The 72,089-nt window shown below is 40.5% G+C and overlaps 1 long non-coding RNA gene across 1 annotated transcript; it reads right to left on the minus strand.

The window, feature by feature from the left end:
• Positions 1 to 2,115: 2,115 nt before the first annotated feature.
• On the minus strand, positions 2,116 to 46,166 carry LOC140594686 (uncharacterized). The gene is made up of 4 exons (XR_011995793.1): positions 46,100 to 46,166; positions 45,560 to 45,707; positions 15,803 to 15,863; positions 2,116 to 4,345 (listed from the first exon to the last, which is right to left on the minus strand). It is a non-coding gene; the product is annotated as an uncharacterized lncRNA (long non-coding RNA).
• Between the last annotated feature and the right edge of the window lie 25,923 nt (positions 46,167 to 72,089).

Below are 72,089 nucleotides of genomic sequence, written 5' to 3' on the forward strand. Positions count from 1 at the left end.
ACATATCATATTTTAAAACAGAATTTTAAAAATAAAGAGGAACAACATCTTCATGAATGACAACATGAAATATTCTACATTATCACCTCTCTCTACAACTACCAACAGGGAGCATTTGATAAAGAAACCTGTTAGACTATACCATAGGGATAACAATCAGCAAAATATAAACAGTTGACAACTCTACCAGACAAATACCCAGATTCTCCTAAGACGATGTATTTTAAGAGGAACACAAAGGAAATGGGGAAATAACAAAGATTTTAAAAAGACTTAAAAGATATAACAATTATAATCTGTGAATCTTGTTTGATTCTGACTTTTTTTAATTAAAAAATTTTAATTTAAAAATTTTAAACAACTGGAGATTTGAACATTGGATATATGATATGGAATCATTGTTCTTTTTTTTAAGCTATATTAGTGAAATTATAGTTACTAGTTTAATAGTCCTTGACTTTTAAAGGTACAATTTATATTTGTAAAATATTTACAAACAAAAATACCTCTGAGATTTGCTTCAAAATTTTATAAAAAAAGTTTAAACCCTAGCAAAATTCTAAATTACTGTTAGTTCTATAGAGGTAAAAAGAATTGAAAACAGAATAATATATTCCAGTGCCCTTGCTACAGACTCGATTTCTTTTAATAAAAGCTTACTACCCAAGATTTCTGAAATTTCTGCTTTGAGGGATGATACAGTACATGGTATCAGACTAGCTCTCTCACTTGAGCTAGAAAAATTCAAGTAGGAAAAATTGGTCAAAATATAGGAAACAAATGTAGACTATGACCCTAAAAAAAAGGTAAAAATGAGATAAGCCCAATAATTGCTTTTGCTTTCTGACTAGAGACATATTACAGAATATAAAGCTAGAAGGGAGGTTCCTTAGCAAAGCAAAGAGTTTTGCTGGCTTGAGAAGACAAAGCCCCAAGTTTAGGGAGGCTGTAGTAGTTGGAATGTGCAAGTTGGAATACTTGAGAGAGCTATACCTAAAAAGAACTCCAGAAATTTGGAAAGGGCTCTCTTCAAGTTTGATATTAACCCTAAGCTGATGCATGCACATGGAGAGAGTATAAGAGGCTTGGTAAAGAAAAACAAGCAAGGAATAATCAATTACCAGGGAACTATGAACTGAGCAGCTACCAGAGCTCACATAGGACTGAGGGACTTTGAAATTCTTCCAAGAAATTGGAAGACTGGTCTTGACTGAAAGGCTGGTCTTGAGTGTATGAAGCCAAACACACTTGTCCTTGGATTTAAAAAAGATTGGTTGCAAGCAGATATGAGGGATGTGGATATGTACATAAACATATTTCATGACGCCTTTGACATACAATATGGAGTAGTGATTATCCGCTTAAAGGGTCTGGATATATCTCATCTTCAAGGACAAGATAGAAAATGGGAAAAGTGCTTTAAAAATGAAGAAATGGTAGTGCCTGGGTGGCTCAGTTGGAGTGTCTGCCTTCGCCTCAGGTCATGACCTCAAGGTCCTGGGATCGAACCCCACATTGGGCTCCATACTCAGCGGAGAGCCTGCTTAAAGATTCTCTCCCTCTGCCCCTCCCCCTACTTGTGCTTGCTCTCTGTCTCTCAAATAAAATCTCTAAAGAAAAAAATTTTTTAAAAATTCCAAGATCTTCCAAATTGGAAGATAAGTAAGACTTAAAGAATTCCACAGAGACTCCGAAAGGACATGCCTTAATAATAAGGCTAATATCACTCTAAAGTAAAGGCTCTAACATGACCCTAACTAAGCTCAAAAACAAACCTCAAATGACCAAGCTGATCCAGAAGTAAATTAGTTGCCTGTCATTAAAAAGCCCAACACTGTTTAAATAAAGGCAACAAAACCAGACATTCATCAAGTGGCATTAAATGTCTCACACTCAATCAAGAATTACTAGACATATAGAGAAGTAGAAAGATGAATCACTACACAGGAAGGAAATCAGACATTAGAAAGAGACCTAGAGGGGATCCCTGGGTGGCGCAGCGGTTTGGCGCCTGCCTTTGGCCCAGGGAGCGATCCTGGAGACCCGGGATCGAATCCCACGTCGGACTCCCGGTGCATGGAGCCTGCTTCTCCCTCTGCCTGTGTCTCTGCCTCTCTCTCTCTCTCTCTCTCTCTGTGTGACTATCATAAATAAATAAAAAATTTAAAAAAAAAGAAAGAGACCTAGAAACAACATATATGCTGAAATTGGCAGAAAATACTTTACAACAAATATCATAAATATGTTCAAGAATTTAAAGAAAAACATGAACACAATGGAAACTTCATGCTGTTTATAGGCATAAATCTAGAAAAGACTAATCAATAGTGTCAGAAGGCAGAGTAATGACTAGGGATGCTAATGGTAGATTGACTGGAATGGAGCTCCAGGAATTTTTTTTAGAATATTTTATAACTTGATTGGGGTGCTGATTATACTCAAACCTCATCAAAATGTACACATTAAATGGGTGCATTTTATTAGATATGTAAATTATATCTAAAAAGAAAGTTGATTCAAAATACTCAAAAAGGGGCATCTGGGTGGCTCAGTGGTTGAGCGTCTGCCTTTGGCTCAAGTCATGATCCCAGGATTCTGGGATCGAGTCCTACATCAGGGTCCCCCCAGGGAGCCTGCTTCTCCCTCTGCCTATGTCTCTCCCTCTCTCTCTCTGTGTCTCTCATGAATAAATAAATAAAATATTTTAAAAATAAATAAAATAAAATACTCAAAAGACAAATAAAAACAAGGATAGGAAAGAAAGTAGATGAGGGAATGAACAGGCCTAGATTGGTCACAAGTTAATGATTTATGGGGGTGAATTATGGCTACATGATAATTTGCTGTATTATTCAAAATTACCTATATTTTTTTAAAGGTTGGCTGTATATATTTTTTGAAAGGGAGAAGTAGACTGCCAGTTCTGTCAGAGGGAATATAATATTCGAGATGTGTTTTCTTTAGCCTCTCCTTAAGCCTTTTCTTTCTAAAAAATTATTTTTCTTTTTACATCCCCCGTTCTTATTTCATTCTTACTACCTTCTCATAGACATTCACTCTAAGTGCTCCACACCCTTGGATATTTATGTATCTTTGAAAAACAGCATTGCCTTTGGAATATATAGATTTTATATATATATTATTGTACAATAGATTTCATCTTGTTTCTTCTTTTTGTTTCACTCAGCACTATTTAGAAGCTATATGTATCTCTTCTTTATTGCTCTGACTGTTGAAAGGGTTTTACTTATTTATTCCCCTATGAGGGATGCCTCAATTGCCTCCTATTTCTCACTTTCTCTCTCTCTCTCTCTCTCTCTCTCTCACACACACACACACACACACACACACACACACAGGCAAAAAAATTCTTGCTCAAGTCCTCTGTATCTGTGTATTGGTTTTTCTGTGTAATTCCGGTAGCAGAATGGCTGAATCATAGACTATATGCATATTTAATTTCCACAAGTCCTTCCACCAAACTTTCAAATGGCTTCCAAAGTCTTCAAAACATACCATGCAGTTATTCTCTGCACCCATTTCTCTCTCTTGCTTCATTTCCTCTTCCTCTTCTCTTAATTTTCTCACATCAGGCCACACTAACATTGTCATTCCATAAACATTTCAGGCTTGCTCTCAAGTCAGGTTTTTGTGCCTATTGTTCCCTTTGCCTGGGACTCTCTCTCTCCTCCAGAATTACATGGTTCATCCCTCACAGGTCTCTGCTCAAATGTCTCCTTCTCAATGAAATCTTCCCTTGCCACCAAATTTAAAAATTTAACTGTTCCTTTTTCCTCTGGCCATCCCTGACCCCTTTATCCGGTCTTTCTTTACTCCATATGATTTATCACCATATGACATACCTTAATTTTACTTTTTAATTGTGTTTGTTGTCTTCTCTCATTACTAAACTATAAGCTTAATGAAGGCAAATGTTTTTACATGTGGAGGTGGCTACACTAAACAACAGATTATCATTGTAGGCAAAACAGCCTTCACTGAGCTCTGATAGAAATGTACAATCAGATGAATATCATTTTCATACCTGGTAATACATCCATTCTGCAGCCCATGGATCAAGGAGTAATCTTGATTTTATGTTTTATTATTTAAGAAACATATCTCATGAGGCTATAATTGCCATAGATAGTGATTCCTCTAATGGACCTGGGCAAAGTAGATTTAAATCCCTTCTGGAAAGGATTCACCATTCTAGATGCCATTAAGAACATTCCTGATTCGTGAGAAGAGGTCAAAATACCAACTTTAACAGGAGATTGGGAGAAGTTGATTGCAGCCCTCCTGGATAATTTTGAGGAGTTCAAGACTTCAGTGGAAGAAGTACCTGCAGATGTGGTGGAAATAAAAAGAGAACTAGATTCAGAAGCCATGGCTGAGGATGTAACTGAATTGTTATAGTCTCATGATAAAACTTGAACGGATGAAGACTTGTTTCTTATGGATGAGCAAAAAAAAAAAATGGTTTCTTGATATGAAATTTATTCCTGGTGAAGATGCTGTGAAGAGCTGCAGTGGCTTTACTGAAGTGACAGTAAAGGATCTAGAGTATTACCTTAACTTAGTTGATAAAGCTGTGGCAGGATTTGAAAGGATTGGCTCCAATTTTGTAAGAAGTTCTATTTAACCTAAACTCAACCTAAATTTAAACTTAATACCTTCTTCGAAAATTAACTCAAAATGGATCATATATGTAAATGCACCACATAAGATATAAAAGTTTTAGAAGAAAACATTGCAGAAAATCTTTATTCCTAAGGGGTAAGTAAAGAGTTCTTAGATGTGACACCAAGGCTATGATACATAAAAGAAAAAGTTAATAAATTGCATCTTATCAAAATTAAAAACATTTGTTCAATGAAAGACCCTGATAAGAGTATGAAAAAACATATCATAGACAAGGAGAAAATATTTGCAAATCATATATCCAACAAAGGTACCCAGGATATAAAAAGAACTCTCTAGACTCTATAGTGGGGTAACAAATAATCCAATTCAAAAATGAGCAAAATATTTGAACAGACTTCACCAGAGAAGACACATGGATGGCAAACACACAAAAAGATGTCTAATATCATTAATCATTAGAAAAGTGCAAATTGAAGCTCCATTAAGATATCACTACACTATTAGGATATAAAAAATAAAAGAATACTTATAATGATAATATGGATAATAAAATATTGATAATACCAAGTACTAGTAGAATAACTGCATCTCTCATACGTTTCTGGTGAAGCTACTAGAAAATTTGGCGGTTTCTTACAAAGTTAAACATAAATTGAAAGTATGAACCAGGAGTCATATTCTTGGGTATTTATCCTAGAGAAATGAAAATTTATGTTCACACAAAAACCTATATGCAAATGTTTATAGCAGTTTTATTCATAATAGTCTCAAATTGGAAATAATCCAAATTTACTTGAACAGTTGAATGGGTAAAGAAACTGGTACGTTTCATATCATGGAATACTACTCAGCAAAAAAGAACACACTATTGATACATGCAATAACTTGCATGGAACTCAAAGGTATTATGCTTATGGCTGGGGGGAGCTAATATCATGATTTATGCACTCTACAATTTCATTTATATAATATTCTCAAAATGACAGAAATCCTAGCTCAACCACTGGTGGTTGTTGGGGACATTAAGGAGTAACATGAGGGGATTTCATTGTGGTGATGGAATAGTTCTGTAGCCTGAGTGTGGTGATTGTCCATCAAATATAGATATATGATAAAATTTCATAAAACTATACATCAAAAAATTTTTGAAGAAAAAGCATCCAAATGAAGAAATCCAAATAAGATCTGTTCTCAAGTAGGAGCGCCTGGGTGGCTCAGTCAGTTAAAGGTCAGACTCTTCATTTCAGTTCAGGTCATGATCTCAGGGTCATGGGATCAAGCCCTGGGTCTGGCTCCACACTCAATAGGAAGTCTGCTACTCTCTCTCTCTCTTTTTCCCTCTCCCTCTCAGCACCACCACCCCCCCATACAATCTCCCTCTCTAAAATAAATAAGTCTTAAAAAAAAAATCTGCTCTCGAGTAATAGTATTGTACTAATGTCAATTTCCTGTTTTTTTTTATAGTGGACTGGGATTCTATCAGATGTTCTCATTGGGAAAAGCTGGGTGAAGGGTACACAGGAGATTTCTCTACTATTTTTGCAACTTCTCATGAATCTAAAAATATTTCAAATGAAAAGTAACAACAAAAATACATTTTAAGATATTTTTGACTTCTGTTTTCTGCCATCTACTTCCCATTCTCTTTATCATAATAGACTTGTGTACTTTATATTCTTTAATTACCATTTTGGTGAGGTATGAGTGGTAGTGCTAAATATTTGTATGCATTCTGCCATATTTAATCAGCAGTCCCTCTATTCTAGTGTATTTCTTTCTTATTCTTTAAATAGCTGTTCTAGAGAGTTCATGGACTAGTGTTGTGCTAATTGTGTTTTGAAATGACAATATCTATACTTTTATTTCTGTCAAAGATCATCATTATGGCCACTATTTATCCAAACTAGAAAAACAATAAATGAGGTTAGATCAAATTTCCTTCATTTTATTGTTCTTAATATACTTTCTTATTGAAATATACAGAAAAATATACATGTAAGCATGTAATTGATGACTTTTCACAGAGTGAATACACTCATATAACCATTGCTTGGATCAAGAAATCAAATATTCCTAGTACCCAGAATCTCCTCTTTCGCTTTCTCTGTATCATCAGTGCCCTCGTCAAAGAGGACTCTCATTATAGAGATGAGGAAATTCTAGCTAAGAAAGATGAAGAGTTTTGCCTAAGCAAACATAATTGGCAGAGCTTGAGTTCAAATCTAGATCTCCTAAAGACTAGGGCTTTTTTCAAATCAGCAATCTTTCTCCAAAATTAGCTGTATTTTTATACATCATAAGACTTCCTCCCAAAGTTAATGCCCATTTTTCATTTATATTGAAGACATTTTTAAGGATCAGCAAATGCAATCAGGTAAATGGCCATTTGGTCTCCTTGCCATACCTAGACACTTAATAAATTAAAACTACATTCATTCATTCATTCATTCATTCATTCAGTAGCATGTTCTATGAGAAGGATAAAGAATTAAACAGCCCCTACTCACCAAGTAATTGCAAAAAACCACTGACTTTAATTTAAAGTAGAACGATGTGATTAAATAAAAATATGGAATCTCCCCCTTTCCATTTATCCTCTACATGGCTGACAAAATAATCTTTCTAAAACACTAATTTAATCATACCTCCACCCAAAGACCTTTTCTCTCTTTTCCCATCACATAATTGCCTACAGGATAAATTCCACATTCCTTTGTCTGGCATCTATCTGACCCTTACAGGACTCCAGAGGTAGAGTCCATTACTCTCTCCCTCACTCCCAAAAGTGTTGAAACAAGATATACCTGGATTTGAATGGCAAATCTATCCTTTCCTAAATGTTTGGCCTTGAGCAAATGGTTTAACCACTCCCAATTTCTGTGCCCATATTTACAAACTAGAGATAAAATTTCTTCTCAGAGTCTATAAGGTAAAAGGAAATAATGTAGACAATGTACTTTGCCCAGCACTTAGTGATCATTTCATGAGTGGTATGTTGGATATTGTATGCTGAGCTGCTTGCAATTCCCAACTATTTCTTCTGTTTAGGGTGTTCTTCTCGGCCTCTACCTCTCATACTTTTTTCCCCTTGGTTAATTTCTACCTAAAAAAGTAACCCTTAGGTTTTGGCGGTCCCAGCGAGAAGCCTCAATGGTGAGGCTCCATATTTAAGAGAAAGAGGAGAGTTTAGTAAGATCTGGAGCACAGAGCTGGAGCTCATGATGTTCTTGCTGAGGATTCAATCCTGTGCGAGCTCTGAAAATACCAGATAATAGATTTTTTTTTGAAAGGTAGATGTGGATATACACCCACATCTGGAAAGAGAAAAGCACAGGGCTTTCCGAAGCAAGGAATTAAGCTGGTATTTGTATTTGTATTATGGTGATTGGCTTTACCTTCTCGTTTTGCATAATCTCTTTTTCAATGGCGAGGAGTGTAATTTCCCTTCAGTTCATAGAATCGTACTTGGAGAGGACAGAGAGGAAGTCTCTGCATTTTGTGAAAGAGAAAATTGCCGGCACCCTTTTGTTCCCTTAGGCAGGATTTGGATGGATTACTCATACTTAAAAAGGAAGGCGGCTTTTAACCTTAAAAAAAAAAAAATGAATGAAAGAAAAAAGAAAGAAAGAAAGAAAGAAAGAAAGAAAGAAAGAAAGAAAGAAAAGAAGAAAAAGAAAACTCCTTGCATTAATACAATGCATTGACATGTTACTAAATCTAAGGAATTTTGAAGGATAAATTCCCAGACTTTATCCAAAACATGAAACAAATTCTTCAAACACAAGCTGCCAAGCTCATCAACTTGTTCGGATCCCTGCAACTTTGGTCTCACCAAACTGCTCTCTTAGCTCCTTGATTGGCTGCTTAACCCTTCCAGGCTGATTGGGGTGGTGGGCTGGGAGGGGAAGGTCTGGAGGGGGCTGTTCAACAAGCTCAGAGCACAGGCCTCTCTTGGAAGATCAGACTTCTGGAATCGATTTGGGTCCAGAATTGCATTACCCAAGGAATGTGGAGTATGCACAGTCCTTGATGGCTTGTGAACCACACTTCCTGAAGCTGGCCACTAGCCAGAGCTAAGGCCATCAGCATCTTAAAAATGAATTCTTTATGAGACAAAGAACAATCCGCCTAATTTCTGAAATCACTGACATGGAAAGCTTGTCTGTAAGTAACCTAAAGCTTGGTAGACATTTAGACTCCTTTGTATTTCTAGTATATGGGGGATCAAATGTCACCCCAAAATGTCTTTTCCTTTCTACAGGCAAACATTGTAAGGCCTTGAATAGCTGGGGATTGCATCTTGCTGAAACTTAACTGCTTTACCCAGAAGTCTGTGTCTCTGTCAATAATATTGTTCAAAACTACTCAAAAGACAGGACAGACAGGCCTAAATGTCGTAAAGAGAGAAAAAGAGGAGTAATGATTCTGTCTCTCCAAGAACTAAAAGTCTAGTGGGCAAGATGAGACATATATCTATAAAGGATGCTTAAAAAACTCCAAATGAAGCAGTAGTTTGGAGAGGCATCCTGCAGAGTCTTTGGAGGAAAGAGTGGGCTTTGGAGACATGACTAAAGGCAAGAACACCCAGGTGCTGAGAAAAGTTAGGGACACAGGCTCCAAAACAGGAGTAAACAAAATTAGCCATGGGTCTGCCTGGGTGGAATAGAGAAATCCTAGACTGACAGTATAGTGGTATTGTCATGGCATCGAGGGAGGAAAGGGTGGTAAACAGAGAGTCCTGTAGGAGCTCAGCTTTGCTTTATTTCTGCACATAGGGATGCCTGGGTGGCTCAGTGGTTGAATGCCTGCCTTTGGCTCAGGTTGTGATCGTGGGGTCCTGGGATCAAGTCCCGCATCGGGCTCCCTGCAGGGAGCCTGCTTCTCCCTCTGTTCATTTCTCTGCCTCTCTCTGTGTCTCTCATGAATAAATAAATAAATAAATAAATAAATAAATAAATAAATAAAATCTTTAAAAAATATTTCTGCACATAGATCATAATTATTTTAGTTATGTTCTTACTGTCAATTTAAGCAAGGAATATTTTTACTTGCTATTGGTCAGATTATCTTCTTTCATTTCTATCTCTTGTTTGGACCATTCCTTTCAACGTCAGACTTACTGCCCCTGAAAACGTGCTATTGGCCCATAAAAATCTCTCTGGCTCTCAAATTCTACACTACCATATAAGTCACCACATGAAGTAGTTGTCTTTTATCCAAGGAGGGAAGTACAACTTTTGATTTGGGTGACGCATGCATGGGCCTTCTGTTCCAGTAATTGTACAATTAATTCTCTAGATCTCTGCAGGCAAATCTGACGATGTTATTCCCCCACTACCAAAGCACAAAAATTTATATAATAGTGATAATGACACTTTACCATCAACATACATTTTCACATATATGTTCTACCAAATTCCCTTTTCTACTTATGAAGGAGTCTTAGAAAAATCTACCTGAAAGGGAAATGTCTTATAGTTCTTAGTGTCAGAAGTACACCCCTATTAGGCCCGTTCTTCATCATATCAATAATAAAAAGTAACATTCTCAAAATGTATTGAGATTCTAGTGAGGCCAATATTTCTAAGTAAACCCCTAATATTGATCCCAATGAATTGAATCACACCAATTACATAGAACCTAGAGCTAGCCTGAGGGAATCATTCCAAATTGAATGAATTTTTCATGAAGTATTTTTTTAAATTTCTGCCTTCTAAAATAACACAAGGATTGCCATTTTTTACCCTATTTATAAACAGATTTTAACCAATAAAATTAAATTAGCTTGAGTATAAATTCTTTGAGGATATAGAAAATGTCTGGAATAGTCCTTTGGTGAACAGATTAAAGAATAAGTGAATGAATGCATGACTTTTTTAAAGAAGAGAAGACTCTTCATTAGTCAAGGATGGGCCAAACAATATGAAATTGCTGAGGATGGTAATAAATAAAACTGATTAAATCACTTGGTGTATCTTAAGGTGCTATTAACATGACTGCTGTAGAAAATCATTAGTTGACTTGATCAGAAAATTAAGGTGATTGTACTTGTTATCATCATGGATTCCTGCAAAGCGATCCAACTTTCTACTGAACAGTACATTCCAGGGCTTTCGAAGACCTCAACAATTCACATGTCTCCCCAGCAGGGAGACCCCCTTAAAGATACTCTGGTAGTCTGTGTGTTTCCATGGAAGAAACAAAGGTTCAAGGAAGTGCAAGGACTTGACCAATGTCACACGTTTGTAGCAGAGCATGAAGGGTGTCCTTCCTCCAACCTAGCTAATGCTCCCTTTACTGCACCATGGCTCCATGCTATGAACTCACAGGAAGGAGGAACAGCCAGACCAAGGAAAACTGATGAGCGCAGGATGCTAGACTCAAAAGGGCTATGAAGCAAATGCTGAGCTGGCTGTAATTATTCAGAAGCAACTGAGCAGTTCCTGAGGGATGTTAAATTAGGGTACAAGAGCCAGGAGACTGAAATCCAGGTGAAGTAAAATTCAGGAAAAGCTTTGTGGGGAAAACCTAGAGACGGAATATGGCTTGAGTCCGGTCGGTAACCTCAACTACTATGAGGATCTGCCCAAATGCAACAATGCCAGAGGAATTTGAGTTTCTTCTGCAGTTGGCTGAGACAAGGATAAAGTGGCTCATGAGATCTTCATAGCAAACATTACTAAGGGAGACGCCATCATTTCCAGGGATGCCAGAGCAAAAATAAAACCGAGGACCGCAGAGAAATGACAGGGTGCTCAGATCCAAGCAGAACAAAAGGGCAGAGACTCGCCAGGAGTTGTTTTAAAAGAAAAATATCCTCACCCTAATGTCAAGGAGAGAAAAATCACAAAGAAGAGAAAAGAGGTCATGTTAAGATTTATCTTGACGCGTTACCATGGCAGATAAAGGCAAGGTAGCAAAGAGTACTGCGCACGAGAGGATTAAACAGCTTCCATAGCATTAAAAAATGGGGCTGAAGTGGAATGTGAGGGGAAGACTTTCTATCTCAAGGGAAGTTTGGGAGCTAGCATGTCTGAATATCCCATGAGGAAGCAGTATTCCAAGGAGTGAGGTCAGCAGAACAAGGACCACTCAGTATGGTCGCCTCACCCACACTCCTGGATAGAAAAATTAAAATTCAAAATGCTGAATGGCATGGCAGCAAAACATAATAGCCCGAAGGAGAGAAACGAGGCTTCTTCAGAAGTTGAAATGAACTAAACCTGGCAGATGGGCCCTCTTGCTTCAACCACACAGTGGTGGAATTGGCAAAGGTCAACAAATTGTAGTCATTCTGGAGCCAGGGCTGACCAGTTTGGCTTAAATGGCTCAGTAACAGTATGGCTGCCTTGTGTATCGATGCAGCTTTGATTAATTATCTAGATGTTTGGGCTACGTCAGATAAAATATTTGGAGAATTAGAAAAATCAAAATAATTGACAATATTATATTTTTCTTTGAGCTTCTGCCAAATGCATTGGCATCATTATCTTGACAGTCAAGGAAGAAAAGTATGATGAATGTAAATATCTAGTAAAAATAAAACAAAAAGTTTCTTTTTAAAAAAACAAAAAACTTGAGGTTATACTATGAGCTGAAGTTATGGCTATCCATTCAAGGGTAAAATGAAGTGTTATACTTAAGGCGTTACATGAGAAATCTCCTTGAACTTACCTTAATGCAATCTCATCTCTCTGATTTATTAGAAACAGACATATTGAAGCAAATGAGCATATACATGATTCAGAAGGAATGATTCTGGCTTTATTCTTTATGTAGGAAGTGGTGCAGAGCTTACGATTTGAAGTCAAATGGACTGCGTGCTCTTGCGTGTCCAAAGATCAATTGTTTAACTTCTCTGAACCACAATGTACACATCTTTAAAAATGGGGTGAAAAATAGTAGGACTTTATAAGATTATTATAAGCATTAGCTGTGATCACACATACAACATACAGTCCAGTGCGTGGGACACAATAGGTGCTCAGTAAACGCTACCTATGACATAAATAAGGTTTGACTGAATTGAGGAAGGGCACCAAGACATCCAGATGGGTTATTCTTGTTTGTTTGTTTTTAACTCTGGAGTATTATGCAGGAGATCTTTCCATTTATAGAGCACCGACCTACCTCACCTCTAAGAACTACACCAATCCTTAAGTTCCAAATGTCAATTATTTCATAATTAGGTATCTGAAGTCATCATTTGCCTTTTGTTATCAGTTGTCCAATTATCATTAATTTGCCAAGAGAGGATACCCAGCAAGTGCCAAACCAAGTGTAAGGCCATTATAGCCATGACAGTGAAGGAGAATGATTGATGAAGAGTGGTCACTGCGTACAGGTCGCAAATGCACATATCAAGATGTACTATATACATAAATAATGATTCTGTGCCTGGCAGTGTGCATGCATTATCTCATTTAAACCCCTTGACTCTGAGCTATATATTCTCATTATCTCCATTTCACAGAAAATGAAATTTAGGCTTAAAGAGATTTTAAAAATTTACCTCAAGTTATATATAGCTAGAAAGTGGCACAATCCAATCATGAAATGGGCAAAAGACATGAAGAGAAATCTCACAGAGGAAGACATGGACATGGCCAACATGCACATGAGAAAATGCTCTGCATCACTTGCCATCAGGGAAATACAAATCAAAACCACAATGAGATACCACCTCACACCAGTGAGAATGGGGAAAATTAACAAGGCAGGAAACAACAAATGTTGGAGAGGATGCGGAGAAAAGGGAACCCTCTTACACTGTTGGTGGGAATGTGAACTGGTGCAGCCACTCTGGAAAACTGTGTGGAGGTTCCTCAAAGAGTTAAAAATAGACCTGCCCTACGACCCAGCAATTGCACTGTTGGGGATTTACCCCAAAGATTCAGATGCAATGAAACGTCGGGACACCTGCACCCCGATGTTTCTATCAGCAATGGCCACAATAGCCAAACTGTGGAAGGAGCCTCGGTGTCCATCGAAAGATGAATGGATAAAGAAGATGTGGTTTATGTATACAATGGAATATTACTCAGCAATTAGAAACGACAAATACATACACTGTGTATGTTCTCATTCATTTGGGGAATATAAATAATAGTGAAAGGGAATATAAAGGAAGGGAGAAGAAATGTTGGGAAATATCAGGAAGGGAGACAGAACATAAAGACTCCTAACTCGGGGAAACGAACTAGGGGTGGTGGAAGGGGGGAGGAGGGCGGGTGTTGGAGGGGAATGGGTGACGGGCACTGAGGTGGACACTTGACGGGATGAGCACTGGGTGTTTTTCTGTATGTTGGTAAATTGAACACCAATAAAAATTAATTAAAAAAAAAAAAAGAAAGAAAGTGGCACAAACCCAGACTACCAAACCTGTGTTTCACCATTCCACTACCTATCTATCATGCTTCCTCCTCTAGTCTCTTAACAAATGCCATGTTGCCTTTTTCTTCTTTTTTTAAAATTAATCTATACGGTATTACCAATTATCTTTATAAAGTGAAAGATCGGCAGGTACGATGAAGGAAGTAGTGGACTGGAAAGGAAGGTTCTGATTATAACTTGAGCACTAGGTAGTGAGCGAGTTATTTAAAATCTCTAGCCCTGTGTGTTCTCTGCTTTACAATATAGTCAGAGTGTTTTCGCTCTAAAATTAATTCCATCCTCACAAATTCACCTAGACTGAGAATTGGTGTTCTGGGTTAAAAGCATGCATTTTCCTGACCATCATAAATGTCTAGAGCACAACTCTTAGGTACTGACCCAGAAAGAACCATAAAACAGCATTATCACATTTAAATCTCCAAGACTTGCCATAGCCTCTTCTCCTTGACCCTTTTGTTTCTGGGATTTTGTCCACTGCTTTAGATCTGCAATGTCTCTTCTCCTGTGTCTTTATTATCTCTACCTAGTCTCACCATGTAACCAAGAGCAAATTCCATAACAAAAGTCATCTGCTTTGTCTGTCCAAAATTGGGGATTCACTTTGAGACCACAGACATTATTAAGTTGCTGACTCCTCTACCTTGGAGTGCTAGTCTTTGGCATTCCTGTTAACCACAGGATCAAATCCACCACTATGATCAAATCATTTGAGACTATTGAGGAGAAAATAAACTCATTTCCAAAGCTAGTCATGGGAGGAGGAAGGAGGTTCTCCTACTCAACAGCAATGATGTTCTATTCCCATGAAAATAGATATTCATTTATTTTATTATTAGTCCTTCAAAAGGTGTCAACTTCCAACCTTTAGGAATGGAGCAGGGGTGGGCAAAGTGATAATGCCCAGTGGCATTATTTTCATTTTCTGTCATACCCCTGGATGGTTGACTGAGAAAAGTTATAGCTTTCACATTCCCCCATTGGAAAATCTCTGCATCTGACTCTTTTTTTTTATTTAAGATATTCTTTATTTATTCATGAGAGACCCAGAGAGAGAGAGAGAGAGAGAGGCAGAGACACAGGAAGAGGGAGAAGCAGGCTCCCCGCGGGAAGACCAATGCGGGACTCCATCCTAGGACCCCAGGATCATGCCCTGAGCTGAAGGCTGACACTCAACCACAGAACCACCCAGGCGTCCTTCTGCGTCTGACTTTTGAATACACATTAATGGTGACAAATAGGACTTGCCTAGCCTTGTTGTTGTTGGGTTACAGCTGATGAACAAGCCCACCCCTTACATTGCCAATGCTAAAAAGACTAACATTCATTCTTAATACAAGGCAATTTTTTTTACTCTAGGGACCACGTGGAAGCTGAAAAGATACCACATTTTTTCCAAACTAGGATAATACCAAGTGACTTCCCCAAGAGGTGCTCAAAGAAGAAAAGAAAAATAGAGATGGTGATCCCTGGGTGGCGCAGCGGTTTGGCGCCTGCCTTTGGCCCAGGGCGCGATCCTGGAGACCCGGGATCGAATCCCACGTTGGGCTCCCGGTGCATGGAGCCTGCTTCTCCCTCTGCCTGTGTCTCTGCCTCTCTCTCTCTCTCTGTGACTATCATAAATAAATAAAAATTTAAAAAAAAAAGAAAAGAAAAATAGAGATGCCACAGATACTACACAGACTAGATTTAAAAGCCAATATTTCAAACATAGGCTTAGGAGTTTACTCACTTTTTTTTTTTTTTAGCTGTATCGATCACTTACTTTGTGCCAGGGGATGCAAAGACAGTGAATGCTATTGTTGCCTCCAGTCGTTCACAGCCTGCTGAAGGAGATGGTGAAGTAATCAGACAATTCTAATTTAGACTTGAGTGTTTTCCTCACCACAACCCCACACTCCCCCAGAGAGTTGGACAAATGCTAACTTTAGGAATCCGCTCACACCAGCTCCTTGAACAGTTGGATCTGCAACTGGAAACCACAAGATTAAGGGTGAAACTTTATTCAGACATCTCTGTAACAGCTACTCAAGCCATCAGAGAGGCCCACAGAAGAAGGCTGGGGCTGTGTTGGAGGATCCGCTGCCAAAGCTTCTTGCTGACTCCATCTGTGTCATCAGCGTTAACATCACACCTCCTCAGCATCTCGGGGCAGAACTCAACTCTGACATTTTCACACTCAGAGCCAGTCAGAAGCAGAAACTGTTTGTGTTGCTGACATGTCATCCTCTTTGAATCCTCTTACATCAGCCAGTCTGCTGTATCTTCCCGCCAACTCCCTTCAGTGTGGATCACAAGGCGCTTGGAAAACAAGACAGGAAGTAACTCTCACGTCATGGAGTCCATCCATAAGAGATGAGTAATTTGCGGGGGAATATTAGGTGTCCTGACTGTCTTCATCCCATCCCATCCCGCCTTCATATTTCTTAGCCTTGCCAGCCATTTTGATTGGCTGCTTGGTTCCTCCATACCCTTTGCCCTGAAGAAGAAAAGCCTTGAACAGCTGGCTGTGCTGCTCTTCCCAAGGATGCTTCAGCCTTCACCTCCAATCCAGTAGCCCTCCAGTCAGGAAATCACTGCTTAGCTTTCTTGTGTCCCATTGGAAGTTTTTCCTTCACTGTGACCTCCTAAGACAATCACCTCAGGAGCATGAAACTCTACTCTGGCACATGAGACACTTGGGAATATCTGAACACTGATTAAGAAGACTCAGTGATGGGCACCTGGGCGGCTCAGTGGTTGAGCATCGGCCTTTGGCTCAGGGCATGATCCCGGGGTCCTGAAATGAAGTCCTGCATCTGGCTCCCCACAGGGAGCCTGCTTCTCCCTCTACCTGTGTCTCTGCCTCTCTCTCTATGTCTCTCATGAATAAATAAAGAAAATCTTAAAAGAAGAAGAAGAAGAAGCAGAAGGAGAAGAAGAAGACTCATACACAAGAATCTCTTCAGAAGACACCCAGGAGAAGATGTCTCTCAACTCCAAAGTATACAAAATGTTGTTCCTCCCAACGTTAAAATGCTTTCATACTTTACCATGTAAACAGTTTCTATGACTGTTGCAAAAAGAGCTCAAGTTTTATATCTATTTTGAATGCTAATTTTTAAAAATTTTCTGTTTAACTTTCAACAATGATTCTACTTTTCAAGGATGATCAACAATTGCTAAAATCCTGTTTTCTCACTATTGGTAGCTAGAAACTCGTACTGAGGACAAAGAGAAATCAAGGACACCATGTTCCAGAGAAAGCTAAAGTTATTTGGGGTCAGGCACTTTCATTCTCTCTCTCTCTCTCTTTCTCTCTGTCTCTGTCTCTGTCTCTCTCATACACACACACACACAAACACAACATCAACAACAACATGCTGTATTGGTAGGTGCATAAACAGATATTAAACTGAAGAAATATTTGGGTCAGAATTCAAAGAATTGACTAGAAATGTGGTGTACAGGCTTCCAGGGGAGTGTGTGGCTTTTTCTTTCCCTTTTCTTGGGATGGGAGGCCTACTTCTCCCATCAAGCAGTAGAGGAAGTTCCAGTAGCGTGGAAAGAAGAAGAAAGGAAACTCAGTCCCTTGTGCTTAAAGCCTGTTGCCAGGACAGGGAGGATGGAAGATGAGCACTAAATAGGAAATGAAATTGAAATTTTAAAACAAATTAAATTCAAAGAACAAGACTGCATTAAAGTCTACAGAAGCAGTCTCTGTCCAAGATATTAAGAAGTAAAATAAAGGAAGTTTGATCTTCCCATGAAGTGTTTTAATGCTTTTGGAGGAATTTTTGAATGTAGAAAAGATTATTTTTGGTTTAATATTTGACTGATATTCAACTTATTTAAATTATGCATTCAAAAATCTCATTAACTTCAAGTTAAAAATCTTATTAGTCATTTACATGTCTGATAAGTTTTAACAATAACTTTTAAGGATCTGTAAATAACGTCTCATTTATGAATGTAGTTAATTAGACACTTTAAATACATTAAACTAAGCTTGTAGATGTAATATATTCTAATTCCTTTCTAATATTTGGTTGTATGAATCCACAAAAAGAAACTTTAAAAAAAAAGATTTTATTTTATTTATTCATGAAAGACACAGAGAGAGGCAGAGACACAGGCAGTGGGAGAAGCAGACTCCCTGCGGGGACCTCGATGCAAAACTTGATTCTGGGACCCCAGGATCATGCCCTGAGCTGAAGGCAAATGCTTAACCACTGAGCCACCCAAGCATCCCCAAAAGAAACTCTATAAGTACTAAATAATTCTTATAATTTAAAAATGTGGTAACCCTAAAATCCTTTTATATGTGGTCCAATACTTTGCATAACATTTCAATTTAAACGCACAAGTATAAATTAATTACTCAATTATATTGTTTAAATTGACATTATAAAGCTGTTAGTCTAAGTGATAAATTCTAGAAAAGACTAAGTATATAAAACATATGAACATATTATAAAATGTATTACATTATTCATTATATTATTATTAAGTGTTGTAAAAATGCTAATAGTATAGTCTTTAGCTTCTTAGGGTGTTTTTATACTTAATTTAACATTTTTCTCAGATTAAGAGATGGACCTATCCCTCAAGCGATGTAGTAATTTGAGGTTTCCTACCCATGAAGCCAGTAACTAAAGTTACTTATAATTTGATTCTGGCAAAGTAGAAATCCTGGACATCACCTGAGAACAATTCTTCTCACCCACCCAACTATAACACTGAACTCCTCTTTGTAGTATTATAAAACATTTTTGATTCTCTGGCTACTCTCAGAAACATACAACTTCCTCCTAGACTAAACATTTGAATAGAGTTATTTTTCTTGCTCTCAACTTATGGACATGTATTTTTTCTTTAACTCAAAAGAACTTTGTGCTTGATGCGATCCTCAGATGAGTAAACATTTTCTAGTTGTTCAGTGACAGAGAGTGAAGGGTTAAATTCATTCTCTCTAATTGTAGATATATTAATTTCTCCCTGTAATTCTGTCCATTCTTGATTCACATGTTCTAAGACTAGGCACATGTAAATTTAAAATTATTTTATCTTTTTAAAAATATTTTATTTATTTATTTGAGACAGAGCGAGAGATAGAGCATGAGCGGGGTGGGAGTCCATATTATACTGTGTCATTCAATTTCTTTCCTATGTTTGGAGGTTACATTAGAGTATGCATACTTAAATCTAAAACTAATAAAAAATTTTAAAAAATAAATAAAACTAATAAATACCTTTGTTCTCTTCCAGGAAAACTGAAATATCTGTGGACATCTTAACATTTTTTACCCTCTAAGGTATATGCTAATGTTGTTATGTTTTATAATTCTAGGATTTTCTAAAAATTAGTACAGTGACTTCACAAACGTTAAGGATATTTTAAAAATACAGTCAGTTGAATTTGATTTTTCACGTGGCTTTAGCGTACGTATAGCCTCAAGTTATGAAGATTTCCTTCAGATATGAAAAACTACAAACTGTAGTTGAAGGTAATAAATGGAAGAAAATAAAACCATTTATTGCATTGTACTTGTAAATTACCCACTATTACAGGTTAGATAAAATTATCCTGATTATATGTATTTTATATATATATATATTAGACACTTCACATTAAATTAAGTTTGTAGATGTAATATACTCTAATTCCTTTCTAATGTTTGATTGTATTACTCCACAAAAAGAGCTTTTATGAGTACTAAATAATTCTTTTACATCTTAAAAAATACATTTTTACATATTGTTATGTAAATTTGTTTCAAATTATTTATTTTTAAAACCTTCAAGGCATCTTGTTATATGGCTAAATCAGTCATTTGATTATTCACCTTTGGTCAACTATTATATTTTTTCCAGTTTTTCATTTTTTTCACTCTAAATAACTAGCCCTGTGCTATATTTGTTTGTACATAAATCTCTGTGAAAATCTGATAATTTTTTCAATAAAATACCTTGAAATGAGATTACTTGATCAAAAGGTGTTAGGATATACTAAACAAGTATTACCAAATCACTCTCCATGTGAGGTGGCTCCAATTTTCACCCTCCAGCAACAAGACCTGAGTTTCTGCTTACATAATTCTTACCAACATCAATTATTATCACTGAAAAATATATGCACTTGCTTGTTGGAAGAGTGAGAAAAAGAAAGCATTTTGTTTTCATTCTAATTTTTTTCCTTATCTTTTACATAATTTGAAAATACTTTTATGCTTCATTTGCTTTCTAGATTTTCAATACTTTATCACTTATAGAAGTTTATAGGCAAATATCCTAATTTTTTCCTTTATGATTTCAATAATAGTGATCTATTATCAAAATATTCATTATATAACTCATTACATCAATAATTTTGAAAACTCAAAACAGACAAAACAATCCTGAAGAAGAACAAAGTTATATTCCTCAATTTCAAAATTTACTATGAAACTACAGTAATCAAGATAGTGCGGTACTAACATAAGGATAAACATACAGATTAATGGAATAGAATTAAGAAGCCAGAAATAAACCTTCATAGATATGGTCAGTTGATTTTAGACAAAGATGCCAAGACATTTAAATGGGGGAAACAACAGGTTTTTTAACAAGCGGTTGTAGAAAAAATATCTACATGCAAAAGAATGAACTTGAACCCCTTTCTACACTATCCACAAAATTAACTCAAAATGGGCCATAAACATAAATGTAAGAACTGAGACTGTAAAACTCTTAGAAAAAAAAAAACAGAGTAGCAAACCTTCATGACCTTGGGTTAGGCAATGATTTTTCAGATGGAACGCAAAAGCTCAAACTAAAGAAAAAAAAATGATAAATTGATTTCATCAAAATTCTAAAACTTTTGTGTTACAATAACAGCATCAAGAAAGTAAAAAGAATAAATAAATAACCCACAGAGTAACAGAAAACATTTTCAAGTTATATATCAGATAAGGGACTTGCATCTAGAATATGTTAGGAACATTTACAACTCAAAAATAAAAGGTAAATAATCCATTTTAAAAAGATCTAAATAGACATTGCTCCAAAGAAAATATACAAATGCCCCATAAGAGCCTAAAAAAGGATGCCTAACATTACTTGTCATTAAGGAAATGCAAATCAAACCCATACAACTGGATGGCAATAATCAAAAAGACTGAAAAAAGATGTTTGTGAAATCAGAATCCTGATCCTTTGCTGGTCATTCCTTAAGATGTTTAACATAGGGTTATCATGTGACCCAGCAATTCCATTCGTAGGTGTATACCCAATAAAAATAAAAATGTATGTCCACACGGTGACTTATATGTGAATGTCATGCCCAAAATGTGGAAACAACCCAAATGTCTATCAACTAACAAATGGATAAACAAAATGTAGCATATCCTATCCATACAATGATGAAACATTATTTGAGAAAAAAAAATGAGGTATTGACACATGCTGCAACATAGATGAACTTTGAAAATGTTATGCTGAGTTGGGACACTTGGGTGAATCACCTGTGGGTGAATCACCTGTGGGTGAATCAGCCGTTGAGTGTCTGCCTTCAGCCCAGCGTGTGATCCTGGAGTCCCTGGATCGAGTCCCACATTGGGCTCCCTGCATGGAGCCTACTTCTCTGCCTATGTCTCTGCCTCTCTGTGTGTGTGTCTCTCATAAATAAATAAATAATATCTTAAAAAAAGAAAAGAAAACGTTATGCTGAGTGAAACAAACCAGACACAGAAGACCATATATAGTATGATTCCACTTACATAACATTTCCAGAATAGGTACATCTATAAAAACAAAAAGTAGATAAGTGGCTTCCAGGGAATAATGAGAGATGGAAATGAGAAGTGGCCACTAATCGGTATGGTGTTTCTTTTTTGGAGTGATAAAAAAAAGTTGAAAATTAGATTGTGGTGATTATTGCCTGACCCTGTGAGTATACTAAAAACCATTGAATTCTACACTTTAAGTAGGTAAATGGCATGATATTTTAATTATATCTCAATAAAGCTGTTAAAAATAAATGCTAGAAAGTAATTTGATAAAATTCTAAATTTATTCCTGATAGAAACAAAGCTTTGCAAAGTAGGACTTAAAAATTCTTTTTTTAAAAAAGATTTTATTTATTTATTCATGAGAGACACACAGAGAGAGGCAGAGACATAGGCAGAGGGAGAGCAGGCTCCTTGTGGGGAGCTCAATGCCAGACTCGATCCCAGGATCCTGGGATCACACCCTGAGCCAAAGGCAGATGCTCAACCACTGAGCCACCCAGGCAATTCAGATTTAAAAATTCTTTAACACAATAAACAATATCAAACAAACATAATATTTTTCCCAATTATGACAATGTCTTTAATAGTTATTATTTTTAGTCAAAGATCAAATGTAATATCATAGATTACAGTTATTTTTCATGCTCCTTATTCTTCATTAAAAACTCCCTCACTTTTTTTTTCTTGCCTTTTATTGAAGTTGAAATTTTGCAACACTTTAGGGCAAAGTCCAACTAATTTGGATTTTTCTGATTGTTTTCTCATGTTTAAATTCTAAGTTATTATATTTGGCAAGGATATAACATAAATGGCATTGGGTCTTTTTCCAACATCATGTTTCAATATACCAAATGGTGAAATACTAGAGGCATTCTCTTTAAAAAGGAAAAAAAAATTACACTAGTATTAAATATATATTTTGAGTATTGAATAAATGCAAAAAAGCAAGAAAAAGAAATGAGGTGTATATTTTCAACATCATATGTGGTATTTTTGTCCAAATATAAAATTTGATACATTAAAGGAAGAAATAATATAAATTCTACAGAAGCTTTTTCAAAAAATAGAAGCAATGGAAATACTCTCCAACACATTGCATGAGGCCAGCATTACTCTTACACCAAAACAAAAGAAATTATAAAAAAAAGGAAACTATAGTATAGTATATAATCTCATGAATAAGTTGCAAAAATCCTTAACAAAATATTAGGAAATTAAATACAGCAGTATATAAAAAGGATAACACATCATTATTAAAAGAGATAAATCTTAGAAATGCAAGGCTGGCTCAATACTAAAATATAAATTAGTGTAATTTACTATGTCAACAGATTAAAGGAAAAAATATGATAATTTCAATATACTTAGAAAAGGCATTGAATGCAATACAACATCTTTTCATGATAAAAAAAAAATCTCAGTAGGGGCTCCTGGGTGACTCAGTCAGCTGAGTGTCTGACTCTTGATTTCAGCTCAGGTCTTGATCTTGGGGTTGTGAGTTTAAGCCCCATTTTGGGTCCCACACTGGGTATGGAGGCTACTTTTTAAAAAAGTCTCAATAAAAGGAAATTTTCTTAACCTAAAAAGGGGCATCTACCACAAAAACCTATGGTTAACATCATCCTTAAATGTGAGAGACTGAATGCTTTCCTCCTAAGCTAGGGAACAAGGCAAGGATGTCTTCTCTCATCACACCTATTCAAAATCATACTGAAGGTCCTACCCAATGAAATCAGGTAAGAAAAGCAAATGAAAGCTATCTATTGCATGAAAGAAAGAAAACTGTCTATTCACGGATGATACAAAAAAAAAAATCCTACTAGAATTAATATGTAAATTTAGTAAGAGTACAGATTAATATGCAAAAGCAACTTTATTTCAACTTTAATAGTTATGGATAATTGGAAATTGAATATTTTTGAAATACCACTTACCAAAATACCAAAAATCAAATACCATATAATACTTGCATATAAGAGTTTCTAAAAATATGTACTTACTCTGTGGAAAACTGAAAAACATTGGGAGAGAAACCAAAGAAAAAAGATCTAAAGAAATAAAGATACCTATCATGTTCATGGATTGGAATACTCAATATTGTTTAGATTTCAATTCTCCCCAGTGGTCTACAGAGCCAATATAATCCTATACATTTCAGAACATTTTTTTTTTGTTGCTCAAGGAAAATATATGCTGCAGGAATTCTTCATCTTTTTTGAGTCATATCCCCTTCAAGAGAAGGAGAAAAAATTTAAAGCAGAAAGGAAATAGGGAGGGTACTCTTAATGCAAGAGGACATGCACAAGAAGAAACAGACTCCTATGGTTCATATTATTAAGGAATATCAGAGCCTTTAGAGATTAACTTGCTCAATTCCTCGGGATACTGAGACAGAAAACTTGCTAAAATTTATGCAACATCTGTGGCAAAGACCAACAGAAGATGAAATCTCCTGACTGCCTATCTTATGACTTTTCCAAAAGCAAAAATTAGTTCTACCTGCCTAGAATACCCTGAAGCCGGGAACCATGATTCTTTGTCATCCTGCAGCACTTGCATACAATAGAAAAGCAATAAAAACTATACTAAATTGAGTTCAAAGAAATGTCCAATGAATTTGTCTATGCTGAGTGATTTATACTTGCATTTTCTCAGATTGGGTTAATGGAATTCATTGGAAGTATGTCTAGCCCAGAATTATCTGGAAACAAGAAATGAAGATCCGTAACCAAGAAAGTGCTTCGCATACCCCATGATAATGGATAAAAATAATAATAATTGAAGATCGTTGCTACCAAAGCACAGTCAGAGAAAATCAAGTTGAGCTCTTCTCATTGGTTAAGACTCAAAGCTAAGAACAGAAGAAAAATTAAGGATCTCATTTCTAATTTCAGAGAATTATTGGTGAGGGATATGTCATCTACCACCCTAAGGCTTATGAAAAGGTGCCAATTCAGAGGACTAGTCCTACCACAAACCAGCCTCTCTGTGAAGCTCTGTAATATGAGAAGGGAACTTGCTGAAAAAACTTGTTTGGTGCCATTGTAGGGCTTGGGAATAGGAGTTCTTTCCTGACTCATCTTAGAGGAATTTCCTTCCCTAACCCCCAGAAAAATCACTCTGTAAAGTTTGAGGGTGTCAGCAACATGAGAAGACGGTATTTCATTCTATGGCTGAACATGTGCTTCACCAGGAGACATCCACTGGGCCACTGGATGTAAAAACAAAACCTGGGGAGAGATGGCATAGAAGAAGACCACCAGTGATGAGTGAGGACAGGACTGCCATCCTTTGTTCCTAGTTTGAAGGGGTTCAGAAAATAATCCCATACATGCCCACACTCTAAGTATAGGCCACATGGAGTAGAAGAGATTAAGAGCTATAATCTCTCTACAACTGACACAGCAGGTTGAAAATGGCACATCAGAGAAGTGAAGCATAATACCACCTCCTGGGAGTCAGCAGGAAGATGAGGCCAAATTTTCTAAGACATCACCAATGACGAGGAAAGCTTCCCTGGGGGAATTTCCTCATCAGCAAGGCATGTGAGAGCAACCATCCATGTACTTAGAGTTCATGGACAATGAGTTAGAACAACCATCATGACTATCTAAGGGCAAGCCTGCAACATTGCCCAGTCATAAGGGAAAGTTGCCTTCTTTTTCTCTTTCTCCTCCCCAACACCTGAGAAACTACTGCAGGAAAGGATAAAGCTACCTGAGACCCAAGCCATATAAACCAGACTCTCACTCCAAGATAACAAATCTCCAGCAGGGGGTGAAAGGAAAAAGACCACTTTGAATACAATATGAGATGGAAAGTACTGAAAGTACTGGATCTTAGAAACTGATTTCAAATTATTTAAATAACCAAAAGCTGTAGGGGTTATAGAACCAGGCCAAGATATCATGAAGTGGGCCACTCTCCAGAAGGAAAAATGAATTCAACATGGCACAAAAACAGTTACAGAAAAATTAAATCCTTTCAAATTCACATCTCCAACAAAGTGCAATTCACCAATAAATGGGTTATATACGTTAATGTGTTATATATGTAAATGCAGCCATGAAAGATTATACATTTTCACCATCCCTAGTCTCTCTCCATCTACTTGGTTCTTAAATCATAAGTTGGCCACAGCAAAAAAAAAAAAAAAAAAAAAAAAAAACCCAGGCCTCTCAAACTCCTTCATTGATCACAGCTTTAGCTCTGCATGATCTCATATAAAACTTTTCATCCTGCTTCCAATCTGCGAGTTTTGTGCCTTTGACTCATCTTTCCATTTACAACCTTATTTAGCCCTTAGAACCAACATTTGGCACAACTTCCCTGGATATGACCTTTTGATTCCCTCCTCAACTATGATTCACATTTTCCCCCTAGTTCCAGAGCCATCAATCATCTTGAGTCAACATCTCACCTGATTTGGCTTCACATTGGGGCTCTCAGGCTATACAGCCACTCCAGGCTACCAAAGCTCCCACTAGTTTTGATTTCGACCAGGGCTGAAGAGTCATGCCATGCCAGAATATAAAGAGAGCTCTTTCACCAGAGATAGGCTTCTTGTTTTTGTCCCTGGACCTTACGTTATTGTTTGATGCTCCCTCCAGTGCCCAGATATTCCTGTATCTAAGGGGTCATTGGTCAAAAGATTAGCCTCATTAGGAACAGGCTCTGTCCAACATTGATAGTTAATCAGAAACACACTCTGGTAGAAACCCTCAGTTTCAGTTAATCAGAAAAGTCATTCAAATTAAAGACTTATAGATGGAGACTTACAAAAAAGTACCATAAATATTAATTTTAACTAAAACCAAATAGAAACATAAAGTTATTTTAAAACCTTATAAGGCCAACAAGTTTTCTTTGAGTATGGATCTGCTAATCAGAGTTCTGCCTATGGGTTTTTTGGTTTTTGTTTTTGTTTTTTGTTTTTTTTTTTGTTGTTGTTTTTTTTTTGCATAAAAAACACTCTACGCATATGTGAGGGCAAGAGATATTTGAAAAATCTCTGTACCTTCTCCTCAATTTTGCTGTGAACTGAAAGTCCTCTAAAAAGATAGTCTTGATTTTTTGTAAGTGTATCCTTTATGTAATAAATAGTTGGAATCATGCAGTATGTAGACTTTTCAAATTGGCTTCTTTTACTTAGTAATTTCCATTTAACGTCCCTCCATGTCTTTTCATGGCTTGATAGCTCATTTCTTCCAGGCCTGAATAATATTCCATTTTCAGGATACAACACAGTTTACTTACCTATTCACCTTCTAAAAGGCATTTCAGTTACTTCCAAGTTTTGGTAATTACAAATAAAATTACTATGAACACTCACGTGTAGGTCATTTTGTATGGACATATGTTTTCAACTCCTTGGATAAATATCAGGGAGCACAATTGCTAGATCATTTGGTAAGAGTATGTTTAGTTTTGTAAGAAACTGCTGTACCATTCTGTATTCCTACCAGTGACAAGTGAGAGTTCCTGTTGCTTCACATCATTACAAGCATTTAGCGTTGTCAGTGTTCTGGATTTTGGCCCTTCTAATAGATGTGAAGCAGTATCTTGTTGTTGTTTTGATTGGCATTTCCTTGATGACATATGAGGTGGAGCAACTTTTCACATGGTTATTTGCCATCTGAATATTTTCTTCGGTGAGGTATCTATTAAGGTTTGGCTGATTTTTAAATCAAATTCTTTGCTTTCTAATTGTTGAGTTTTGTGTACTTTATGCAACATGTCCTTTGAAAAAAATTTCTCCTGGTCTGTGGCTTGTCTTCTCATTCCCTTGTCTTTCAAGAACAGAAGCTTTTAATTTTAATGAAGTTTGTTTATCAATTATTTCCTTCATGAACTGTATGTTTGGGGTTGTAACTTAAAAAGTCATTGCCCGGGCACCTGTGTGGCTCAGGCGGTTGAGCATCTGACTCTTGATTTCAGCTCAGGTCATGATCTCAAGGTCATGATGCAAGCCCTGCATTGGGTTCCACAAGTAGTGGTGAGTCTGCTTGGGATTCTCTCCCTTTCCCTCCGACCTTTCCCCTGTTTGTTCCCTTTCTCTCTAAAATAAAAAACAAATCTTTTTTTTTTTTTTTTAAACTCATTGCCATGGCCAAAGCTACCTAGGTTTTCACATGTATTTTATCTTCTAGAGGTTTTACAGTTTTACATTTTACATGATTCATTTCGAGTCAATTTTTGTAAAGGGTCCAACGTCTGTGTCTAGATTTATTTTTTCCGTGTGAATGGGCAATTGTTTCAGCCCCTTTTGTTGACAAGACTATCTTTGCTCCATCATATTGCTTTTTTTCCTTTGTCAAAATTCAGTTGACTATATTTATGTGAGTCAATTCTTGGGCTTTCCATTCTTCTCCATTGATCTCTGTATTTATTTATTCCTTAATACCCACTGGCTTGAATACTGTCGATTTATAGTATGTCTTCAAGTCGGGTAATGTCAGTCCTCCCATTTTGTTCTTCTCCTTTAATATCATGTTAGTTGGTTTGGGCTTTTTGCCTCTCCATGTAAACATCAGAATCAATTCAAGAATATTCACAAAATAATTGCTGAGATATTTATCAGGATTTTAATCTGTAGATCAAATTGAGAAAAGGGCATCTTCACAATATTGAGTCTTTCTATCCATAAACAGGAAATATCTTTCCATTTGTTCAGTTCTTTGATTTCATTCATCAGAGCTTTGTAGTTTTTCTCATGTAGATCTTGTATGTACTTTATTAGATTTATACCTAAGTATTTCATTTTGGGTGGGGGTGCTAATGTAACTTATATGGTGCTTTAATTTCAAATTGCATTTGTTCATTACTGGTTTATACAAAAGTGATCGACTTTTGTAAATTAACCTTGTATCCTACAACCTTGCTATAATCACTTGTTAGTTGCAAGAGTTTTTGCTAATTCTTTGGATTTTCTACATAGATGATCATGCCATCTGCAAACAATGGCAGTTTTATTTCCCACTTCCCAATCTTTATACCTTTTATTTCTTTTTCTTCTCTTATTGCACTAACTATAGAACATCCAGTATAATGTTGAAAAAGAGTGGTGAGAAGGACATCCTGGCCTTGTACCTGATCTTAGTAGGAAAGCTTCAAGTTTTTCACCATTATCTGTGATATTCGCTGTAGATTTCTTGTAGATTGTCTTAGTGAGTGGAGTTGTTTGTAAAGAAAGTTAAGTGCAGAATTCTAGATTTTTAGATGTTTTTGTCAAAATAGTTATAACTGTCTCATCCCCTTGTAATCAATAGAAATCTTTTAAAATAATTATCTTTATTGAGTCTTTTGAAAATATTTCAACTTTGTTTCAACTGTGCTTTCAAATAAAGAACACTTTCTCGCATTCATAGTCCATTGCCTTACACAATACCAAATTAGATTTTATAATTATAATTCTGAGTATAACTGGAATAAACAGATTTAGGAATAAATTCAACTGACTCAATGAACACAAAATTTTTCTGAGCAGAATTTCATAGTCTTACTAGAAAGTAGCCTACTAGTTATGAATACTCACTGTGCTATTAGCATCAGTGAGAATGTCTTACAGAGGGAAGGAGGAACATTCATTAACCCAACAAGTCAATTAACCATAGGCATGTTAAAAGAGCTCTTACTATGCACAATAATATTAATATTGATAAATTTCTTTATACCTTATAACATGCCATCCCATGCATTACCAGGCATACACATAGATTACTCATGGGAAATCTTTTTTCCAAATGTCTGCCAAATATAATAAACTATACTCAAACTAAATCATGAATAGTTGTTTTTATACTTATTTCTCAACCTATGTATTTCACTTAATTTTATTAGGATTTGAGTGTCTAAAACTTTGATCTTTCTGCAATTTCCTGGTCATCTTCCCCATTTCAAAAACTGAGACATTTTAAGGTTTCTAGTAAATATAAGGAAAGGAGAAGAACTGGAATGACAAAAAAAAAGAGTGATATTGTATTAAGAATTAAGATATGTATAAGGAATTATGTATTTAATTTCTTAAAATCAGGGAAGACTTCATGGGAGTGAGCTCTTTGTATTAAACTTTGAGTAAAATAAAGGTTATGATTTCAATAACTATGGGGAAGGTGGAAGGGAAAGGCAGTTCCTTGAGAGTGAATGGTATAAACAGCATATAGGAAAGTATAGCATGTGTTTTGAAGTATAGAGTTTTGCAAGGGTGATGAGGAAAGAAAACTCAGAGAGATGGTTTAAAATCATTCTATAGAGCACAACTCCAGTAGTTTAGAAGGGAAATAGTGAGAACCAAAAAGGCTCATTTCTGAGAGACAGATGAGTAACTGTCTCCAGAAGCCACTGACGTGGATTATATTGGGTTTAGATTTTCTGAAGCAAACTGAGAAAGATTTATCTTTTCTGAGCCTAGTGGTTTTAAGTTTTTGAAACCAAAGCCTCAGAATCATCAGGCAGATGGGCCCACCCATGGAAAGGCGTGAAGTCTCTAGCCAGGTCATTTATTCTGGTCATGTTTGGGGCATAAGACAATTGTTTGGGATGAAAACCAGGGATTCCACAGCAAATGAAATATAATATAGATATTATTGTTAAGGAAAGTTTGTTGTTACAGTGATCAAGCTTTCCAATAATTAAAGGGGTGATCAAGTGGTGCTATTTGGGGTTGCTTTGATATAATTTCTCCATGAACTGTGTAGATGAAATATCCTTCTCTTCATAGGATATTTTAGAATTTGGTTTACTATAAAATATGAGCTCTAAAGTTAATAAACAGGGTGGCATTTGGTGCCAAGGATTAAATATTTACTGGTAAAATATACAGTGATGAAAAGGATTTTCAAACAGGCAATAAATCATATGGTCTGAGCTCTATATTAAATATTATTTTTACCAGGGAAAAAATAAAACGTAGACCAAAGGAAAAAGTTAACCCATTGTTGTGGTGCCCTGGGGCTGAACTTCTGAGGATCATCAGATATTCCTTTAAAAAACTATGTAGATGGTAGAGATTTGGTTGAATATTTAAATGATTCATTTATTTAGTGAAGTAAAGAATGCTAACACCCTTCCCTCAGCCATGGTTGATTCTTTCTTTCCACAGGCCTGTCCCATCTAACCTTTCCTATTCCATTCATCTTGTCTACCTGTGGGAATGCTATTGCACCATGGTAAAGAACATATGCCCTATGGCTAATCTGTCTAGGTTCAAATTCTGACTGCCAATTCCTAGTTATGTTACTGAAAATCTCTGTTATTCAATTTACTCATCTACAAAATGAGTAGATTAACGTACCACACCATATGTTTCTGTACAGATTAAATGAGTATATATATAGAGAGAGAAACAGATACACAGACATAAGTGCATATATCTGTGTGTGTGTGTGTGTGTGTGTGTAGAGTAGAACACAGCTTAGAAAATAATACATTCTCCCTATTATTGTCCTTTATCCTCCTTTTTAATTATCCAAATATCAGCTGTCTTTCAAAGCCCAGTTTAATTCTTCAATGAGCTACCTTTCATCAATGCAAATCTTCCCTAATTGTGCACAGCCTCTTAGGCATTTACTTCTCTGTTTTAATATCTCATAGTTTATTATGCAGTATTTCAAATTAATTAATGATTTTCCTAATACATCAACCTCCTAGAGAGAAAGATAGGGGTCAATTTTTTTTAAAGATTTTTTAAAATTTTATTTTTAGAGAGAGAGAGAGAGAAAGAGCAGGGTGGGACAGAGGGAGAGGGAGAGAAAGAATCTCAAGCAGATTCCATGCTCAGTGTGGAGCCAGACACAGGGCTCCCATCTCACGACCCTGAGATCATGACCTGAGCCAAAATCAAGAGTCAGACACTTAACCTGCTGAACCACCCAGCCACCCTGAGAGGAGCTAATTTTTTTTAAATCTCTTTCAGCCTATTTCTTGACTGGATTATTTGTTTTTTGGGGTGTTGAGTTTGATAAGTCCTTTATATAGATCTTAGATACTAGCCCTTTATCTGATTTGTCATTTGCAAATATCCTCTCCCATTCTATAGGGTGCTTTTTAGTTTTATTGACAGTTTCCTTCACTGTGCAGAAGCTTTTTATCTTAATGAAGTCCCAAAAATTCATTTTTTCTTTTGTTTCCCTTGCCTTTGGAGATGTGTCTAGCAAGAAGTTGCTGTGGTTGAGGTCAAAGAGGTTGCTGCCTGTATTCTCCTCTTGGATTTTTATGGATTCCTGTCTCACAGTTAGGTCTTTCATCCATTTTGAGTTTATCTTTGTGTATGGTGTAAGAAAATGGTCCAGTTTCATTCTTCTGCATGTGGCTGTCCAATTTTCATAGGATCATTTATTGAAGAGATCATCATTTTTCCATTGGATATTTTTTCCTGCTTTGTTGAAGATTAGTTGGTCGTAGAGTTGAGGGTCCATTTCTGGGTTCTTTATTCTCTTCTATTGATCTATGAGTCTGTTTTTGTGCCCATGAACAGACATTTCTCCAAAAAAGAAAAACAGAAAAACATGCAAATGGCCAACAGACACACGAAAAATGCCCCACATCACTTGACATCAGGGAAATACAAATCAAAACCACAATGAGATACCACTTTACACCAGTCAGAATGGCTAAAATTAACAAGATGGGAAACAACAAATGTTGGCAAGGATGCCAAGAAAGGGGAACCCTCTTACACTGTTGATGGGAATGTAAGCTGGTACAGCCACTCTGAAAAATATGGAGGTTTCTCAAGAATTTAAAAATAAAGCTACCCTATGACCCAGCAATTGCACTACTAGGTATTTGCCTCAAAGATACAAACGTAGTGATCTGAAAGGGCACCTGCACCCCAATTTTCATAGCAGCAATGTCCACAATAACCAAATTGTGGAAAGAGCCAAGAATTCCATCATCAGACAAATGGATAAAGAGAATATTACTCAGCCATCAGAAAGGATGAATACTTACCATTTGCATGGACGTGGATGGAACTGGAGGGTATTATGCTGAGCAAAATAAGTCAATCAGAGAAAGACAATAATAGTATAGTTTCATTCATATGTGAATATAGGAAACAGCACAAATGATCACAGGGGAAGAGAGGGAAAACTGAATAGAAAGTCATCAGAGAGTGAGAAAAACCATGAGATACTCTTAACTATAGGAAACAAACTGAGGGTTGCTGGAGAAAAGGTGGGTGGGAGGATGGGGTAATTGGGTGATGAGCATTAAGGAGGGCACGTGGTGTAGTGAGTATTGGGGTTATACACAACTGATAAACTGTTGAACACGACATCTGAGACTAATGATATACTACTATATGTTGGCTAATTGAATTTAAATTTTAAAAATTTAAGAAAATTAAGATACAGAAAAAATCTCTTTCAACTGAATATGCCTCTAGAAAAGGATACTATCAATGTTGTATGCCCACAAATTTTGCATTTATGGAGAGATTCATATGTGCATTCTGCTGAAAACTGAACATAGCTCTTTGTCCTCCAACTTGGATAGTTAGGGAGGTGGGTGCAAATGTTACAGCATGTTCCCTGTGTGTTGGCTAATGCTTGGTTTGCATAATTCTGCTCTTGATAAACTGTTATTTAAGATGGATGGATAAATGGATGGATCAACATGAGACCTGAGGGGAGGAAAATAGTCCTGCCGAACAAAAGAGAACAGTTTGCCTCTGGAAATGATTTACCATGCAAAGCAGAAGTAACTTTTGAAAGATATCTGCTTCACATTATCTGTAAGGCATAGGGAAAGACTAGAAAGAATGCATCGAGAGGAAAATCCAAAAGGTAAGATGCTGATTGGGACTACTGAGTCAAGGAAATTACTGGGGTAGAGAATTAGACGGGTGGAGAGTGTGGGAAACTGAGAAAGAGAAACTGATAGTGCATTTTAATTCTATTTCCTTTAAACTCAGCATTCATGGAGAGCGGCTAAGTGATTTTCTGCAGTCCAAGACTTATGTTCCTAATTAGACTCATTTATGTAGTAACATTAACAATGCTTTGCCTGGGTAAATAGAAATAATAAGAATGTCTGAGGTTTACATCCTCCTCCATTTGCTTTGTCATTGTGAAGACAAGAAATCCCACTCAACAGAATCTCAAGATCATAGGTCATTAGCAAGAACATTTTTGGCACACCCCTGCTTCCAGATGGGGAGGCCTTCTGGTAAATCGCATCCAAAAGTTAACTTTCCTTTTAGGTCTCCAGAGACAGAGATTCTGGCCTTACAACCAGGTTCTGCTTATAGAACTACTCTGCCCCCCATATTTCTACCTGAAATCCTATGTTCTGCGAAGAGCTTTTCCCAATAAGGGAAAGCAAGATACAGACAGGTGACAAGATCTCTTCTAAAAATCACTGAGAGGTAAGTCATGAGACCTGAATTTTAGTTCTATACTTTTCTATTCATTTGTCCAGAGATTCTGTCCAAATCATCAAACTTCTGAGACCTGGTTTCCAGACCCTGAAAAGAATAAACATGGGCCTTCTCTTCAAAAACAAAAGTGGGAACCACTCGCCATTCACCAGAACTTAATAAATCATAAAGCACTTTTGGCATATGTATTACTTCTTCTAAAGTTGATATATTTGAATGTTAAATAGCTAACAGATAAGTTTCTAACTTAACAGCAGGAGTTTAAGTGAGGACAAAAAGTATGCAAATATGCTAGTTTGCTTCCCTATCCAGCACCACTTCCCATCGCCCCATACAAAGCCCCTTGCCAATTAAACTTCTATAGATGTTCAAACTTCTAACTTGTTTCAGAGTTTCCTGGAGTCTTTGTTGCATCCTGCATGCATATCTACCTGTTTCTGTTTGACCTTATCAATACACATTCCAAACAGTTCTCCCCCAGAGGGAATAGCCTATGGTCCCTAATGGCAACTGAAGTCTCCAGAACCCACGACTGAGGGCATTGACTACAATGATGGTGAAGATGGTGACATTATGCTGAAGATGGTAATGGAAAATGATGGAATCCTACCATGTATTTCCAACGGGAGGTAGCTCTAAAGCTGCCTTCGTGACCTGAGTTTCCAATCCTCCATGAGGTTCCACTTAAACACACAACAGATGCACACAAAGCCTCAGCAATTGCCAAATTATATTATTTTAACTAGCAAACCAAATCTGAAAGCCGTAGGCAAAAGTTTTTACAAAGCACATCAGGGAAATGCCAGCTTAGATGATGGTAGAAGTTTTGATTAGGAGTTTGCCCACATCTTAAATAAATAAATAGTGACCTCCTTACCACCCAGAATGATTTTTCCTTGAATGGAATTATTACTCAATGGAAAGACAAACACTGAAATTCAAAGCAGAAGTTTTCTATACATTGATATTAAACCATAAGAAATGAACCAAGAAAATGAAGAGGTAGAGGAAGCAGCTCCTCATTGCTGGCTGCTGCTTTTTGGTTTCCACACCCACAATTCCTTCACCGTATTTTACATGCTCTTCTCTGAGCCTGGGGTGGACCCCCTACCATCCATCACTTTGCCTCCTGGCAAATTCCTCATCAACCTTTAAGTATTTCCTTCTCTGCCTAGCCTATTCTAGCTCCCCCATCACTACCCTTCTGTCATGGTCTGTGGCTCTGATTCTATCCCTGCTCATCTCAGGAGCAAGAGCAATGGAGTCAAAATCCCAGGCTTCAAATTCAGGTACTACTTCCTGGCCAGGTTATTTAACCTCATAGTTCACCCAGAAATTGGGATAATAATACCTGCTTCTTTGGGGTATAGTAAAGAATGGGCTATTTTGTTTCTGACAAAATAACAAAGCAATGAGTTTTTTGCTTTCACCAGATTAAAAATATTCTCTATTCAGGTATATTTTGTTTATATTGTCTTATATTTTGCTCTGTATTTGGGTATCTCTAACACCTAACATGATATCTAGTACAACATGGGCATTTAAAGTATTATTTTCCTTTTTTAAACAAGATTTCATTTATTTATTTTAGAGAGAGAGAGACAGTATGAGCAGGAGGGGCAGAGAGAGAATCTCAAGAAGACTACGTGCTGAGCGCAGAGCCTGACATGGGCCTCGATCCCAGGACCTTGAGATCATGACCTGAGCTGAAACCAAGAGTCAGATGCTTAATCAACTACTCCGTCTGAGGACACATTAAAAAGTATCCTTTCCTTGTCACACATCTTTGCATTTAGGTCCTAGTGACATTTTTTTGTAATAAATGAGGCATGGGTGGCAAAAAAAAAAAAAAAGTATCCTTTCCCCATTTAACAAGTGAATAATTATATACAGTGCTTCACACTTCAGGAAGAATTTTAGCATATGTCATCTCTGGCATTTTTGGTAACCCTCAGAGAGAGGCAAGGCAGGCTTAGGCCTCCTTCTTGGGAGAAAGACCCTTCTTTGTCTTTATGTGCAGTTGCCTTCTGAGTTCAGAGATGATCAGAGGATCAGATTGGGTCAAATAAATTACTTCCAGTCATGTGTTTGGAAGAAACCACTAAGGTGCAGAAAAAAGATAGAGCTCTTTCTGTCAGTGATAACATTGCTGGAAAACTTGACCAACTTCTAGTACCAAAATTCTGGAAGCTTCTCACATCCAGTTCTTCCTTATCTTGTATTTCTATTCTTTCTAAATAACTTTCTTGAGTCCTATGATATAGTAGGTAGAGCACCAAGTTCTTGAGCTGTCTCTGCCATCAATACCTGTGGATAAACTCTTCATCTCTCTTAAAACGAGTTTCAGTGTCTACTGAATGGGAACAATACCTCCTGTTCTTCTTACCTCCATCATTGCCAAAGGTAAAAATGAGATGATCTCTGCAATGAGGTCTTATTAACTACGAAGCAGATATAAACCAGTAGTATTCCCCACATTCCAGGCAGTGGATCAGTTCCCTTTGTGTAAAAGATAAAACCTTGTGTCAGACCCAGCTCGCTTCCATGTGGCGACTCCTACTTAAGTACCGACTCTCTCTCACTCTTTCTAGGTTCTCGACTCATGTTCTGAACCTTTTTGCTTTGACCCACCTCACAGTCTACTTCCTGACCAACTTGCTGATCTCCTTGGCACCTAAGCCCTAAACATATTTCTTATCTGTAGTCTGAAATTCTGCACCACATAGCTGACATTTGATAGTATTTCTCTAGCGCATTACCTTTGAATGCTGAGAGTGACAAGAACTTTGGCTTTTCTGGGCACTTCTAAGTGGCAGCGGTGGCCCTACAGACCCAACCCATAGGCCCGGCCACAGAGTCAAATGAGGAGCTCTTCCTTTGACCCCTGCCTTTCTATTCTCCTTGCTCAGAATCTGTCTTTAAAAGCATTTCTCTTACCCAATGATAAGTCTCAATGACAAAGTCCAAAGTTGATTCTTGCTGGGAAGGGTTATTAGCTTTCTCTAGCTATATTATTTTTTATATTTACAATGAGAGAATTCTTGTGAGGTCAAATCACTGGGCAGTGTTTCCAGAACTCAAGCCACTCTTTTTGTGTAGAAAAACTGAATGGAGAGAAATAAGCATAGATTCCTTTCTCATCTACAGGACAAATATGTCCCTGGCAAGTGGGAGAGGCTTCTCTTCACCCCAACCCCACGTTCTTTCAGAGCCCCCGTTTGCTTCAAGGGTCTGGCCCGTTTCTGCTGGAGCACACCAAAAGCACCTTCTAGATCTTGAGGGACAGTCCACAAATCTGAGGGAGCGAGAGGTGAAGTCGTCTTAAGAGGGCAAAGTCACAGTACTCTAATCTGCTAAGAAGTTAGGAGAAGGGCTCGGGGCAACGTGCTCTGTTTCTCAGGTAACTTGGTTCTATATGTTCCAGATCGGTTCTGATGGATCAGAGAAATGAGAAAGGCAGTCGAAGCCCTGGACGAGTGAACACAGAAGCAACTCCTCCATGCTGACAAGCCTTCCCACATGCGGCCTCAGGGCCTGTGAGCCAGAGTTCACTTCTCCAAGGATCCAGTTACAGTACCAGCCCTCCAGCTGTCTGCAGCTGTGTGCCTTCCAGCTCCTCACAGCTGGCTTTTCAAATAGAAATGGCCTCTCTCTCTCTCAGACAGTTTACCAGAAGAGATTGTTTCCGATGTGCAATGTGTTAAAATATGATTCTAAAAGCAGCTATTAAACCAAATGAATTGCAACGTTCCATATAAAGTGTGCTCGGCCCAATTCATCACACACAGTAGGTACTCAGTGAGTGGCAGATTTTCCCTTAATTTCCTCGTCCCTTCTACTTTTTATTCTTGCTGAGATGCGCCACACTTGGAAACACCATGAAAGCATTTTCCAAGGGGGAAGGGAGCTCGAGACTTTTCATCACACATGCTCATTTGTGCTTTGTGAGGTGTATACACCTGTGGGTGTGTGAGTTCGCAGAGGAAACCACCTTGGAGCACAAATGCATGCACCATGCACCTATGTGTGTGTGCACACACAAAGCAGGCCTCAGAGTTTTTCCTGACTATCAGTTGGATGTATTCTAAACTCGAAGTTCAAGACCCTGGGGGAGAAGAAAGGGTTTAAGGGCCTTTTCCTCATGAAAACCGCCTGAGAGTTGAGTTGCAAGCTTTTATGAGGTAGATTGGGTCGGGTTCAAAATAAGAACCCAATAAGAAATAAGTCATGGTGCAAACCATAGCGTGTGCTGTAGTCCATTTTTACTTAGATCAGAAACCTGCTTTTCTTGGATTCTTATTGACATGACATTTCAACTACTGATTTCTTGTTGCTTTGATTGCAAAGCTCATATGGTCAGGGTGGTCTCACGGCATAAATCAGGGTCCGTTGTTGAAAATGTTTTAAATGCTCTAAACCTTCAACTTGCCCGTGTTTTGAAGGTTAAGTTCACATCCATGCTAGGCTGTTTAATTCATAATTCCAGCAGACTGTGCTAAGAAATTCTGCACTCTGCATTTATGTTGGTTCTTTCTACTCCTTTCCCCTGTTTGCTTATCCTCCTGGGACCTCCAACTATGGTTCATGTGCTTCCTCTTTCTCTCGCTCTCTCTCTTCCTCCCTCCTTCACTCCCTTTCTTCTCTTCCACCTTCCTGCCTCTCTCTCCTCTTTTTCTCTATTTCCTGAGCCCTGGCTTCTGTCTCATGACACAGCCTCCCTTTTGCCAGATTACGTAAATATCAGCCAGCCTGTTCTCTGGCCCTCTGTGAAGCACCTTCTCCAAACTGTGTTTTCCCTTAGATTTAACTCTTCAAAAGTAGCCTGGCTCAGGGGGACTGGGAGGCCCAGGTACCAGGGAAGAGAGAGAGGAAAGCTCTTGTTCGGCAATGTCACAGCATCACCTCCCCCTTCCCACCCGCAACAATCAATCTCACCAAAGCCCTTTGCAAATCTGGAATTATTTTCACGCAGCTGAAGAAGGTTGGGTTGTGGGGTCCTTCTTCCTTCCGGCTTCCTCTGACCCTCTCCCCTTCACACTCCCCCACCTGTCCTCATCAAGCCCCCCCCCCCCCACCTGTCGTCCTCATGGAGCACAGAAACCTGGGAGCAAAGTCAATTGCAGGAAGGAAACGCCATGTAAGAAAGGAGTTGGAAATGTTAAGGGAAAACGAGGGAACATTTTGAAACGTTGGAGTTAGGGACAGAACCCAGAAACAAAGTGGTTAATACTCCCCCTGCTTTGCAAACCCTTTGTCTCTGGGAGCCCCCAGGAGCTGGCGGCAGAGCCTGTGAATTCGGTTATCCCTGGTAGAGCCCCAGCCCAGGCGACTCCACCTACATTCCTCCACTGCCCTGGTGGGGAGGGGGGGTCACGTGGGGGGGCGGGGGAGCTGGGGAAGGGGGGGGCCGGGCAGACCCTGGGGACTGTCCCACATACCATACCTCTCGCACCACAGCGAGGGCTTTAGCCTGTTCATTTTGATGTTTGCCCAAAGTCGCCCAGTTGAAATGCCTGAATTTAATACCACTTCCCTCACCACACACTCAGCCAAATGTCCTTGGCTTTTCACTAGCTCTAACCTCTTGGCACCATGAGTCTTGATGTTTTGCATTCTCTTTTTTTTTTAGATTTTTAACTCTCAAATTTCTGACTCAAGCTTCCTAAGTCATTTAAATGCCTTACTTCCTGGAAAGAGATCCTTCCTTGCCTCCCTCCCTCCTTCCTTCCTTCCTTTCTCCTCTCTCCCATCATTTTTGTTTCCTTTCTTTATTTCACCTTCTCTGGGTTGTGGGGGGAGGCCTTGGAAACTCTGCCCAGGGACAGAGCATCCTAGGGATGTTTCCAGCATGGTGGGATGTGCAGAGGCGGCACAGGTGATGGAGGAGACACTCTGCTCAGAGAACAGAATTCTCTTTACCCACCGCTTCCCAATTCCTTCTTGCTATATTTGTCAAAGTGGCTTCAGAAAGCTACAATCTAAACCTTGTCCCCAGGCTTCTCCCAGGCTTTGGCACTGAACAGTCTTCAAGTGTTGCCCTTGAGTAGCAAAATGGGCTTATTGTCAAGTTGTCCCCTTGCGCCCTTATAAATGCCCTTCTGGAGACTTTCTTCCTCTCCTGGCCAGCATCTACAATGGCCAAGTCCCTTAGTTTACTGCCAGCAAGGGCTGGTGTTAGTTTTTAAAAACTTAGATGCTTTTCATACCTTTGTCTCCATTTTTTTAACCATCCTAGATTATTTTCCTGTAGAAAGTCCAGTAGACCTGCCAAAGTTCACAATCTCCGACAAGAGCAGAGCAGCAGGGAACACTTGCCCTTGTACCACACTTGTGTGCACACACAGGCTGTGTCTTGCCGAATCTGGTAGATCAATAGTTGTAAGCGAAGCAGCAAGTATGATTTTATACATACAAGTATTTTTCACAAAACTGACCACTTGTGAAATCACAGAATTGATCGGATAGTTTGAGGGATTTTTCTTTTTCTTTTTTTTTTTAATTTTGTCATTGTAAAGCCCTAGTTTAATCTTAAACTTTAAGATGATCTTTATGGATCTCTGTGTTTCTTCAGCAAGTTCTTTCATGCACTTTGTCTGCAACCAGTTTATTACACTGCATTCATTATGCATATTATCGATAGGGATTCTTATTGTGCTTAAGTACTTTTTATGTATCATGTCATATGCCAAGGGCTTTATACATAATATCTTATTTAATCTCCCAAACAAACCTATGAAGTGGGTATTATATTTTGCAAATATGGAAACTGAGGCCCAGATACGTTATGTTCACTTGCCTAATAGCTATGCCTATTTGCCTGTGTCTTCAAGTACCTGGTTAGAAGTAGAACATTCTGTTCCTTATTCTGTCCATCACATGACACATAAATAACATCAGCCCTGCACACAGCATATCCTGGATTAATATCAGTAAATGTTCACTTATCAAGAGGAAAAATTTAAATTTTTTAAATTTAAATTTAAAACCAAGGAAAACCAAGAGATAATCAAGGCAAGTTGTATTATGATTCCTTCCAATCTACTGTCTTTAGAGCCCTGTAAACCACTGTCAGACTAGAGCAGGATGGTAGCAGTGAACACATAACATGTTAGCAGTGAACTTTATGGTATCTCACTTCAGATATCAGTGCCCCAGGTGGAGACTATGAACCCATGGCTGTGGAAGTATAAACACAGATATCCACTATCCTCTATCAGTTAAAAATGGCTTTCTTGTGGCTCAGATTATGAACCTCTTGGCTCTGTGAGAAAAAAAAGATACCTGGATGGCTGTGGTGTATCTGCAGGAGCCATGAAGTCAAGCAGACCTTGGGTGTTCACTTTATTCAAGGGTCCAGCATACCAATTCCATGTTAGATAACTTCTTATGCTTAGAAACCTGGATTCTACTGACATTAAGTCTATCTGTATTCTTGAAGTTTCCTTTCCATCTCCTACCTCATTGGTCAGAAGTAAGGTCAGAGAAAATGCAGGGGTAAGCCAGTTGTCAATGCTTCAAAGTAGAGTGAAGATCCTGCTATTGTGGTCTCACATTATAGCAGTTTGTTAGAGATTATTAGTGTATTCCTGAGATATGTCTCAGATTTCTGCCATTGGCTCCATTTCTAGCTCAGTCTCAAAAGAAGCCCTACACCTAGTTCTCTAGAGCAAGCGAAGGCACTTGCTACCACCTATGATAACTAATTAATTTGGTATTTTCCCTAGATGTAGAGATTGCTCACCACAAGCTGAATAACTCTGATTCCATGTATTGTTAAAGCCTGTTGACTACCACCAAGGTTAAATGCTGAGAGCCAAAAAGGGCAGAAGAAAAAGGGAAGGCCCCTCTGGGAACACTCAGTTACACCAAGAAAGACTTTTCTAAGGAAGTAGTCAACACAGACAGTACCCTTTACTGCAGGAAATGCCAGGAGACAAAGAGAGAAGAAACAACGTGGTTCTAACAAGAAGCTTTAAGACTAAGATGGTGGCATGAGCAGAGAAAGAGGATGCACCGCCATAAAACAAAGACAGAGGACACAAAGAAAACCTGACTTTAAACAAATAACATTGCAAACTACATGCATACGTGCATAAGTTGTCTCTCCTCTGTCTACCCAGAGATAAAATCAGACCACAAGCTAAGGTATGAGTCCAGAGACGTAGATGGGCCAAGCAACTGATTCCATCACCTTGCCATCCTTTCCAAGACTCTTCAGTTTGAACACCCCATATTATTTCCCAATAGGGAAGAAACTAAGCAAAATGTTACCCTCAAAGAGTTACAATGAATGTCACTGCTCTCTTCCAGTGCATTCTCCCAACAAGGTCTCAACAGTACATGCTGCATTCTCTGACCTCATCTACCCATACTCCAGGGCTTTTTTCCCATATTCACATTTAATCTCACCATCCTTCCTTTCAACTGCTATCTCTTCTGGGCCTTTATGTTCCAGAAAGCTGCCATCTGGGATACAAAGTCATCCAGGCCTACCTGATCAGTTGGTTTCCTTTTTTTCCCAATAGAAGTCTGGGCACTGCCCTCCTCTCTCCTGCTGGCTGGCTTCCCTCCTCACCCAATCAGTGGTGCAGAGCAAGACATTGTACGCCAGTCTCATAATGGAATCCCCAAGAAAAGCTGCAATGGCCTTGAAGAGAAGGCCACACAAAGATAGAAAGAAATGGAAACAGGAACTGTGATGCAAACCTACAGAAAAAGGGATAAAAGGGAAGGCTGGGAAAGTTGACCAAGAGAAATCCAAGAGCTCTGAGATAGAGAGTAGAGGGGAGAATAAACATTCTTGCTTCAACAACATGGGTTGATTTTACTTCCACTAAAGCACAAAGAAGACTTGAAAAGACCCAAACTGATTGGGAGTTCAGGTTTTGATTCTTAGCCCTACCGCTCACCAACCCGGTGATCTCAGGGCGGGTGTTGAGCTGTAGGCTCCTGTACAATTTTATTTATTTGTTTATTTATTTATTCATTCATTCTTTTGTTCATTCATTCATGAGAGGGAGACACAGAGAGAGAGAGAGAGGCAGAAACACAGGCAGAGGGAAAAGCAGTCTCCATGCAGGAAGCCCGATGCGAGACTCGATCCCAGGACTCCGGGATCACGCTCTGAGCCAAAGGCAGATGCTCAACTGCTGAGCCACCCTGGTGTTCCATTGTAGGCTCCTGTATGGAAGACGGAGATCATCATACCTACCTCGTGGGAATAAGGTGAGGTTGAGATGAGATCATAACATTAGCAGTTCTGTAGCACCTATTATGTGCCAGGCACTGTTAATTAAGTAACTTGCCCAAGGTCACACAGCCAGGAAATAGCAAAGAGGTGATTTGAATCCAGGAGGGCTGGGTCCAGCACAGGGTCTTCTCTCCCGTGTCCCTCAGGAGAATGCTCATACACCCCTCAGCCCTCTGCCTGGCACATGATCACAGTGTTGTACATGTCAGCTATCATTTTATTATTATTTTTCTTACACAGGGCATAAGAAAAATCTGGTCGTCATCAGAGATTAGGAGAGGAAAACAGTTCTGGAATGCAGTACCTGGAGATCTGCATCCCAGAATAGTTTTTCTGGGAGGCTCTAGGAAAGACTCACCAAAGAAGTGTGTTGCTTTTCTCTAGAGCTGTGTCTAGCTCACACGGTGTCCCTGGTTCAGCACCATTGTGTCTTCTGTTTTCTAAGACTGATCCAGAGCCTGAAGTCTCAGTGGAGAATTGTAGATTATCCTCACCCTCTCATTTCATAAACGAGTAAATTGAAGGTCGAGTTATAGCATTTTATCACAGAGGCTTTGTAAATTAGCAACAAAGCTGACACATGAACGAAAAGTTCTCTTGATGCCCAGATAATGTTCTGACTCTTAAATGTGCGGCCAACACATCTACCGGCTTTTCTAGATTTCAAAATCTCTTGCCCACCATCTGCATAAGTGCAGTTCTATCGGGCAAATAAGTGATTTAATTATTGATTTGGAAAATACAGTTATGACAATGATTCATCACATGGAAGGCAGTTGCAGAAAGCTACTCTCTCCATTTGCTTCTAATGGACCTGAGGCGGGTGGGGGTGGCGCTAAATCAAAAGGTTCCCAGTCCTCTTGGTCTTCAGTGGTCCTGAGGTTCGGGGACCTGTTTGCTAAGGCTGAGCCCCAAGAGCTCACGATGAATTAGGTCGTCAAGTGCTCCAGACCAGAGGGGACATGAAACATTGAAATCAGGGACCTCCTTCCATCCACAGCCCCCCAAAAAGATCCTTTGCCTTTATGGGCTCCTTTTAAAAGCCAGCGAGTTTTCTCTGATCCTCCTTAATAAAGTGCCCCAGCAGCAGCGCTCCCCTTCCTTATTTGAGATCTGTGCAGTCTCATTAAATTTGATGTGTCGCAGAGGGCTTGGATATGTGAAAGGGAGGCTGTGAGAGCAGGACTGGAGGTTGCCAGCTTCGCTAAGGAAACGTAATTCATTACGGCTTTTCAAAATGGACGCCCCTCTGGCTTCCTGCTCCATTGATTTTTCCCCCTTTGCAAGTAACAAGTGAAGGGCCAGCTCAGCCTGCAGATTTAACCCTTATTAACAGCTGCTTAACTTAGAGATGCGTTTTGATGGAGAGACAGGAGCCTTCGTAGATTCCCCACTCAAAGCAAACCCAGAAGAGATGATTAAAGATGAAAGCCTGCAAATGTCTGGAGCTAGGCTGGCGACGTGGCATCCACCTGCATCTGAGGAGGGACCAGCACTGCTATTTAGCAGTTTCTCCAAATAAGGCGCTCCTACTTTTCCCTGATTAAATATTCATGACCCACTCCTTCCTCCCCACCCTCCAAAGTAGTAATGGAGGAAGGAGTATCTGCTGTCCTACGTGAAGTGATGAATCCTAGGACGAGGGCAGACTGCCAAGGGGTCAGCTCCCATGGAACACTGCTCTCTCTCGGGAAGACTCATCTAGAACAACCAGATTGACCCTCCAGGCCGGAGGCTTCCCTGAGACCTTACATACAAAATACACACTGCTTTGGTGCTCCTTAATGGAAGAATCCGAACAAGGCCGGCCTGTTCTGGGAACAGAGCCTACAGAGAGAAGACAAGTCTCATCGGGTGAACGCAGACTTTGCCTCCATCTGTGGGGAACAGGGTGTGCAGTGGTCCCACAAACTAACCGGGAAGCCAAATAGTAAGGTCAAGGGCAGTGCTTTGATAAGGGGAAGATGAGGCTGCTAAGCCCAGCTTTTGTTCCTATTTTACTTGGAACCTCCTCATATCTCAGATTCCTTAGGCTTTCCCCCCTCCATGCCCTTAGGGGTGCTGTCATTGTTGTTCTTCCAACATCTCCCTCCAGAGAAGGACGTGGAGCATCACATTGGGTATTGCAGACAGGCCCAAACCTACCTGCCCGTTGGGATAATGCACCACAGAAAAAGACCACTTCCCAGAAGAGATGGAGACAACATGCCACCCCAAACCATCAAGGTCACTCTGTTCATTTTTTTCCGCGTTCCCACTTCTTCTAACAATGCCTCGCCTTCTCTCAAAACATCTAAAAAAAAAAAAAAAAAAAAAAAAAACTCAGCAGAGTCAGGGTCATATCCTTTGGAAAACACACACGTACACACACACATAACACCACTGTAAGAAAGAAAAACGTCAAGGCGGCTCTCTCATGATCATACTCTATAAATTTATATTCCTGACTTGCTGCATCTAACTCAAGGAACCTAAAGAGAAGCGTTCTGTGACAGAAACAAACTAAGACAGGCCTGAGTAAATCACACGCTGGCAGCACCGCCATTTACATATTAAGTGAAAGAGGATGTTGGCTCCCTCGATTCTGATTTTATTTTCAACTGAAGTGCACAGAAGACTTTTTTTCTGGAGTCTGAACTTTACTGTAGCAATTCGCAGTGCCAAAAAAACCTTAATATGCCCTACCTTTGACTTCACAGGATATAGTTCTCCTCCTCTCCCCAGAGTCTTGAAACAGGAAAAAAATTATGTAGAAAGCATGGCAGTCCCCCACCCCTACCCCCTCACTTTGGTGACTTTTCAGCGAGTTTCTCTGGGACACTGCAAGTATACAGAGTTCGTTTCAAGGAGGGTTTTCTTCAAACTGTTTTGAAGCAGTTTGAACGTATTCACAGTGTCAGCTTGTACTCGGGAAATGAGGGACACTGGAAATAGAGACCTTTTTTCTTTTCTTTTCTTTTTTTCTGTTTTTCTTTCTTTCTTTCTTTCTTTCTTTCTTTCTTCTTTCTTTCTTTCTTTCTTTCTTTCTTTCTTTCTTTCTTTCTTTCTTTCTTTTACTAATTGACACCATCAGGGAAATGCACAAAGATGAAGCATTGGGGAAATAAACTATAAATTTCCCGGATAGGTCCCATCCAGGGACAGATTAAGGGAGGTGCGTGCTTTAAGAGCTGCCAAGAACTTTCAGGTTCAGAACAAGTGTCCAGGCACGATGCAGACTTGGCAAAGCTTTTTCCTTTTAATTTCATACTTGCGAGTATGTACAGGGAAATGTAATCCCTGTTTTTTTCTGAAAAGCTTTCCCTTTCTAGAACATCCAAGCCCTGCTTTACAAGCACGTAACTCATGAAAAGGGAGCTTAATAACATGGAAGAAAGTTTCCTGCCTAACAAGGACTGTTACACCCTTGACAGCGAGGAGTAGTGTAGGGTAGGTGAGTGCTTCAAAACGTATTTTGCTCATCTGCATCCTGCACTCCCTACTGCAAAAAATAGTGCTCTGACCCCCAAAAGTGTACAGAATGATCAAGGTAAAAGTGGAGACTGAGGAAGGAAAGAAAAACAAGTAAATCATATTATTGAACACTTGGTATGTCCCAGAAATGTGTTTAAGAATGTTGGAAATGCTGTTTTATTACATCTTTGCAACAACCCTGTAAGACCACTTACTTCTTTTTCTTTTTCTTTTTCTTTTCTTTCTTTCTTTTTTTTTTAACGACAAAAAGATAGAGACACTGGGACAAGATGGTGTAACTTCTCCAAAGTCTAAGGGGCTGATCTAGAAGTAGGATCACAACCTATGTAATTCTAACTCTACTCTTTTCTTTTTTTTTCATTACACAATACAGCTTTCAATTGCAAGAGTCTTTAAAAATCATAGACCCAAACACTGCCAAGGTCACAAACAGAGTGAGAACAAGAACCTTGATTCTTAGCTCGGTCTTATTACAGCAGAGTGACCAATGCTGTTTGCTGCAAAATGTTTGTTTGCCCCATTAGCATCCTCCTGTTACAATTGTTAATGCAGTGTCATGTGTGATGAGACACAAGCCACACTATGCAACAATGAGGACAGTGAAGAGGATCAGTGATATGGATCAATTGTTTCAACAAATATTTACTTGTGGCCACTATACTGCAAAGCATTTAAGGCAAAAGAAAGAAGGAAAGAAAGAAAAATCCATACAGGCATAGTGTCGGCCTGCCCTCCTGCCCCCGCTCACAGCACCTTTTGCCTACCTTCTACTCAGTCACACTACTATCATCAGAAGCTAAGAAGACATTCTCAAAGCAAAAGCACACATAGATATTCACCAACCACCAGTGGGGTGGTTCGATCCCCATAGGGAAGGTAGAGTCCATAGCCAGAGCCTGCCCACCTTGTCTTCTTCCCTATTTCCTATTGTCAGCCCCATTTTCATCCAAACCAGGTTCCCATACACTCCTCATACTCCATGGCACCTGCTCCACCAATCACCCAGTGACTTGGTATTCTGTGGAATCGTGTTCTGATTAGTGAGCACACTCCCACATAGCTGCAAATCCTGATACCAGCATTCTTTGTACCTCACTGTCCAAATGGGAATGTGGCTTTCCCTTAATTATAAATATGTCTCAAAACCGTTTCCCCAAGAAACTGTTTCCTCTTCCCTGGCCCCAATTTGTAGAAGGTCATACTTGTTCTCAACCCCCTTGCAGAGCATGATCCTGCAGCCACTGCATGTGAGCCCTTCTTCTCTGCAACCCCCTACCCTCCTTGATGTAGTCTTCTGACGCTCAAAGCCTTGAGCACCTTTCAGTATGCTAAGTTTTTGTTGATGATTGATGAACTTGGCCTGTCAGATCCCAACTTCGTCACCACCAATAATCTTCATCTCCTTTCTATTTCTCACAGCAAAGCAGCAGCCCTCAAAGCATGGTCCTTGGACCAGTAGCATCAGCATCACCAAAAACTTGTTAGAAATGCACATCTCATACCCACTCCAGACATGCTGGATCAGAATCTCTGCGGGTGGGGCCAGCAATATGCTTTAACAAGGCTTCCATGTGATTCTGATGCACAATTTGAGAACTGCTAGTGCCAAGGATGGCCACACCAGGGGTCATGTCATCAGCTGGAGCTTTTCTATTCCAAGATCCCTGCTTTACCAATGATTTGTCATCATTCTTTCTCCTTCTCTCAAGTTTGCTAAACTAATATTTGTCCTAGTCTGAAGGTCTAGAGCCTCTTCTGGCCTCAACTTCATCTAGTCTGGACCCTGGTGAGCCACTCCCATGATGCCTCAAAGCTTGCAATTGCCCTATAATTGGTTTCCCTTAAATTTGGACTTTTGGCAAAAATGATGAAATTATGCTGATTTCATTCCAACTGGCTACCTTATTTAGGCCCTTGCTGCTGATTTATAACCATATTATTCGATTTCTTTTGGATGTGCTAATTTGTTCTTTACAATATTTCTAACACCCGTTTTCTTCAATACTAATATTGCCATCCAGCCCTCCACACTCTTGGTCAATAGCTTTGACTCTTTACTAAGAACAAAGGCAGCCATCTAAGTTCCCTCCACTTTTTTCCCCACTAATCTCCAAACCATCTGGATAGCTGCTGCTCCTCTTGACTCCAAAGTAGAGGAGAACATCCTCCTCTCCGACGCTCTGAATCTTCTCCCTCATGACTCCACCAGAACGTCACTGCTCAGGAATGCCAGTGGAATGGAGGGCCTCTAGGAAGGGAAGTTTGACACCATGTTGTTTGGAGGGTCGAGGAGGTTGTCAGTGCTTAATAGTGTCATGTGCCAAAAATAGATCTAAGATAATAAAACTGAGGAAAGGTGATTTTGTTGTGGCCAGTGCTAGATAACTAGTTTCAAAATTGCTGCTTCGGCAGAGAGGTGAGGACAGAAGACAGGTGGTGGGAGTTTAAGAGAGTGAAGTAAGGATGTGAGGGTGTAGGGGGCCCACTGTGAAAAGAATTTAGCTAAAGAGACCCAGGGCTCAATGGGCAGTCTTCTCTCCACCATCCACTGGGGAGGCCTGTGTTTAATTCATGCAAAGGGAAAGCAGCCAGTAGAGAGGGACAGAGGAAAGACTTTGGAAGGTGGGATAATTGGAGAAGGGTCCTGTAAGGGACAGAAAGAGACTAGAGAGCAACACTGGAGGGATCTACTTATTCATCAGGACTCTGAGTTGCAAGTGATTGTGTATCTTCATCAACAAACTTAGGCACAAACAGAAACGCACAGGCTTACATGACCAGCGACAGGCAGAGGCATGCAGCTGGAGATGGCAGTCCCCAGAGATTGTACGCTTCCAGAACCACTGCCTTACCCCTGCCCCTGCCGCCCTCTAGGAATCTTTCGCACTCCCCTGAAGACAAGCATATCCCATGGGCTGCCCTGGGCATGTATCTTCCCAACTTTGCCATCAGAAAAGAAAGCCTTTCTCCTCAGTTCCTGTTAAATACCATCAAGACTCTGATTGGCCCAGGCTGAACTTGGTGCCCAGCCCTACAGTCAGAGAAAGAAGAAGAAGACAGAGAATTAGGGCTGGTAGTCACTTTTAGAAAATGTACCTGGATGAAGAGGCAGCTCTTCTTCATTCCCTCACAACAATTATGGGGCAGTGACCACCAGGCCAGGAAGGAATGAGTTACAGGGCAGAGGAGAGCAATCAATATCCAGTAGATGTGGTTAGCCGTGGATGGGAACAGAAGCAGCTCTTCAGACACCAGGATGGGTGTGGATGTACATGTGTGTGAGAGGATGTGTGTGCGTATATAACCTTTATATGTGCACATATACATGTATGATGCATATGTTCTATATGTACATATAATATGTGTATGTTTATGCGCAGGCACATGTAGTTGCATATTGCACATGTGTAACAGGCAGGTTCTCTGAAACCAGGTGCTGAGACAGTTTCCTTAGCAAGATCAACACTTGTGAAGGGAAGGGAGGAGCTGCATTTGGCAAAGGGAGAAGTAAAGGCACAACGCGGACCTCCATCAACCCAGAGGACAGCTCTGGAGTAAGTGCCGCCCGTCAGAATGGTCTTGTGTCAGTTAGAAGTGGCCGGACCAAAGTGCCTGGGCCTCTCTACACCTGCATGGCTCAGGCACGCATGTGAGCTGCCCTGGGAAAGGCATGAGCTCCGGAAAAACCATGCCCCATGCAACTGAGGCAGACTTGCGAGAGGCTGCCAGCAGGAAACTGCTCTCTGCATTTCCCACCAACGGGCAGCAAGTCCTTCCTTAAAGAGGAACTCTGGATGATGCATCGTCTCCACGGCTACTGCACAAGACTGACATCACCCTGTGTGGTGCCACAGTGGTGGATGCTTGTCATCACACATGTGTCCAAACCCGTAAAATGGACACCAGCGAGAGCGAACCCTAATGGCAACTACAGACTTCAGGTGATCAGGAGGTGTCACTATGGCCTCACTGACTCTAATAAATGGCCACTCTGGTGGCCGAGACTATGCATACGTGGGGGCAGGTAGTCTGTGGGAAATCCCTATAATTTTCCTTTCATTCTTGCTGGGATCAAAAGCTGTAAAAAACAAAGTCTATTAATAATTTTTATTATTTCATAATTTTTAAAAGATGTATTTCTTTATTTATTGTATACTTTTTATTGGAGTTCGATTATTTAAGAGAGAGAGAGAGTAAGCAGGGGGAGGGGGAGGGGCAGAGGGAGAGAGAGACAAGCAGACTTCCCACTGAGCAAGGAGCCCAAAGAAGGGCTCGATCCCAGGACCCTGAGAACATGATCTGAGCTGGAATTAAGAGTGGGGCAGGGACGTCTGGGTGGCTCAGTGGTTGAGCCCCTGCCTTCGGCTCAGAGCGTGATCCTGGGGTCCTGGGATCAAGTCCTGCATCGGGCTCCCTGCATAGAGCCTGCTTCTCCCTCTGCCTGTGTCTCTGCCTCTCTCTGTGTGTCTTTCATGAATAAATAAATAAAATCTCAAAAAAAAAAAAAAAAAAAAAAAGAGGGCAGCCTGGGTGGCTCAGTGGTTTAGAACTGCCTTCAGCCCAGGGCGTGATACTGGAGACCGGGAATCAAGTCCCACATCAGGGTCCCTCCGTGGAGCCTGCTTCTCCCTCTGCCTGTGTCTCTGCCTCTCTGTGTCTCTCATGAATAAATAAATAAAATCTCTTTTAAAAATGAAATTAAAATTTAAAAAAAAGAAAAGAAAAGTGGGCCGGTTAACCAACTGAGCCACCCAGGCCCCCCTAATAATTTTTAAAATAATTTTAAAAAGTTATGTCAAATGTCATAACCCAGGTCACAGAGCAGTGTGGTCCTTTACTATGCCAGTAAAAAAAAATTTTAATGCAGCACATTCTTTCAAACACTTCTCACGGAGAAGTAGAGTCTGTTTCCTCTTCCCCTGAATCAGGGCTGGCCTGCTTTGATCTTCAGACTGTGTCAGAAGAGACACTATGTTATTTCTAAGCCTTGTCTTTAAGATAACGTTGTCTCTGGGAGCCCCGATGTGTCAAATAAGAAGTCCAATGACCCCGCTGGAGAGATCACACAGAGACGCCTTAGAGATGGAGAGGAAGCCAGCTGAGACCCCCCTTCCAGCCATCCTCACCAAGGTGCCATGCATGTAAATGAAGCTGGTTCACACTCTTCTGACCAACCCTCAGCTGAATGCTGCCAAGTGACCCAGTTGATGCCAATCAGCCAAGCCCTGCCTGAACATCTGACAAAATTGTGTAATGTTATAAAATGGAGTTGTTTAAAACTTCCAATTTGGGGAGATACAACAGATAACTGGAAGAGTAGTCAAAAGCAGAGTCAAGGACATGGAAGTTCTGGAAGCAGCCAACACAAGACTGGAGAGACAACGCAGAAACAGCCCAGGGAGGACCAGAGATGGACAGAGATTTATAAATAAGCAAGTTGGTTGAGGGGATTAGCAAACACGTGTGACAGATCTGACTTGTGCCAAGATGGACGCTGCTGGCTTCCCAACTCCAAGTGAGGTGACGTGGTCTGCTGAAGCTAAGGGCTGGGAGGAAATAAGACTGGGGCTGGGGAAACACAGAAACTTGAGAAAACTGTGGCACAATGCTAGGAAAACTGCAAGATATGAATAATAAGGTTATCAGTAAGCACCTGCTAAAGTCGGATGTCTAGGATGTGTGTTGGTCATGTCGCTGGCGTTTAGAGACCCAACCCTCTCACACGATGCTGTGCCATCGAGGAGTCGAGGGGTCCTGACTCAGCTGTAGTGGGCACTGCAGCATGTGGGAGGAGTGAGGGGATGAGGGTGTTAATGAGAGATGCAGGGATGAAGATGGCCCAGATGCAGTAAAAGGGGTGAAGGAGAGGCTGAGGGTGTTGGCATCTTGATGAAAGAAACAATCAGCCTCTTAGGGAGTGGTCGTGGCTAAAAGAGTCCTTTCATCATTTATTCATTCAACAAATACTTATGGAGTACTGACTGGGTGCCAGCGGAAGTCAAAGCTGCTCGGTTTCTCTGTCTGAGAATAAACAAGAAGGGAAGATAAAATGAAATTAACTGAGTCCACTTAAGAGGAGTTGAAACCAATGGACAATATGATCTTCTGCATAATCCGGGGGATTCAATTATGTTTCCATTACTGTTGAGAATAAAGAGTTTACTATATCCTAATTATTTAAACCGACTGTAAAAGAAATGCATGGAAGGGCCCTGTTTCAGACTGGCCTCCCAAATATACCGTGTTTGGAAAGATTTTAAATTATGTTTTTAGATGCGCCAGACTCCGTGCAGACCATATAGAAAAATCTGACTCTTGACCTCTGTTGTATAATCAAGAAGAAATAGTTTACCTTTCTGTTCTTCTACGTAATTATCTATGGCAGAAAACAGTGCTGACCGTGCCTATTCTAAGCATTCGCTAATTCCATACGTTCGGTATATATTTACTGAATACCCTACCATGTGCCAGGTGTTGGACTGGGCCCATTAGCCCCAATGGTTATTAACAAGGTTGCTTATCTTCAAGAAAACCTGGGTTTAAGATGGGAGATAGGCCCATAATCGGTTAGCCACAATACAATGTACCAAATATTAGGCAAATGCATACTAAGAATAGCTAGTTAGCCATATCGTGCTAATATTATAGGAGAGGGAGAAGAGATGGTACATTAATTAGACATTCTATTTGTTATTTACTTCAGATAGATTATTTCATCGACTCCTCACAAGAGTTCTACAAAACAGATCTCGCTTGCCCAAGACTCCATGGCTCAAAGAAGAAACGAACTTGCCCAAGTTAGTTACAAAGGGCTAGATAAGAGTCTCTTTCTCCAAAGCCCATGCTATTTTCCCAATCCCAGGAACCCCCCTGGTGTACATCGATTTGCTTATGTCTGTTTCTAGGTTGGGTTGTATTCTTTCTGAGGATGAGCATCTTGCCTGACTCCTCTCTATTTTCCTCTTATGTCAAATATATATTAGCTGGTCAACAAATATGCATTTCTCTTTTTTAAGATTTTATTTATTTATTAGCGGGGGCAGAGGGAGAGAGAGAAGCTGATTCCCCACTGAGCAGGGAGCCTGATGCAGGGCTGGATCCCAGGACTCTGGGATCATGATCTGAGCTGAAGTCAGATGCTTAACCAACTGAGCCACCCCGGTGCCCCAACAAATATGCATTTCATGACCACAATGAAGTACAAGTTTAACAAAAAGTGTTCTCTAGATTTACGTTGTTGACATTAAAGTTATTATTTGTAAGAAAGAGCGTCAATGAATGAATGAATGAATGGCCAAAGAAATAAATGAATGCATGACTGAAAGCTGGATGTGCTCTTATCTCACGGTGTTCGTTGGGATTTGCTGTTCCCTCAGTCTGCAATGGTTTTCCCCAAAACTGTTAGATGGTTTATTCCCTCAACAATTTTTTCCATTTTCAGCTCACACATCACCTTATTGGCGTGACCTTCACTGGCCACCCTATGTAAATAGCAACAACCCCTCCAGCAGCCACCTCTCTACCCTTATCCTGCTCCATTCTTTTTCCCAGCACTTGCCACCCCCTGACATATTCCATATGTATTACTCTACTTGTCCTATCCCCCGCCCCCCACCCACTAGAACATGTATTCCATGTGAGTAGGACCCTTTCCTGCATTGCTCACTGCTGCATCCCCATGTCGTGGGTGCTCCATTATCATGTGCTGGAAGGTAGTCACAGAAATCCAATTCCTTCTGACCTTTTCTCTTGTCTTACCTGAAAAAGCAAATAATTGTATCAACCCTGCAAGCAGCGCTGTGTTCCCAAAGTATAATCTCTCTGTGAAGAGAGCTCTGCAATTGCATTTTCTCTTCCTTCCCTTCCATGTTTTTATGCACAACGGGGTTCTGTTAGGATAGGTTGCCACTTTTCCTGTCCCCAGGTGTTGGAGATAAGACCTGCTGTGTCCATTCTCTCCCCCTGTGAATTGAAAGGGCAAAAGGAGGCTTTCCACCTGCTTAGAGGAAGCCGTTTGGACTCCTGCCCCTCTACTTTCCTCCCCTCGACCACTGGTGGTGGTTTGGAAGCTCAGTGAAATATTGTTTCAACCCCTATGATGTTGAAGAGGGAAAAGAAGAAACTGCAGTCTGATGTTTACTTCATAGTAAGACAAAAGCTCCATTCAGTTTTTCCCTGTGTCCTGCAGACAGCTCACAATCAAATACCGTCATTAGAAAGGAAATGCACTATCTTATGCAGGCTTTTGTTTTGGTTTGTTTTAGATAATTAGAGAAAGTACTCGTTTCCAGATAGCACGGAAGCATAATACCGTAATAACAGTCATTGCAATGGAATTTTACCTTTATGATAATATTATCTACGGTGGCAACCAATCTCATTGCTCCGTTCTCTGTGTCTCTAATTACTTGGAGTAACATCCTAACATTGTGATATTTAAGGGTAGGTCCTCTGTGACTGGGATGTTAACAGACTGTAATGCAGAACCTTCGGGATTAAAAGAAACCACACGCTGCTGAGCGCACACTCAAAGCTGAAATGGTAATAAGGCTTTGTACGACTGCCTTCACCTCTCGCTGTCTCATCCGCACCTTCTGTGTCAGAAATAAGTCCGAATTGGAATTTCCTCCAAATTACGGGTGAGATTCCAAGCAGGTCAACAGTGTCTTATGGTCACACAGCCGGAGACAAAATAAGTAAATACAGACAAAATTAAAGCCCATGACTGTCGGCTCCTGTGACCTCCTCTACTTGCTCTAAATAGCCCAGAAAAACTGAAAACCTGTGCCATGGACCGCAGCTCTCAAGTTTCTGGACCTCCAAGTCAATAATAAGTCACAGTGTGGACCCTATTCAAATAAGGAAGGCTTTGTGGAGGTAATTCATGATGGGAGCCAGAGTGGAATGTGTGTCCCCAGAAACGCAGCCCAGGCCAGTGTCTACAGGGGAGAAAGCCCGAATCACATACTGAGCGGAGGGAGTCCCCAAATGAGCCTTCCAGAGCAATCTGATTTCTGGTCTGGCCAAGCATTTAGTCTGAAACCCTCGCAGGCTCAGCAATAAATCACTGTTTCTCTTCTTAAATTCCTTTTCTGCAATGAGGAGAGTTATTTACTCTATGATTAATAGTGCCCTGAAAATATTCATACAGGTGTACTTCTTCATCATCACTCCCCCTCCCCCCTCCCTCCTTCCCCCTATTTTGCTCACTCTGTCTTTCTCATAAGCCTTCAAGCCCTCAGTCTCGCTCGGGGTATTAGTTTTCTATTGCTGCATTAGAAATCACCACAAAATTAGCATCTTCAAGCAACACAAATTTATAATTTGGCAGTTTCTCTGGGTGGGGAGTCTGGGCAGGGAGTGACTTGATCTTGTGCTCAGGGTCCCACTGGGCCAGAATTGAGGTGCCAGCCGGGACTGCAGTTCTCAGGTGGGTCCTCTTCCAAGGTGACTGGGTGTCAGCAGAAGCCATGTCCTTGAGGCAAGGGGATGGAGCTGCCCATCTTGCGGCTAGCTGTCAGCCGAGGCCTGCTCTCCATCCCCGGAGGCTCCTCCACGTTCCTGCCATGCGCCCCCCTCAGCCATTCACCACGTGGCATTTGCTTTCTTCCAGAGCAGCTGGCGCCTGTCTCTCTGACTGCCTCCTCTGCAACCAGCTGGAGATGACTCTGCTTTTCAGGGGCTGACGCGATCCAGTCAGGCCCGTCAACTGTCATAGAGTAAATCACTGCAGTAAGATGCAACATATTCACGGTCCCAGGGATGACGCAGGGCATGCGTTTGTGGGGCTAAGGAATGGGGGGGAGCGTTAGAGCACTGCCTGCCACACTTAGCGACTACATCCTCCACTCGGGTGCATATGTATACAGAAAGAAAGCTGCTTTTCTTTTCTAAGAGAGAATTGCCCTCCTACTTGAAACACTTTTTTTTTTTTTTTGAAGATTTGTTTATTTATTTGAGAGACAGAGAGAGAGAGGTTGGGAGGAGCAGAAAGAGAGAGTCTCAAGTAGACTCCATGCCCAGCACGGAGCCCAACACGGGACTCGATCTCACAACCCTGGGATCACGACCAGAGCCGAAACCAAGAGAAGAGTCAGAAGCTTAACCAACTGTGCCACCCAGGTGCCCCAAAACACTCTTGATTTGTCCTCGGAAAGCCACACGGTTTCTCTAACCTGTTCAAACTACTATGTTGGTTCCTCTTCGTCCCTCCACCCCTAATGCTGGAGTTTCGCAGGACTCTAGCCTCTTTATCCACAGCACGTCCCCAGAGCTTTCATCCCATGCAAGGGCCGAAGTACCGTCTACACACCATGGCTCCCTAATTTTTCTCCTTCTCAACTCTCTCACCTGAATTTCTGACTCACATATTCAATTGCTTCCTCAGTTTCTCCACTCGCCGTCCAATAGGAATATCGTGGCACCTACTTACCTCCACCACTAGCAAGCTGCTTTGCCTGGGTTTTTACAGTAGACACCTAGCTACCATATTCATTTCTATTATTGTTCCCCCTTCCCCACTCCAATCTGATGCCTATACGGCAGCTAGAGTGCTTCCTGTAAAACACCAAATATATCGTGTCATTCCTTTGCTGAATATGTGCCCAGAGAACATGCCAAAGTCTCCACTCCATGATCTGACCCCTGCCCCCTCCCATCTCCTGACATGCTGTGCACCCCTCCCTCCATTTCACCACAATGCTGTCCCCAATGCCCCTCCTATACACCAAGCGTGTTCTGCCCACAGGGCCTTTGCACTTGCTCTTCCTGTTGCTCTTCTTCTAGATATCCACCAGATACCACTCTTTTCTTCTCTGCTCAAATAATAGCATCAGAAAGAATTTCCCTGATGGCCTTATATATAAGAACACCATCCTTGGGACTCCCTATCTCCTGTACCCTATTTTATTTTCTTCATGGAACTATCACCTCCTGATATATGAGGTAATACAGCGTATGTCTTTATTTCCCATCACTATATTAAAATGTAAGCTCCATGACAGAGGAGACTTGTCAGTTCAATTGTGTGTCCCAGAGCCTCAATTAAAGTGTCAGGAACATAGTAAGTATTCGATGAATATTTGCTGAATGAGTGAAAAATGTCCAATAGCTTACACATCAGAGAACATAGATTTTTCTCTATGTGGTGCTTTTTTTTTTTTTTTTAGTAGAATTAAAGAATGCTTAGGATAACCTTGTAACTCTCTTTAGAAAATGAGCAAATTCAACCCATATAACATCAGAGTGAGAACAAAGGAAGACCTTCATGGAAGAAAGGTATTCAAATGAGCTATATATTTTCTTTCATCTCAAGGGCTATAGAGTAAGTTTGGGTCAAGTGTAGTCAGCCTTGATGGAAACCAAAAGCTGTTTTGCCTCCCGACACCCTTTTCCACAAGCCACACTAGATTGCCACCTCCACATCTTGGCTCTATGGCTGTCTGCCTGGCCTGGCCTCACTTCGACTCCTCAAAATCCTACCCAACCTTTTAAATCTATCTGAATCACCATCTTTATCATCAAATATTTCTTGATTCCCCACATCACATGCTGAAGGCACCCTATAGCACCCTATCTCAGATGGCCATCCCTGTGTGCCTTCCAACTCCTCCCTTTTCTCACAGTTCCCCACCTTCGAGAATATGATATTGCGTTACTTCTCTGTCCTCCATAGCACTTAGCACCATGTCCTATCAGAGAGGATGCTTGCTATATGTGTGTGGAATGAGATTGGATTGATCCTAATTAGCACTTTGAATTTGGGAAATTAGACATTTTGCTAGTGTTTCTCTGTTCCATTGCACTTTCAGGCCTTAGGGACTGAGAAAGAGTACCTTAACCTCTGACAGTGAGTTCAATAGCTTGCGACTACAGTCACCTGTCCAGCTTGCTCGGAGGAAGCTCCCAATCAACCGAGGATCCTATTATTTCATCAAATGGAAGAGCCAGTCAAGAATGGTTAGGGGGGAAAAAATCCTCTTTTTAAGTACATTATACTCTCTATCTATTTTCCATTTTTATGCTCACTAGCTGTATTTCAAAAAAAAAAGTACTTTTAAAATCTTTATGAAAAGCAACTTCTTTTCTATTCAAGTGGAATAACACCATTCACCCTGTGCTGCCCATCGCCCTGCTAATGTTTCCAGGGGAATATAGCAAAGGGCTACTTTCCCTTACAGTCTTTGATTTGTTCTTTCTACATCCTGTAATTTCCATCCACACCGGAGAGCCAAGTGCTGTGTGGGGCTAATTAAACACTATAATTATCCATGAGCTATGGCCCAGAAGCAGAGAGAGAATCTAACACATGTCTGATTGTAATATCAGGTAAATACTCAAGATGTGTGACTGGCGAAATGCAAAATATTCTATTCATTTAATATTCTTGATGAATAGTGAATTAGTCTAATCACATTAGCTATTCTATTCATTTATTAGGTGAGAGTGATTAGAAGTGAATAGCTACAGAAAAAACCCTCTCAAGTTGCAAAAATTAGACTTCTATAGTTTTATTATGTTTATTTTCAACTGACGGTAATTGTCGGTAGCTTTCCCCAAGATAGTCTATACCTCCTCCCCTACCTCTGCCCCTCAAAAAACTGAGTGCCAGTTATAAGGGTAGAGAGAACAGATAAGAGAATACCGAACTGGCACACAAATGCTTGTATAGGTCGTATAAACACATAAAAAACATTGCATACAAACATTGTGCTTTCAAGGACATAACCATATTTTTTTCCTTTTTCTTCTTTCTTATGGAGGTATAATTTACATACAAAAATAATACATAAATCTTAAGTTTACAGCTCATTGAATTTTTACTTATACATATATATGCCCTTGTAACCACCACAATAGTTCAAGACACGCATTTTCTAGAAAGATTCCTTTCTGTCCCTTCCCGGAGGTAACAACCCTTCTAATGCCTATCACCATACACTGGGTTAACCAGTGCCTAAAACCAAGCAAATGGAATCCTACAGTCACACATCAATTTTTAAAGAACAGTATAAGGTCATTTTAATCCAGAAAAGCAAATCAAATGGGAAAGCCCACCGCCACCACCACCACCAAAAAAAAAAAAAAAGAAAAGAAAAGAAAAGAAAAATCCTCAACATTAAAACAATTCATAAAATACATGCATAAGCTATTTCAGGCATTATAGGAAACTATTGGGGGGAAACCCTCATTTCTTCAAAAGCTGTTCATTCCTAAGCACACCTTGCTGGAATCTCCCCCATTGACTCCTTCGCATCCTCCATCCCTCTGCACTCTGCTCTGGGCTCCTGGAGGCTGACCTTTCCAGGCTACCTCAGTGGCTCCCCAGGTCCCTAGGGTCTACTTGGGAACTGTCAAAGGAGCACTAGCTGTAGACAGGGGAGGCGGCAGTGAGTTAGGTGGAAGTGTTTGCTCCACTGGCTCTGCCCCGTTGGGTAGCTTTGAGAGAGCCACACTTGAGGTAGCCTTCTCCTAAAGCTAGCTGCTCTCTCCAGGGCCAGGAACGACTCCCTTCCCTGACTTTTCAGGCGTCAGGGGTCACAAACCCCAGTATGGCTTACCCCTGATTGTTGCTTCAACACTTCTGGTGGGTTTTCCTTAACCCTTCCCACACCTTTGTAACTAGCCCCATCATTAAACTCTCCGCAATTACTCCACTTGTATGTGCTGTCTGTCTTCTGCCCCTGATTACCATCCATGTTTTTAAATAGATCTTACAGGAAATACTTTTGCTTCCATCATGTGCATAGGCCATAAACTGCTCTGTGAGCAGTAAACTGTTGCTAGTGGGTTTGCCGATGACCTACTTCTAATCAAAGTGCACTTACAAACATCCGCCCCCTTAATTCATCCCGACCTTAAGGCACAATAACAAGTCATTCCAAATCTGTAATATTCTATCTTGACACTTTTACATGAGTTACTTTTACCATTTGAGTGACTTCAGCTCTATATCAAAATCTCTCTTGTTGCAATTTCAAACTTGTCTTCAGACATGGGTAGGTGAAGCCATTATGGCTACAGTGGAAATAAAGCCCAAAGGGGACCAGAACATAGTCAAGAAAACAACTCACTTAGTTTAAGTGTCCAGACCCCTAAGGCCAGACAAACTACACTTTGGAATGTGAAGAAACTGGGAGGTGCTATCAGAACCACCATCCTCTTTACAGAACTGTAGAAAGAACCAGTGATGTTTACAGTCAAGTAGCAAAGACTTGAGAAGGGACAGGTTAGCTCTTTAGGGATGAGACCATCTCTGGTGCTCCAGGGGATGGATTCAGAGCTAAAGGGTAGGGGTTATTAAAAAAAAAAAAGATTTATTTATTTATTCATGAGAGACACACAGAGAGAGGCAGAGACATAGGCAGAGAGAGAACCAGGCTCCCCACAAGGAGCCCGATATGGAACTCAATCCTGGACCCCAGGATCACGCCCTGAGCCAAAGGCAGATGCTCAACCACTGAGCCACCCAGGGGTCCCCTAAAGGGTGGAGGTTAGAGTAAATGGGGCTCTTGGCCTATCAATTTCACTTCATTCATTCACTTTTTCAACAGATAATTATTGAGAATCCACTGTGCCAGACATTGTATTTTGGTGCTAGTGAATACAAGAGTGTACAAGAGACAAAGCTCCTGATATCTCGAACTTACATTTTTTGTTAGAATAGATAATAAGTAGAAAAACAAAGGAGTATATAATATGTCAGGTACTAATAAGTGCTATAAAGTTATAAAGCAGAGTAAGGAGGCTACAAAGAGATGAGAAAGGGTGCTCCTTTTTATAAAGGGTGATCAAATTCAGATCTCTGAGAAGTTCTCTTCTCTGAGGAGAGGGATCCCTGTGAATATCTAGGAGGGATTCATGTGCTTACACAGGAGAAAAATGTTCCAGGTGGAGAGAACAGCAACCACAAAGGTCCTGAGGTGCATGTATATTTCACTGTGTTTGAGGAATAGCAAGGAGTTAGTGGCTGAAGTCAGATGATCACACCCAGGGGTGGATAAAGAATGTGATAGAAAATAACCTTCTGCCTTAATCTGCTGGAGACAGATGGTGTAGGGCCTTGAGCCCTTAATGGTACTTTACCTTTTACTTTGAGTGAGATGGGAAGCTATCAGAAGATTTTGGACAGGAGAGAGACATGATTAGACTAATATTTTAGGAGGATCACTCTGGATAGTGTGTTGAAAATAACCTATAGTCAAGTGCAGGAGGAAATGAGGAGACAATCAGGAGGCTGTTAAGATAATCCACAGGATAGAAGATAGTGAACTGGACTAGACTCAGTGTGTCAGTGGATGTGGTAAGAAGTGGTTAGATTCGGAATGTACTGCCAAAGCAGAGCCTATAACATTTGCCCTTGGATTGGCTGGCTGCAGGGCATGTTAACAAATGACATGCCAAAGATGATCCCCAGGTTTTAGAGATGTGTAAACTGTAGAATGCAATTGTCATTTATTGAAATAGGAAAAACTTCAGAATAGCAGATTTCAGGAGGAAATCGTGATTTTGCTTTGGACATGATGAATTTTAGAAGTTTGTTAAGACATCCAAGGAAAGATGTTAAGTAAGCAGTTGGCTCTGAGTCTGGCTTTCAGGAGAGAGGGCCTGGATGGATTATATAAATAGGGGAATTATCAGAATATAGATGGTATTCTAAACTATGGGATTAGATGAAACCCTCCTTCCCTGCACCAAGTGTATGGAAATTAAGAACTGAGCCTTGGGGCATTCAAAAATTTAGAAGCTAAGAAGTTGAGAAGGAACCACACAGAAAAAGATTGAGGAGGATATGCCAGTGAAGTGGGGACACCTCAGAGAGAGTGGTATCCCAGGGACTAGTGAAGCAAGTACTTCAAGGTGAAGGTGTGACCAACTGTACCCAACATTGGTAGACCAAGCAAGATGGTGATGGATAACCAACTGTAACTTCTGGAAATGTGAAGGTCTTTTGCAACCTTGACTATAGCTGTGGTGGAATAGTGCAAACAAAGACCCAACTAGAGTGGGTTCAAAAAAAAAAAAAAAAACAAACATGGGGAGAGATTATGGAGACAAAATGTGTAGCCAACCTGTAAGTGAGTTTTATAGTAAAGAAAAAGACAGGAATGGGGTAGTGACCACTGGGGATATAGGGTGAAGGAAGAAGGTTTATGTTGGCTGTTTGGTTTAAAGATGGAGACTATATTGCATGTTTTCTGACTGGCTGGAATGACCCAGTAGAGCAGGGCTACATATCGATGTAGGAGACAAAGGGAGAACTGCTAAAGGAACATCCTTGAATAGGATGGAAGACAGGAATTCTAGCACACAAGAAGGAGGCTTTCCTTAGAGCCAACCACAGTAGTTCCTATCTGGCTTGTGTTTTGCAGCTCCACAGAGAATTTCACTAGGGGAAATATGAGTGTTTTACTGTAATGTTAAAAAAAATAATTGATTACGAACTATTTGCTTTATTTATCCTTCACAGGTTCCTGTGAGTCATTTAACCTCCATTTTACTAATAAGGAAGGCTCATAAAAGTTATATGATTTCATCAGGTTTTCACAGCTTATATGAGACCCGGGTCTCGAGCTAGGTCCGGCTGATTCCAAGGACCACAAAGCTCCACAACATCAGAGCCTAGGATCGCCCCAGAGGGCCCACCAGTAACGAGAAATGGAGAGCAGCATAGTCAGATGGCAGGCAAAGCAAAGCACAACCAACATAAACCATGTACAAGCGTTGAGGAGGCCAGGGTAAGTTAAGTGCCTGGACTCTCTGCAGCGAGGCTTTTGGGGGGAGATGTGGCTTGTTGAATAGATTTTAAAGGCAGAGAGTGTTGAGAGCATCAGTATTTTACAATGTCATGGGTAAGTCCTGAGAAGACTTGGAGTCCCAAGTAGGGCTGATTAGTGCTGCATGGCTGAGAAGGAGCAAATGCTTTCATGGGCTGAAAATTCAGTGGCAGAAGTCGAGAAAAGCATGGGCCTTTGGTGACCTCGGTGAGTATTTTTTAAGCCCCTGTCATGTGCACAACACAGAGCTTTGTGCCAGAGAATAAAAGATATATGATATATTTTATTACATATAAATAAGAGTGGTCATCCTCCCAGGAGTTACTTACACAATGAACAATTCAAATTCAGCATAAGTTTTCTAAACATATCAGGCAGGGTTCTCCAGAGAGGTAAAATCAACACTACATAGATAGAGCTATCGATGCAGAGAGATTTATTTTTATAGGAAGAGATCCATTTCAAGGAATTGTCGGAGCTGGCAAGTCTGAAATGCGCAGGGCAGGCCAGCAGGCTGGAAACCCAGACAAAAGTGGATGCTGCAGTTTCCAGGCAGATTTTTTTTCTTCTCTGGGAAACCTCAGTTTCTGCTCTTAAGACCTTCAACTGATTGGATGCGGCCCACCCACATTTTTCGGGGCAGTCTGCTTAGTCAACCAACTATAGCCCTTAACCTCATTTACAAAACATCCTCAGGCCAACACCTGAATTAGTGTTTGATTAAGCCACTGGGAACTACTGCCTAGGCAAGCTGACACATAAAGCCACCCTTCACAGCATCCGATTAGTTCCCAGATTTATTCCATAGAAGCCAAAACGCAGGTACTTTAGAGACATTCGCCTTCTAGAATTGCTCTTCTAATGGTATTTCAAACTGTAGACCAGTGAGAGGCCAGAGGAGGGGCTGTCTCCAAGCCATTGTACTGCTGAGGATGGTTTATAAAGGTTCTAATTCATTGTAATTAATTTTTATTGTGCTGAAGGAGAAGGCTGGCGGAGTGAAAGGGGGTAATTTCCCAAGTCAAAATAGCAAATAAGTAAACACAAATAGTGCCCAAGTTCCCAAGAGCAGCCCACCGTCTCCAGGTCTCAGGAGTGGAGCACAGACCCTAGGCCCTGGTGCCCGGTCAGGAGCCCTGGCCCTGGGCAACCCCTTCCCACAGTCTTCCAGGATGATGAGCTGGCTACCAAGGCCTCCAGCCCCCACAACCCTCTTCCTGCCCCAAGAGACCACATAGAGGCCCTTGTCAATTGGGTGGAGTGGAGATTTAGGGTGTTGAAACAGCACCCCCAACACCTCCCCCAAAAAGGCAAGGGATGCAGCACGGGGCAGGCTGGGGAGGGAAGCCCTCGTCGGTTGCCCTTGTTGCAAACAATGAAACGTCTGCACGGAGGCTCTTTGTTCAGCTCCACACTCGGAGCCCCAGCGAGCTGAGCAGTGCAGGCGCGTGTGCGGGATATTAAGTCTCATTTCAAAGCCGCTGCAGGGCTGGAGCGACGCGGGAGCGGCTGGGTGCTGGGGCGGGAGGCTGGGCACGGGTCTGAGCATCCTTACCGAGGGCGGGAGCACCCAGATGAAGACCAGCATCCGTGCTGCGGGGGCGTTTTCTTTGTCAGGGGGTGAGGGAGGAAAGGAGGACTCGGACTTTGCCAGGCATGAACCCCTGTGTTGGGGTTTCTGGAGAGTCTTGAGTAATGACCAGTGTAGGTTTCTCATGGAGGACTCATTTATCTGGGTGCCACTGGGTGAGCCTGGCTTCCCAAGCTTGAAAATTTAGATTTATGGGGTGCCAGAAATTGGACCGGACACCATTTAATAGGCCCATGCACCATGAAGGTGAGGGTTGAGGGAGAAGAGTCAAAAGGGCAGAATGGATGGGGAAGGGACACGGTGTGAGGGAAACACAGCAAAACCTGATTAGGGCCCTACAGTTCTAGCCACAGCAGGTGGCAAGTACAAGTGGAGCAGCCAGGGGCTTATGAACACAGCCCAGGTCAGATGAATCTGATGGAAGGGAGAGATGGAGGGGGGCGGGGAGGGAGTAAATGATCAGTGTCTCTGAACTTAAGAAAGGGCCGTGGCCAAGAGAAAGAGACAGGAGGTGGGGAGAGAGACAGAGGAGAGACAGAGAGACAGGGGACAGGGAGAGAGATACCACAGAGTCCTCAAGTCTGCATGAAGCAAACCTGCTGTTAGAAGAAGTGAATCGATAAAAAAGCCATTTGCTGATTGCAATATATATATATATATATATATATATATATATATATATATATATATATACACATATATAATTTCTTGTTAGGCCCCTTGCTCTGAAACAGAAGAAAAGCTTTGGGATTTATGGAATGTGGATTTACATAGAGAGGCCCTGTAATATATATAAATACTCGGCCAAGTTCTAATATGAAGAGAAAGGCCAAGGGAGGCCCGCTTGCAGGAGGGAAAGAGCAGAGGGAAGTGAAATCCAAACCGTGGGTTCTGTGCCTCATTCCCCCAGCGAGCGTGGGGAATTCACGTTCCTCCTGGCACTGCAAGTTCTTCATTATTTTTATCTATTTTCTCCATTGGGCTAGGGGAAGCAGTGTAAAAATGACTTTGCAGGCTTAGAAACGCTTAAACAAGAAACTGTAATGCAACGCAGCTGATGAGAATCTCTGTACTCGTGAATATAGATGTTCATTCAGTATTTGCCTCCTCTCTGCAAGGCGGCATTGGATGTATAGATGGACAGGTGCACGGTAGGTATTGCATTCATTCATTCATTCACTCCACAAAAGTCTGGGAGTAAAAAAGATGAATCTGATCCATCACTTTCCTCAAAGTGCTCCCATTCTTGTGCGGAGAGATAGACAAGCGAACTCACATGTGCAGTATACTCCGGAGACATGAAGTGGGTGGGGAGCCAAATCACACAGAAGAATCACAGCCTCTTTCCAGAAGAGGTGAACAGTTTGTGGGCCCCGGGAACTCAGTGGCCTGCTGAAAATCACATTTCTCAGTCAACAACCAGATGTTTGGGCTACATGTTAACACACATGTGGGCATTTGGAAATGCCTGGATTCCTGGTGATTATATCCAAATGCCCAACAGCGTTTGGAGGAAGAAGAGCATGCATGTACCTTGTAAATAATGTAAGCATGTATCATGTAATAATTATTTTTATGAGCCATTCTTCCATGAGGACACAGATCATCAAAATTCTTTGCTATTTATTATACATGAGTTTATTACTTGCCCTCAATTACATGGTAAAATTTATATCTTTGCACATGGCCAAGGTGGTAGGCCCTGTGGCCCAAGGCAATTAGATAAAGCCTTAAAGAAATCAGACTGAACAAGGCAGAAGTTTAATAAAATTCGAAACCCACAGCTGTCAAGCTACAAGAAGCCTCATGCTCGCAAATATCAGGCATACGTCACCACAGAATTGTTTAATGTAGGAAGGGCTGGGAGAAACTTTGCATGCCATTTTGGTGACAGGTTTAAAGACGATGCTGGTGCATGTGTGTGTGTGTGTGTGTGTGTGTGTGTGTGCATACATAGGCTTACACACACATATATATGCATGTATATGCATGGTGTGCTTATGTTAATGCAGGGATGTGCGAGCAGAAGGAAAGAAAAATCGCAAAGGCAGTGCTTCCCTTAAATAATCCCCAGTCCCTTCTCATTTCCCTCTCCTGCAGCACCTTCTTGTCCCACACAAACCCCTAGACAGCTTGAAGTCCTCCAACCCCTGCCTACGTGTTCCCCATCACCTGCATATGAGCTTAGTCTCTGATCTCTTCTCCCCATAACTGTCTTACCCATGGAATCCTTTAACTGAAACAGTAATAGAGCCGAAAGCGGAAAGATAAAGTCCTGAAGATGATAGAACAAGTCAAGGCTGGATGTGGGGACGAGAGAAACAGGACAGAAACTTCCCTGATCAGGGCAGAGGTAAAACAAAGGAAGGATGAGTCTGAACACCTCGATAGTAGTTTCATTGCTACTTGTTACGACATCGGGCGAATCATCTGGGATTCTTTGGCTTGGAGTCAGTCTGTCTCTCGTTTGTGTCTTCCAGATCCTTCTATGATTGCCTCAAATAGAATGCATATCAGACGGCATAATCACTTCTGGCCACCTCACTCTGGACAGCAAGCTCCTTGAGCAAGAGGTCCACATCTTCCCAGGGTCTAGCACAGGGGCCTGGCATGTTGAATGCTTTGCAATGAACTTAACTATTTGGAATGAGTTTCTCACCTGCAAAATGCAAGTCTGTCCACACTCCTCCACCTATTTATTGACTTGCCATTTACTGGACAACCTGCTCAGTTAAGTGCTGTGGGGAAATACACAGATACATAATCTAGCAGCTTACCTAAAATCACATTCTCTGCCTACCTCCCAGAACCATAAGGAGGAACAAAGAGATCACGTGTATGAATGAGCTTTGGAAACTGTACCTGCCACCTGAGGTAAGGGATGCTTTTTATTTGTACTTATTACCTGTGCCATGCTGATGCTGTGTGCTTGCCTAGCTCTGCAAGGGTTATTTTCACAGATTTTCACAATCTCCCTTCTCTGTAGCTCCCAGCAGATGGATTAAGTGTAATCTTGGAACCGTTCCAGGTTCCCTCTTTAAGACTCAGAATGTTCAATATTTCCTGCACGCAGCAGGCCGATCTAGCATGGTATGACGTCAGGGACTCAGGAGGGTTCACTCCCCAAGCATCCCTGGTGTCTGGGCCCCACTCCCAACTTGTCCAGGTTCCATGAGGCTTACTTGGAAAGCAGGGGAAAAACCTCAGCAGAAGCTGCCACTGCACCCTCACCTGCTTGTATCCAAGATGTCCTGCTCTCCGACTCCCTCTGAAGCACCAGCCAAGGAAGAGAAATCCCACTGCCAACTGCCCCCGCTTTCTGGAGCAGCCTGAACCCACAGGTGGCAGGTGGAGCATCTGGGCTGATCCACGGCTCAGGTGTCGTTGATGGTGGAATTAGTACCTTTGAGGGGTGTCCGCAGGAAAGTGAGCGAACAGCAGCCAGTGGAGTCCCCGGAATGCTTGTTGAGCTAATATCATGGGAGATTGGAGTTAAAAAAAAAAAAACCCACCCACCCCGCACTGTAGGTGATAAGACCCCATCTGGTTCTGCAATGAGAACTGCCTCCCTGTGACTGCTCAGAGCTAATGCCTCCTTTTTCCTATAGCAGCAGCACAAATGGGATCATAACCTCCTCCAAACACTGATGTGAGGAAGGAAGCAGTTCTAAGGGATCTTTGGGAGCATTTCAATATGGACTCATCTCCCATTCCCCTTTCTTTCTTTCCCTCTTTTTAATTAATTTTCATAATCACTTATACAGGCTGAATACACGTGACACACTCTGGACTCATGTCTGCATTTAAACAGGAACCAGTTTTGTGCTTTTAAATGTGATCCTTTTCCGACTTTTCTCCATCCTTTGTCTTTCTTTTCCTTTACTCTCCCATCCTCTCCTTACGTTTTTTTCTCCAACCCCCTCATACTTGGTGGATTACAAAGTCATTTACAACCTCCCTCCATCACATTCCCATCCTCTTCCCCAACCACATCAATTCAATTGAACGAGTATATTCCACGGTAGAAAGGAAGGTAACTAAGATGCATTGAGCTATGAGGCACCAGGCATAGTGCAAAAACACAGAATATAGACAGATAAGCTCCCTGAACTCATAATTCTCACCTATAGCCTGGGGACATGAGCTGGTGCTAAAGCACCTACCTGATGCACAACCTACTAAGGCAGTAAAGGTGAATGCCTAGCAGAAAAAGAGGGTATGAGTTACAGGGGCTCTTAAAGAGCATGAGATCCAAAGACCAGCCCATGAGGAGACCCTCCCACAGATGGTCACTGAGAGATGATCACCTTCCCTGTGGAAAGAATTGCAGTCCCAGGTACAAGTTCAAGCCCTGCCTTAACTGACCTTTGTTAAAGCTGTGACCTCTTCTGACCTCAACTTCCTTGTTTATAAACCGGTACAATTCAACCAAATAACCACATATGTTTCCCAGCTCTGAAATACTTTGAATCTGTGACTCCTTCCCTGAGATTTTCTTTGGGATCCACATCATGGTAAACCTGTATTAAAAGGGACTGTGGATACAGGTAAATGTCAGCTGTGGTTTATTCGGGAGACCAGATCCCTGAATTCTTGTCATAATGGCCTGCATTTGGGGCTATAATAGTTTATAATTATTCTTGGTATATGTTCTGCATCCAGCTACTAAAATGTGGTCTGCTCTAAGCATTTGAATCCATGGTATTTGGAAAGACAGACCATTATTCAATCTGTAGCCATCCTTACTGGAATCCTGTTCAGACAGAGCTTGAGCTGCATGAGCTAATGAGAGAGACCTTTTATCAAACCCTGGAGGTCAGCAGACGTGGGCTTTATGGGAAAAGTGAAAGAATGGGGGAAATTCTATCATGGTCATGAAAAGGCACTTACAGTAAATTCTGTTATCCATCAAGGGGGAGTAATAGGTTGTTCTGGTAGGTGGTGAATGGAGAGTCTTTGTAGTTGCTACATGGATTATCAATTTTCAAAGATTGAAAGAGAGATGGAAACACACCAAAAAGTTGCTATAAATAAATTAATCCTCTTTGAGGATTCCAAAACACTTTGCACAAGTGTTACATTGCAAGTGAGAATGATCAGATTTGAAGTCTCATTTTTGCTATTGTCAAAAAAGCAGGGCTCCTGTTTCCCAATCTTATTGCTTTTGAAAAAGATAATGTTACTAACCATGATTTGGGCTGTCCTCCATCCCAATTGCCAATTACTGCCCTGTTTCTGCTCCATGCTTTAGCCACGTTTGGCCATAGCCATTTCTAGTAAATGTCCCAGAGTCTCCCATTGCACATCTGTGATACGTGCCTCCTCCCTCTGTGTGGAGGGGCTCCTGGCTGTCACTGCCCTGCTTCCTTACCTGTCAAGCTCAGCTGTGGTCTCTCTCACGAAGCCGTCCATAATATCCCCCAAGAGATGTGACTGTTCCCTTTTCAGAACACCCACAGCACTTTGTTTTCATCTCCCTTATGGCATTTATTGATGCTGTGCTCTTTGGACCACATGAATCTATCTCATCTCAGCAACTTCCCTTTAGAGGAAGTTTGACATGTAATCTGCCTGTGGTCATTAATGTTCTTACTGGACCTCAACCTCCTGATGCAAATAGAAACCTAGTATTATTTAAGTTTTTTTTTTTTTAAGATTTCACTTATTTATTTGAGAGAGAGAAAGCATGAGCAGAGGAGAGCCAGAGGGAGAAGCAGACTTCCTGCTGAGCAGGGGGCCAACTCAGAGCTTGACCCCAGGACCATGAGATCATGACCAGAGCTGAAGTCAGATGCTTAACCAACTGAGCCACCCAGACACCCCCAGAAACCTGGTGCCATTTATCAAAATTTTTAAATTTTGAAAAAGTAGATAGTAGTCTGTATTACTTATCCCTAGATGTCTGTGAGCATCTTGAGGGCAGGGTCCCATCTAAGCAATCTGCATTTCCATCTCCCACAGAGCCTGGAATGTGGTGGGGAGCAATCAATGTTTGTTGCATTAAACTGAACATAATAAAAGGACACCTTGACCCACTGACCCATTAGCAGAATGCTAGAGACCGAAATGTTCACAAAACTTAAATCTCCCATTTTCAACTTTTAAAAAATTATATTTTATATTGGAAAGGAACAGTGGTATGCACAGTCTCTTTTTGAAGCTCAAATGGCTTACTTTAATAAAGAAGCATCAGCAACCTAAAATCTTTCCGGAGATTTTTGACAGACTGCTTTATCATGTCGGCTCCTAGTAGTTGTAGGGATAGATTCATTCATTCTCTCCACAAATATTACTGAGCACCAACTCTGGGAGAGAAGCTATTAAAGTGTTAGGGTTGCAGCAGTGGAACAAGGCTTCTTAAGCTCAGGGAGTTTATATTCTAGAAAGGGAGCAGGATAAGAAAGTAAATAGACAACAAATATGATTCAGTGATACAGAGGAAACAAATGAGTGGTGGGGGGATAGTACTTTCTATAGGATGGGTGGTCAGGGAAGATCATTGGGAGGAAATTTTCTATTTGGCTTAAAGAACGTAGGCAACCTAGAGCATATTTGTGTGGTCCACACAAATATGTGAGAGAAATGTATTCCAGGCAAAAGGAATATCATGTGCAAAGGCTCTGAATCAGGAGAATACTTGTGTTTGAGGAAGAGAATAACAAGGAACACAGTGTAACAGGATAGGATGGAACAGGGATAAGGTTGGAACAAGGGGCAAGATATGAGCTCAGAGCAACAGCAGTGGGTCAGATGAAGGAACTTAGGCAGTAGTGAGGTTTGGATGTTATTATAAGATGGAGGCATTTGGAGGATGTGCAGCTGAAGTGTAATGTGA

This window comes from Vulpes vulpes, chromosome 12 (genome assembly GCF_048418805.1).
Source record: "Vulpes vulpes isolate BD-2025 chromosome 12, VulVul3, whole genome shotgun sequence".
Lineage (NCBI taxonomy): Eukaryota > Metazoa > Chordata > Mammalia > Carnivora > Canidae > Vulpes > Vulpes vulpes.